The 72,089-nt window shown below is 37.9% G+C and overlaps 1 long non-coding RNA gene across 1 annotated transcript; it reads left to right on the top strand.

The window, feature by feature from the left end:
- The first annotated feature begins 12,091 nt into the window (after positions 1-12,091).
- Positions 12,092-42,218, top strand: LOC147353508 (uncharacterized). The gene is made up of 4 exons (XR_015145701.1): positions 12,092-21,444; positions 21,876-22,013; positions 23,390-23,686; positions 39,310-42,218. It is a non-coding gene; the product is annotated as an uncharacterized LOC147353508 (long non-coding RNA).
- Positions 42,219-72,089: the final 29,871 nt, after the last annotated feature.

Below are 72,089 nucleotides of genomic sequence, written 5' to 3' on the forward strand. Positions count from 1 at the left end.
CTTCTTTGTAACCGTATACTTTATTTTTGTCCGTTGGAGGATTTGCTTTCCGTGCCATGAAATGATTTTCAATTTTTAATGACTCATTTTTAAAAATCAGGTAAGTCAGACATTTATTAGGTGTTTATTGTGTGCCCTGCACAGCTGTTAACATATTTTCAAGCAAGCTCCTATTATTTTTCTATAATATTTCAATATAATTTATGAACTCTTAAAAATCAAGAACTGCCTTGGGGGTGGGCAGAGAGGATGAATTGGGGAATGCCAGAACAAATGTTTCTTCAATGCTTACCACTAATCAGGTACACAAATTATCCCATGGCACTAACTCAGTTCTACATTTCTTTAACAGACTGCCTTTCACTTAGAATACATTCTAAATTTTCAACTAGAACCCAGTATATTTGATTTGGAAAAGGCATGAGGAGTATAGGGGTAGAACATTTGTTTACAAGTTTAAAAAACTTGATTTATATGCTTCTTCCACCATGTATTAACTATTACTTCAGATTTACCATCTAGCCTTCCTTATCTATAATGAGAATAATGAAAATTATATAGGTTTTTAAACACATATAATAGACCATCAAATAATTGTTAATTCTCTCATTGTTCCACTATAAAGAAGAACATAAAGACAAAATCAAAATGGGTTAATGAAAAGATATTAATTTTATGTAAATAAATATAATTTCAATTGTTTATATAATAGTAATGGGTTACTTTAAGCAATTAACACTTTAAACTGAGGTTCCTTGTTTAACTCACAGCACACATTTGTGAAGAGACTTATATGGTCTTTTTACTCTGGAGCAGAGAGGTTTTTTAATGCAAAATTGTGTGGGTCAAGTTTTTATCCTTGTTCTTATAACACATATGATCAATCGAAGTGAGCTAATTTGCTTATACAAGTAAAATCATTCCAGCTTCCTGTTCCCTGCACCCCACCCCATTTTATATGATACTTTCCCTTATTTCATAGATATCACTTAATTAAACATTCACGTCACAAACATGCTTCCATTTTATTCCTCCTAAAACAGAATTGCTTGTGATTCCCTCCATATAACTTTCTACCCTATTTAAGCATCATAAATTTGAATCTGCATAGGTGAAATCTCAGATTCCTTAGTGAATTCCATTTCCTCTGATTGTACTGTCTAATTTGCTTCTGAAACAGACTTTAACTTTTACCTCCCTTCCTGACTTGATCTATCATATTTGACCAGTCATTGTCTATCTAATTATTTCCTTTGCATATTAAGGTTTATTGAAATGTTATGAAGTCAATAAAAAAAGAATAGATAATTTTAATAATAATACTATTATTATTCTAGAGTTCCTACTATATACTAGGTATTGCTTTAGGATATGTAAATTTTTCCCCTTCATCTTACTCTATGAGGTCAGAATTTCTAATTAACAGATGAGGAAAACTAAACATACACAGGTTAAATAGCTTACTTAAGGTTCCATAGTTAGTAAGTAAAACTAGGATTCCCACATAAATGATTCCAACATTGACTGTAAAGCCTGTGTGTTGCCATATTGCCTTTTGAGAAGCTAAGCAAATATATATATATTGTTTTCAAACTGTAAAAATGATAGGCATAGTTTCTTTTTCTGTTTTAAAAGTGCCATTATTCATAGAAAAAACAGTATCAGCTAGTGTTCTTATGATGCCTTTCTTTTAAAAGCAGCAGTGTCTGTGAAAGTGCTTTGTACATTATAAAGTCCTAGACAAACATAAGATATAATTGTAATAATAGTAATGAATTCAAAGCACTTTTATTATAACCCTGTCAACAGCTATGGCATTGTTATTCCAAATACAGGTATATCATGCTCTGTGAAATAAAAGGTTTTCTGAAAAACTGTAGGTTATTTTTTTTTAAGTACCATTTAAAATACATGAAAAAGCTTATTACTTCTGGGTAAAGCCTACAGCAAAATAAAAAATTAGCTTGTAATGTGACTAATTCCCTAATTATGTTTTGAACAGATTAAGTTTGAACTTAAACTTTTTAGCATTAAAGTTTTTAAAGCAGAGTTGTTGTTCAGTTACTAAGTTGTGTCTCACTCTTTGCAACCCCATGGACTGCAACATGCCGGGCTTCCCTGTCCTTCACCATCCCCTGGAGTTTGCTCAAATTCATGTCCACTGAGTCAGTGTTGACTGACGTCCGTAATCTCTTGAAATAATCTCCAAAAAGACACTATGGGAAGGCTGCTAACTTACTTTTGAGACCAGGAACCGTTGTAAGAGCTATACATTATGGAATCCCTCAGTTAAGTTCAGTTCAGTCGCTCAGTCGAGTCCGATTCTTTGCGACCCCATAAATCGCAGCACGCCAGACCTCCCTGTCCATCACCAACTCCCGGAGTTCACTGAGACTCATGTCCATCGAGTCAGTGATGCCATCCAGCCATCTCATCCTCTGTCGTCCCCTTCTCCTCCTGCTCCCAATCCCTCCCAGCATCAGAGTCTTTTCCAATGAGTCAACTCTTCGCATGAGGTGGCCAAAGTACTGGAGTTTCAGCTTTAGCATCATTCCTTCCAAAGAAATCCCGGGGCTGATCTCCTTCAGAATGGACTGGTTGGATCTCCTTGCAGTCCAAAGGACTCTCAAGAGTCTTCTCCAACACCACAGTTCAAAAGCATCAATTCTTCGGCACTCAGCTTTCTTCACAGTCCAACTCTCACATCCATACATGACCACTGGAAAAACCTTGACTAGCCTTGACTAGACGGACCTTTGTTGGCAAAGTGATGTCTCTGCTTTTCAATATGCTATCTAGGTTGTTCATAACTTTCCTTCCAAGGAGTAAGCGTCTTTTAATTTCATGGCCACAGGCACCATCTGCAGTGATTTTGGAGCCCCCAAAAATAAAGTCTGACACTGTTTCCATTGTTTCCCCATCTATTTCCCATGAAGTGATGGGACCGGATGCCATAATCTTCGTTTTCTGAATGTTGAGCTTTTTTTTTTTTTTTCTGTTCTACTTATTTATTTATCCTGAGATTTTCCTCCAGCCGCCAGAACAAAGTAAATGCATACAATAAAATGTCCAGTTACATTCATATTCCTCTGGTTGGCAGAGGAATATGCTCAGAGGATTTCAGAGCTGATGACATTGAAAGGGTTATTGACTCCAAACTCCTTTTTTTCCCCCACACTTGAAGAAGCAAAGCCTTAGAGAAGAAAAAAGAATTTTCATGGTCACACAAAAAGTTAGAACCAGAAATTTTCAGTGAAATATTTTTCTTATAGTCATTCAATCTACAGTATATTGTTGAGTAAATTATTCAAAACAAATTGTCAGTGGTTTATTTTTTTTTAATTAATTTTATTTTATTTTTAAACTTTACATAATTGTATTAGTTTTGCCAAATATCAAAATGAATCCACCACAGGTATACATGTTGAGCTTTAAGCCAACTTTTTCACTCTCCTCTTTCACTTTCATCAACAGGCTTTTTAGTTCCTCTTCACTTTGGGCCATAAGGGTGGTGTCATCTGCATATCTGAGGTTATTGACATTTCTTCCGGCAATCTTGATTCCAGCTTGTGCCTATTCCAGCCCAGCGTTTCTCATGACATACTCTGCATAGAAGTTAAATAAGCAGGGTGCCAGTATACAGCCTTGACTGTATCCTCCTTTTCCTATTTGCTACCAGTCTGTCGTTCTATGTCCAGTTCTAACTGTTGCTTCCTGACCTGCATATAGGTTTCTCAAGAGGCAGGTCAGGTAGTCTGGTATTCCCATCTCCTTCAGAATTTTCCACAGTTTATTGTGATCCACACAGTCAAAGGCTTTGGCATAGTTAATAAAGCAGAAATAGATGTTTTTCTGGAACTCTCTTGCTTTTTCGATGGAATCCTTAGGATTGTATTAATCCAAAGCCTGAACTCTTTATGAAAGTAAAAAAGGAGAGTGAAAAAGTTGGCTTTTGCAGTCACCACTGCAGATGGTGACTGCAGCCATGAAATTAAAAGACACTTACTCCTTGGAAGGAAAGTTATGACCAACCTAAACAGCATATTAAAAAGCAGAGACTACTTTGCCAACAAAGGTCCATCTAGTCAAGACTATGGTTTTTCCTCTAGTCATGTGTGAATGTGAGAGTTGGACTATAAAAAAAGCTGAGCACTGAAGAATTGATGGTTTTGAACTGTGGTGTTGGAGAAGATTCTTGAGAGTCCCTTGGACTGCAAGGAGATCCAACCAGTTCATCCTAAAGGAAATCAGTCCTGAATATTCATTGGAAGGACTGATGCTGAAGCTGAAACTCCAATACTTTGGCCACCTGATGCGAAGTGCTGACAAATTTGAAAAGACCCTGATGCTGGGAAAGATTGAAGGTCGGAGGAAAAGGGGACGACAGAGGATGAAATGGTTGGATGGCATCACCAACTCAATGGACCTGAGTTTGAGTAAACTCCAGGAGTTGGTGATGGACAGGGAGGCCTGGAGTGCTGCAGTCCATGGGGTCACAAAGCGTTGGACAGGACCGAGCAACTGAACTGAACTAAACTATTATCCCTTCACATTGGTGTCCACTAAAATATGGACAACTAGACATATTTCATGAGAAAAAATATTAAGTACCCACCTATAAATCAGTTCATATATTTTATGTATGCAGTGAACACATTATACAATATTCAGATTTGGAAAATATTATGAAAACTCATATAATATTTCTGTTTTACCTCTCTTCATTTTCAGAACAACATAACATCAGATTGTCTATTAAAATAGTATTTTTCTACTTTAAAAAAAATATATAAACTTAAATCTTATCTGTTAATTAATTCTTAGTATAGGACATGTTTTGCTTCATAAAGCTAAATTCCTAATGCCTCACTCATTATGTTTATTAACCTTATTACTTCTGTTTCATACAAAGTTATGGTAAGAATGTATCTGCCAACATAAAAAAGCACACATGAACATTGTAATAATGTTAAAAGTCATGTTGTTAATCACTAAGTTGGCCATTTTGTTGCAATTTCTTCTGTGATCATAACCTGCATTCCTGACTCTAGATATAGCAGCACTCATGACTGACTATTATGTCAATGGGGACAGAATTTGAGTTGAAACATGGTAGAAAGCATAAAATCAGAAATCAGAAGTAACTGCGTAAGGGGCAATATTCTATAGTTTGCTTGGCCCAATAAAGAATATATATAGCAATTCCAATTCAGATGGTAAGAAAAAATAAACTCATGACATAATGATCATATGGAGTCAACTATTCAAATGCATGTTCAAAGTCTCATGCTACTAAAAGTAAAATTTCTGGTAAATTCATGATTTACCTTGCTAGTAATTTGCATCCTAAGTAGATGGAAGAAATTATAGGAAAACTAATTATATAAGCCTAAATTTGCTCAACAAGTGAGGACTTCTCAGAGAAGTATTAATAGAAAAAAAAAAATTAGAACACTCAAAGAAAGTAGTCATTTAATATTAGAGCTTAAAATGGCCAGAAATGGTGAATATTGGACATAATCAGATATATGCCCTATAGCTACCTGTCCAATAAGTTAGCCCATTAAATTAAAATTAGTTAAAATTTAATAAAATTAAAGGTTTAGTTTCTCAATTGTACTAGCCAGTAGCTACCCTTTTGGACATAATATTTCCATTATTGCAGAAAGTTCTTTTGGACAGTGTTATCCTAGACTTCAGAAAGGCAGATTTTTAAATATTTAGATTAAGGATAAATATAACTTTATGAGCACCATCTCTAAAAAGTTAGCTCAAGAAAAATAAGGAAGCCCTCCAAAAAAATAACACTAAAATTTCACCCAATGCATAACACATTGTTTTGTAATTGGATTTCTGCTTGTATTGCAAACCAGTTTTGAAGGCGGGAATGTATCTAGCTCTTTCACTGTATCTACTACATAGTAAGTGTATTGATAGGAACTTTAATTGGTAGATAAAGAAACTGTCAGGCAAAAAGGGAGGGGTAAAAGTAAAGAGCAGAATGATTTCACAGCAATCTGTTTGATCACATTTAGATCACTGATTGTGTATAAAGGATATAAGAAAGGACATATAAAGGAGATAATTTGAGAGTTGCTTCCAGGGAAAAGTAAATGAGAGAGACTTGCTGCAGGATTTTTATCTTCTGTTAAGAAATGACTGAAAAAGAGAGTAGGAGGGATAGACAGAGAGATAGTTATTCTCTAAATTCTTTTTATCTACCTTCCCTGTCAATAAAAAAGACTTTCAGATAAGAAAGAAGATAATGGCATTTGTTATTGGGGATTATAGCCCAAGATTAGGCAAAAAGATGAAGAAAGAATGCCAATTGTTGGAATTCAAGTCTCATATCCCAGAGATACTACTTTCAGAGGTACTATGAGAATTTTCAGTCAAGCTTAAGGAACTCCAGCTGTTTTTGAGAAAATATACAGATTGGGAGAGGTGTCAAACGCCTGAATAAGAGGGGACATTTCTGTAATTTTCTAGAAATGTTGTGTTGATTTTAAAATCAATTACTTAAAAGTTATTTTTGTAAGCACTTGGAAAAGGGAATTTTGATCACTAAGAATAAATACATGTTCACAGAGAACAAATGTCTTCACTTCCTTTTAGATGGAATAATTTCAGAGAACTTCTCAGACTTTCAGTTTTCTTTGCCTAGGATAAGAGGCTAAGAAACAGAGCAGAAAACTGCTGAAAGCCAAAGGGAGCTTTCAGTATTCTTATAGTGCTGGAAAGACAAAAACTGGAGTTCAGGATCTATCAAAGAAATGGGACCTGGGAGATAAAGTGAACTAGATGTAATCAGAGCCTTACAAAGACTATAGTCTAACTGTAACTTATTCTCTTATTGCATTTGGGTGATCTGCATTTGTTCTGCCCTATTGCTTCCCAGATGATAGGGTGCATTTTCTTCAGAGGAAGGTATAATCATTCAAAACCTCTAAAATTTCCACACACAATATTTGGCATCCATTCCATACTTTCCAAGAATACCAAGAAACAGGACCAAAGGGAGAAAAAAAAAGTGTGCAGTAGAAACAGACACAGAGACAGAGTTAACCAGATATTGGAGTTATCAGAAATAACTCCTTAACTCCAAACTGATAATATTTTGAGAAACAAAAGAACAACTCACACAAAAAATTAAAGAATATTCTAAAACTGAGAATATAATAACTGAAATTGAAGCATCTATAAATACATTTAACAGCAATTTGGAAACAGATGAAGAGAGTATTATTATATGATAGATCAGTAAAAAATAGTCAAGCCACAGCATGAAGAGCTAAGTGGATGAAAAATGAAGAGCATAAAATACATATGAAACATGTTGAAAATGTCTAGCATGTAATTAGAATCCTACAAGGAAAAGAGAGATATTAATAAAAGTAGCATTCCAGCTGATAATAATTTCTAAAGGAGTGAAATGATATGAAGTCACAGATATCTCAAGTGGGATAAACATAAAGAAGAGCACAGCTCGAAACCCTAAAGACTCCACCAGAAAATTACTAGAACTAAACAATGAATATAGTAAAGTTGCAGTATATAAAATCAACACACAGAAATGCCTTGCATTCCTATACATTCATAATGAGAAAATAGAAAGAGAAATTAAGGAAACAATTCCATTCACCATTGCAACGAAAAGAATAAAATACTTAGGAATATATCTACCTAAAAAAACTAAAGACCTATCAGTTCAGTTCAGTCGCTCAGTTGTGTCCAACTCTTTGTGACCCCATGAATTGCAGCACGCCAGGCCTCCCTGTCCATCATCAACTCCCAGAGTTCACTCAAACTCACGTCCATCAAGTAAGTGATGCCATCCAGCCATCTCATCCTCTGTCATCCCCTTCTCCAGCCCCCAATCCCTCCCAGCATCAGAGTCTTTTCCAATGAGTCAGCTCTTCGCATGAGGTGGCCAAAGTACTGGAGTTTCAGCTTTAGCATCATTCCTTCCAAAGAAATCCCAGGGCTGATCTCCTTCAGAATGCAATGGTTGGATCTCCAAGGGACTCTCAAGAGTCTTCTCCAACACCACAGTTCAAAAGCATCAATTCTTCGGCACTCAGCCTTCTTCACAGTCCAACTCTCACATCCATACATGAGCACTGGAAAAACCATAGCCTTGACTAGACAGACCTTTGTTGGCAAAGTAATGTCTCTGCTTTTGAATATACTATCTAGGTTGTTCATAACTTTCCTTCCAAGGAGTAAGCATCTTTTAATTTCATGGCTGCAGTCACCATTTGCAGTGATTTTGGAGCCCAAAAAAGTAAAGTCTGATAAAGTTTCCACTGTTTCCCCATCTATTTCCCATGAAGTGATGGGACCGGATGCCATGATCTTCGTTTTCTGAATGTTGAGCTTTAAAGCCAACTTTTTCACTCTCCTCTTTCACTTTCATCAACAGGCTTTTGAGTTCCTCTTCACTTTCTGCCATAAGGGTGGTGTCATCTGCATATCTGAGGTTATTGATATTTCTTCTGGCAATCTTGATTCCAGCTTGTGTTTCTTCCAGTCCAGCGTTTCTCATGATGTACTCTGCATATAAGTTAAATAAGCAGGGTGACAATATACAGCCTTGACCTACTCCTTTTCCTATTTGGAACCAGTCTGTCGTTCCATGTCCAGTTCTAACTGTTGCTTCCTGACCTGCATATAGGTTTCTCAAGAGGCAGGTCAGGTAGTCTGGTATTCCCATCTCCTTCAGAATTTTCCACAGTTTATTGTGATCCACACAGTCAAAGGCTTTGGCATAGTCAATAAAGCAGAAATAGATATTTTTCTGGAACTCTCTTGCTTTTTCCATGATCCAGCGGATGTTGGCAATTTGATCTCTGGTTCCTCTGCCTTTTCTAAAACCAGCTTGAACATCAGGAAGTTCACGGTTCACATGTCGCTGAAGCCTGGCTTGGAGAATTTTGAGCATTACTTTACTAGCGTGTGAGATGAGTGCAATTGTGCAGTAGTTTGAGCATTCTTTGGCATTGCCTTTCTTTGGGATTGGAATGAAAACTGACCTTTTCCTGTCCTGTGGCCACTGCTGAGTTTTCCAAATTTGCTGGCATATTAAATGCAGCACTTTCACATCATCAACTTTCAGGATTTGAAATAGTTCAACTGGAATTCCATCACCTCCACCAGCTTTGTTCGTAGTGATGCTTTCTAAGGCCCACTTGACTTCACCTTCCAGGATGTCTGGCTCTAGGTCAGTGATCACAACATTGTGATTATCTGGGTTGTGAAGATCTCTTTTGACACTTCTTCTGTGTATTCTTGCCACCTCTTCTTAATATCTTCTGCTTCTGTTATGTCCATACCATTTCTGTCCTTTATCGAGCCCATCTTTGCATGAAATGTTCCCTTGGTATCTCTAATTTTCTTGAGGAGATCTCTAGTCTTTCCCATTCTGTTGTTTTCCTCTATTTCTTTGCATTGATCGCCGAAGAAGGCTGTCTTATCTCTTCTTGCTATTCTTAATAAAGCAGAAATAGATGTTTTTCTGGAACTCTCTTGCTTTTTCCATGATCCAGCGGATGTTGGCAATTTGATCTCTGGTTCCTCTGCCTTTTCTAAAACCAGCTTGAACATCTGGAAGTTCACAGTTCACGTATTGCTGAAGCCTGGCTTGGAGGATTTTGAGCATTACTTTACTAACGTGTGAGATGAGTGCAATTGTGCAGTAGTTTGAGCATTCTTTGGCATTGCCTTTCTTTGGGATTGGAATGAAAACTGACCTTTTCCAGTCCTGTTGCCACTGCTGAGTTTTCCAAATTTGCTGGCATATTGAGTGCAGCTCTTTCACAGCATTGTCTTTCAGGATTTGAAATAGTTCAACTGGAATTCCATCATCTCCACTCACTTTGTTCGTAGTGATGCTTTCTAAAGACCTATATATAGAAAACTATAAAACACTGGTGAAAGAAGTCAAAGAGGACACTAATAGATGGAGAAATATACCATGTTCATGGATCGGAAGAATCAATATAGTGAAAATGAGTATGCTACCCAAAGCAATCTATAGATTCAATGCAATCCCTATCAAGCGACCAACGGTATTTTTCACAGATAGAACAAATAATTTCACAATTCGTATGGAAATACGAAAAACCTCAAATAGCCAAAGCAATCTTGAGAAAGAAGAATGGAACTGGAGGAATCAACCTGCCTGACTTCAGGCTCTACTACAAAGCCACAGTCATCAAGACAGTATGGTACTGGCACAAAGACAGAAATATAGATCAATGGAACAAAATAGAAATCCCAGAGATAAATCCATGCACCTATGGACATCTTATCTTTAACAAAGGAGGCAAGAATATACAATGGAGAAAAGACTATCTCTTTAACAAGTGGTGCTGGGAAAACTGGTCAACCACTTGTAAAAGAATGAAACTAGAACACTTTCTAACACCATACACAAAAATAAACTCAAAATGGATTAAAGATCTAAACATAAGACCAGACACTATTAAACTCCTAGAGGAGAACATAGGCAAAACACTCTCCGACATAAATCACAGCAGGATCCTTTATGACCCACCTCCCAGAATATTGGAAATAAAAGCAAAAATAAACAAATGGGACCTAATTAAAATTAAAAGCTTCTGCACAACAAAGGAAACTATAAGCTAGGTGAAACACAGCCTTCAGAATGGGAGAAAATAATAGCAAATGAAGTAACTGACAGTTAATCTCAAAAATATACAAGCAACTCCTGCAGCTCAATTCCAGAAAAATAAACGACCCAATCAAAAAATGGGCCAAAGAACTAAACAGACATTTCTCCAAAGAAGACATACAGATGGCTAACAAACACATGAAAAGATGCTCAACATCACTCATTATCAGAGAAATGCAAATCAAAACCACAATGAGGTACCATTTCACGCCAGTCAGAATAGCTGCTATCCAAAAGTCTACAAGCAATGAATGCTGGAGAGGGTGTGGAGAAAAGGGAACCCTCTTACACTGTTGGTGGGGATGCAAACTAGTACAGCCACTATGGAGAACAGTGTGGAGATTCCTTAAAAAACTGGAAATAGAACTGCCTTATGACCCAGCAATCCCACTGCTAGGCATACACACCAAGGAAACCAGAATTGAAAGAGACACGTGTACCCCAGTGTTCATCGCAGCACTGTTTATAATAGCCAAGACATGGAAGCAACCTAGATGTCCATCAGCAGATGAATGGATAAGAAAGCTGTGGTACATATACACAATGGTGTATTACTCAGCCATTAAAAAGAATACAGTTGAATCAGTTCTAAGGAGGTGGATGAAACTGGAGCCTATTCTACAGAGTGAAGTAAGCCAGAAAGAAAAACACCAGTACAGTATACTAACACATATATATGGAATTTAGAAAGGTGGTAATGATAACCCTGTATGAGAGACAGCAAAAGAGACACAGATGTATAGAACAGTCTTCTGGACTCTGTGGGAGAGGGCAAGGGTGGGATGATTTGGGAGAATGGCATTGAAACATGTATAATATCATATATGAAACAAAAAAATAAATAAAGGCATCATTTGATCCTGTCTTATTTTGAAAAAAAAAAAAAGAAAAGCAAAGCTTGGCCTATCAGTAGAACTGCTGAAAATGAAAACTGAGGAGAAAAATCTTACATGAAGGTAAAGAAAGAAATTATTTCATAGAAGCAACAAGACTGACAGCTGACTTCTCAGCAGAAATAATGGAGGCCAAAAATCCTATGGAATGACATCTTTAATATGCTGAAAGAAAATAACTAAAAATCTGAAATTCTATACTCAGTCAAAATAGCTTTCAAAACAAGATAAAAAAAACTTTATAGACAAACAAAACCTGAACAAGAACTCAGCAAGCAGCACACCTCACCTAAAACAACAACAACAAAGGGAAAGGAAATCTATAGATAGAAACAAAGCAACCCTGGGCAGCGGGTGGAGGGGAGGAAACAATGTGGAAATGGAGGAAAGAGCAATGCACAAGGTACATATGTTAATAAGTTTGAATGAATCTTAACTGTACATTACGAAAAAGGAAGTATCTTGTTAGGTTTAAAATATATGAACAATAAAATACATGTGTTAACAGTAACATGAAGGGTGGTAAACAAAATGAGACTAACCTAAGGTTCTAGTATATCTGGGAAGTGGTAAAAGCACTAATTTGTAATACTAGATTATAGTTAAGTCAGAGATGTAAGTTATCAAATTTAGGGTAACACGCAACAGTAAAAACATGTATTATTAACAAGGTAATAGAGAAGAAGGTGGAACAACAAAAATGCTTGATTAATCTCAAGGAATTCAAAAAAAGGAGTGAAACAACATAAACCAGATAATATAGGAAATAATAAGGTAATATGTGTAAATTTTAAATGTATAATTAACTACTTTAAATATAAATTGACTCAATTCTCCAGTTAAAATTCAAAATTCTAGGAGTAGATAAAAGATAAAATCTAACTAAAAAACAGATAAAGTTAAAATAAAAAGATAAAAAATACTCCACCTATACCAGAACAATGGCCAGATCTGGACAAATATGACCAGAACAACTATATTAAGATTAGACAAAATAGATTTTAAGGCAAGAGATAAAGATGTATATGGCATGATTATTAAAGGATCAATTCAACACAATATAATTTCTTAATTTGTGTCCACTTGATAACATAGACATAAAATACATAAAGCAAAAATTTACAAAACAAAAAAAAAAAAGTACACAAATTCACATCACAGTGTAGGACTGTAACACACTTTTAACACACCTCTTGTAACCAATAAAACAATTATACAAGCAGTCCAAACAAATCAGTAAGAATATAGATTAACTAAACAATGTAATTATTCGACATGACTTAGTTATATGTCGGAGAAGGAAATGGCAACCCACTCCAGTGTTCTTGCCTGGAGAATCCCAGGGATGGCAGAGCCTGATGGGCTGCCATCTATGGGGTCGCACAGAGTTGGACACGACTAAAGCAACTTAGCAGCAGCAGTAGCAGTAGTTATATATAACACGATGCACCTCACAGTGGCACACTCTTTTCAAGTAAATATTTACCAAAGTTGACTATAATGCAACTCTCAAAAGTAAATTTAAATCATCTGGAGTTGACTATGACCACAGAGATCTGGAAAGCACTAACAAGAAGCTAAAAATCAATAAAAGTAAGAACTAAAAGTTTTGTGAATCCCTAAAGGTGTGGAACTTAAGCCATATACTTCTAAAAGGCTATGGACCAAAGAGGAATTATTTTGAATCAAATAATAATGAATATATGACAAATGAAAACCTAAGAGTTATAACTAAAGCAATGCTTAGAGGAAAATTTACAGCCTTTGAATAAATGTTTAAAAAGAAAAAAGGCTAAAAATCAGTGATATAACTATCTTATCAAGAAATTAGAAGAAGAATAGAAAAGGAAACCTGAAGAAAATAGAAGAAAAAAACAATAAGGGCAGAAATGAATTAGATGGAAATCAATTGTATAATAGAGGAAAACAAGAGCAGCAGTGCACATACCACTTCAAATAAATAATAATTTGAATTAATAAATAAATAGACTGTGTGTTGGGCCATAAAGCAAATCTTGAGCTGAAATTACATAGAATATATTCCGTGAATACAGTGGTATTTAATTAGAATTTCACAGTAGTAAGATACCTAGAAAAGTAACTGAATGTTTGGAAATTAAACAACACACTTATAAATAATACAGTCCCTGGTGACTCAGCTAGTGAAGAATCTGCCTGCAATGCAGGAGACCTGTGTTCGAACCCTAGGTTGGGAAGATCCACTGGAGAAGGGAACAGCTACCCATTCCAGTATTCTGGCCTGGAGAATTCTATGGACTATACAGTCCATGGGGTTGCAAAGAGATGGACACAACTGAGTGACTTTCACTTTCAAGAAGAAATCACAAATCACAAAATAATGATAATAAATACACATCTTATGAAAGGTTAGTTTAGTTTACAGTGTAGCTCAGATGATAAAGAATGTGCCTGCAGTGTTGAAGACCTGGGTTTGATCCCTGGGTCAGGAAGATCCCTGGAGAAGGAAATGGCAGTTCACTCCAGTATTCTTGCCTGGAGAATCCCATGGACGGAGGAGCCTGGCAGGCTACAGTCCATGGGATCGCAAAGAGTTGGACATGACTGAGTGACTAACACTTTCACTTTCACTATGAAAGTACATGGGATACAACTAAAGCAGTCCTTAGAGGGAGATTTATGGATTTACACATCTGTATTGGGGCTTCCCTGGTAGCTCAGCTGGTAAAGAATCCACCTGCAGGAGACCCTGGTTCCATTGCTGGGTCGTCAGGAAGATCCCTTGGAGAAGGGCATGGCAACCCACTCCAGTTTTGTTGCCTGGAGAATCCCATAGACAGAGGATCCTGGTGGGCTACAGTCCATGGGGTCACAAAGAGTCGGACACGACTGAGCAACTAAACACAGTTCACATCTATATTAGAAAAGAAGAAAAGTGTAAAGTGAATTTTCTAAGATTCAACCTTGTGAATCTAGAAAAAGAGAAGCAAATCAAACCCAAAATAAGTTAAAGAAAGGTCCTTGCTGGTTATCCATAAGGACCTACTGTCTAGCACATGGAACTCTGCTAAATGTTACGTGGCAGCCTGGATGGGAGGAGAGTTTGAGGGAGAATGGATACATGTATATGCATGGCTGAGTCCCTTTGCTGTTCACCTGAAACTATCACAGCACTGTTAATTGACTATACCCCAATACAAAATTCAATGTCTAGAAAACTAAAGTGAACATTGCAATTAAAAAATAAGTAAAAGAAAGGAAATTGTAAAATTTAGAGTAGAAATCAAAAGATCTAGAGATAGAAGTTGATCCATTGAAAAGATTAATAAAATTGATTTTTGAAAAAACAAGAAAAAAGAAAATACAGCTTACTAATATCACAAATGAAAGAGAGGACATTACTAAAGTTTTGACAGACAAAAAATAGATAACGAAATATTGGACAACTTTGTTCTGATCAATTTGATAACTAAGATGAAATAGACAAATTCCTTGAAAAATGCAGCTTACCAAAATTGATACAAAAAAATTGAAAATTAAATAGTCCTAGAACATTGTCTTAAATATTGAATTTATAATTGAAAAATTGTCCACAATTTTTAGGCCTATAGCGTCACTATCCAATGTTTAAGTACAAAACAATGACAAGTTTACACGAACCTTTTCAGAGTATAAAGGGAGGGCACACTCTTCAACTCATTTCATAAAGATACCAAGACCCTTATAACAATACCAAAGTCATTTCAAGAAAAGAAAATTATAGCCCAATTTCTGTCATGAACATGGGTTCAAAACCTTTAGCAAGATATTAGCAGGTAAAATATTGCAATATATTGAAAAATAAATACATCATGAGCAAGTGGGTTTTTCAAGGACTGCAAGGTTGGTTTAACATATGAAAATCATTGTGATTCATCATGACAACAACTTTGAACTGTTACCGATTTCAATAGGTGCAAAAAAGGCATTTGACAAAATTTAACAACCATTTAAAAAAAGTTCTTAGCAACTGGGAATAGAATAATACCTCTTCCACTTGATAAAGGGCATTTTTGTTAATGATAAAAGGCAGAATTATTTCTCTCCTAAATTCAGAAACAAGGCAATGATGTCTCCTAAGATTGGAAGCAAGGCAAGAATATTCACTTTCACCACTTGTACTCTGTTCAACATCGTACTACATGTTCTTACCAAGTTAAAGACAAAAATTAGTGGACGTGATTACTGGAAATGAAAACTTAAGCTATCTACTTAGAGATGAATTCATTGCATTTGCAGGAAATTATAAGGAATCCCTTTTAAAAAACCACCATTCATGTAAAAAGTGGGAAAGAAAATATGTTATTAATATCTGGGCATAATATGTTAATATCTGGAAGGATAAATGAGAAACCAGTAACTGATTACCAATTTGAGGGTGAGGTTAGAAACTCATGGCTAGAAGAGGAGCAGGGGGGAGACTTTTTGCTTTCTAAGTTATTTAAATTATTGATGCTTAAAATAGTTAATATATCATATTATGTATTCAAAACTATCTCTTTTTTAAAAGACTGGAAGTTGGAATTGCCTGTCAATGTAGTAAATAATGAGCACCTCTCAGCTCCCACAGCTCTCCTCTCAGTTCCCATAGCCCTCCACAGCAAACAGGATAGGACTCTCTTGTTAGACTTAGATACTATGTGCCATGATCATCATCTCAGAATTACACATACATTTTTAAAGGAACATTTTCATAGATATATTATTAACTGCATTAATATGAGCTGTAGTTTGACTTTTGATTATTGATAAATAACAATCTGTCTGCCATGAAAAGTAAAAAAAAGTGTTAGTTGCTCAGTCATGTCTCACTCTTTGGGACCCCATGTTCTGTCCATGGAGTTCTCCAGACAAGAATACTGGAGTGGGTTGCCATTTCCTCCTCCAGGGGATCTTCCCAACTCGGGGATCGAACCCAGGTCTCCTGCATTGCAGGCAGATTCTTTACCATCTGAGCTACCACAGAAGCCCCATTTAATGCTTTCTCACTAAATCTTTTACCTGCATTGCTATTTAGTAGTAGGAGTAAAGAGTAAATATTATTTCCTTTACCTTATTTCTCTCTAATACCAGTCAATACACTGAAATAACAATAATATAGCAAAGATAAAATTTAACATTGTTAGTGTTGTTATATGCAAATACTGTGCTAAATTCTTAACATGATTTGTTTCAATATTTAATACCCATAATACTGTCAACAGAGACAGAAAAAATAAGAAGTTTAACAGCCTGATTCAGATTAAATAGCCATTGTCCACATTAATTGTACTCTGTAGTTTGGTACACTGTAACAGTTGAGAGTGTGTGTATGTGTGTGTATGTGTGTGTGTGTTATAAAGGACACTCATAAGTGGAAGTTTGGGAAATGAGTGGGCAAAAAGCAACAGAATTTAGAACACGCTTACTTACTCACTTTCACTTTCACTTTACCTGCTCATAATGATAAATAGATGTTTCAGGTCAACATCATGCCACCAAATAGAAATCTGTGCTGATATACAAACCAAAGCAAAACTGTCTTTCTTTCGGTAATTTAAACAGAGATATAAGATTATTTTAATATGAATTATTAAAGTAATTTGAACTACATCCACCTAAGGGAAGTAATGAAATCTCCTTTTTTTTCTGAATTCTGCTTCTTGCTTAGTTTTCCTTTATGAATTCATCGAGGCCATTAGTAATATTCCAAATATTTTATCAGTTCTGAATCCACCCAATAGGTTCATTCACTATTTGCTCCTCTCTGTTCATCATAAACATGCACTAATCCACACTGATCATTTTAACATCCTGAAAATGTTAGAAAACACAGTAATCTTCACCCTGAGAATCCAGCACCAACAGTATCAGGCCTGCCCCAGATGATTCCACCTGCTCTTTAGCAACATATACTGTGATAGCACCAAGCATTCCCTCTGTCACAAATACCTGGACCAGGAGGCACTTTACTGAATCCCCAAATTGGGAGTAGCTGTGATTTTGGCTTCCGAGCCGTAGACAGCTGCGGGGGGGGCAGGCACCAAGTTGCCGCTTGTTTCCTCAGCCACAGACCTAGAAGGGCCTGTCTCGGTGCTCATCTTGATAAACCCTAACAGCTCCCTGTAACAGGAGCCCCATCTGAGACTAATGAAGAACCAAAGGCGGTTTCTGAAAACCTGTACTACAAAGTATTATGCTGTGGCTCTGAATGTACTCCTCTTCATATATTCTTTCTTCTCCCCTCCCTTCCAAATCCATGCCCTTGTTTAGTTCCAGTTTCCATTAAAATGCTATTTGGGCAGCAGATTTCACAGACTGGCTCCATCTCGATGCTGCCATGCAAAGAAAAGACATCAGTCTGACTCTTCATTTAATATAAGGGGAAAAATGGAAATAGCAAAATGTAGTCGCTCTGAGCTATTTCCTAATGAACCAGTTTGTCCCATGAGCTGCAGTGAGGAGGTTCTTCTCCACAGTGAGAACTCTTTATGCATATTAATAGTATGCATGTTTTCCATGTGACTCCTTCTGACTTGCTCTCACCCCATCCTTTGAATTCATTTAAATAAAAATAATTTATGTGGACATTCCTTCAGTCAGGATTTTTCTCTCCCCCTTTCTTAAAGACATCCATAATATTTCGTTGATGCTCTGCATCCCAACCAAGTAGTTATGCTTTTGCATATCATTAGGGCTTTATAAAGAACAACAGCGACATCTGCGTGTGCTGCAGCGCCAAGGAGACAGGAAAAATACCAAAAACAAACTCTGAATCGGCCTGGAGGTTGTCTGGCTCCCTGCCTCCCCAGCAGCCCCTGCCACCACCATGGATAGGAGTAATTGTACAGTGTAATCACATCATGCCTCATCTGAATATTCATAGCAGAGACAAAGCTTGGAAGGATAAGGGAGGAGCGGGGATAATTTAAATATAAAACAGCATCTCATTTCCAAATCAACTTGTGCCAGTTAGACTGTGTACCAGAATTCAGTATTAAGCAACACTGTTTTACAGATTGGAAATTGGAAGTGAAGAAGATAGAGAAGAGAAGACACTCAATAAAGAAGGGATGGATGACATTATATTCTCATCCTGACTGAGAAAAACAAAACAAGGCGACAATAACAACAGCGACAGAATAAAAATACTTAAAGTGATATCTGAAGAGTCACCAACAGTGGCTAACCAGCTGCTGTTTTATCAGGAATGAAATAGCCTATTGAGGGAGCTTTAAAAGCTCCCAATTAATATGTTGTGCATGTATTAGATCTACAAAGAACTCACTGTATTCCTTCTCTCCCCACAAATCCTTCCAATACACACTATTCCCTAACCACCACCTTTCTTTCCTGTCGGTTGCAGGGGAAAAAGATCAAAGCAACAGAATAATTGACTAATCGCTTCAAAAGTGACAACATCCCTCTTCAAAAAGAAAGAACAAAAACAAACACATACAAAAAGGTGACTGTTCATTAATGAAGGGATAAATTACCGATGGCTTCTTCATTCTCTTTAGTTCATTACCCCCCAAAAGAAACAAATATAATCCACACGTTAATACTGGAGAGTCTTCATTTTCTTTGTTTTAATATGATGCTCTTTATTTTTTTTTTAAGTGTTGGTATTTGTAGAAGCCTGTGCCACTGCATCCCCCAAAGAGCTACTAGTTTCAACCCACTGGAGTTTATATTCCTTTAATTGTCTAGTACAGGAACATTTCTGCTGTTTTTAAAAATATACCACTCTGCAGGAATTAGAAGAATCCAAGGTTGTATCCAACTTCAAAGGTTTCCAAGTCATAATGATTTTAGCAAAAGTAGAAGACAGATCATGGAACAAGTCCCCGTTTGAAGATAAGCATCATAGGGACCTTTTTTTCTTCCCTCTCTCCCCAACTTTGTACTTCTCCTGGCTCTGAACGCCCCTTGCTAACACGGTTTAATGATATGCAAATGAAATATGCATAAAACCATTCTACTGTATGATGATTAAACACTGGAGACATTAACAGCGGAGGCTTCACTCTTTGTAATAATCCTTCCCAGACCATCCACTTTGATTGCGGAGTTATGGAAACCCATAGCAGTTGGCAGAGAGTGAAAGAGAGAGAAGGAAGGAAAGACGCAGAGACACATCACCCATCTCGGTGCTTCTCCCTCTCCAGGAGAAGTTCCCCCCCTTTGTACTGCATTCCTATTGCTGTCTTTTGTAATCCATCCATGCAGTCGCACCAGAGCGATTAACGGAAAAGAAAAAAACCTCTTTTCTCTTAATGTTTCAAAGCTCATTAGCCAAACGATTATTCCTCATTAACAGCGAAAGCCCATTCATTAAAAGGAAGAATATGCCCAAAAGATGCCAGCGCGGTTAATCCTGAGTCCTGTACTGGGCTGTAAATCCCATACTACTTGTATATTCCATGCGAAAGGGACACGCGCCAATCCACATTTAAAAAAGAAAAAAAAAAAAAAACAGTTTGTGTGTTTTGTAAAATCCACAAGAGCAGCAATTAATATTCCCATTGAATGACTTTATTTATTTATTTTTTGTCTCTCCCTTTTGTTTCCAGTGGCTGCCCCTGGCTCAGCGCCCGGTGCCAACAGAACACCTTTCAGGATCCACAGCAACGCAGACAACGTAAGTACCAGTCGTTTCCTGAAACTCTTTTTCAGATTAAAAAAAAAAAAAAAAACAACCTAAAACATAGAAACAAGCCTCTTTCAACCCTTCTTCTCCCCTGTGTTATGCCACCAGGGTTTCCTAAGTAGCACCTTCCAAAGCACTCTGCCTTCAAGTTTGTGCATGTCTGTGTGGCATCCCTCCTCCTCCTCCACTCCCATAGTGGATCCTGTAAAAGGGCTTCAGATCGGCCCCATTCATCTCCCTGGTGATAGCAGTGAACGTAGATAAATCTCTGCCTGCTTGCTGCTGGAGTATGATTTTTATTTTGTCTCCTGTGTATACCTGGGTCAAAAAAAGTGGGATGTATGCACACACGTACATGCACATAACACACGTTTCCTTCTCTTTCTCCATCGTCCTCTCCTTTTACTCACATGCACACATCCCACATGTGTATATGCATAAACATATACACCTATCTATATACATACCCATACCTCCAACCCCAAAACAGACACATGTCTAAACATTTAAACTGCCTGAAAATAAGTGTATTTATATACACATACAACCTTACACATGTGTCTATATGCAGTCGATAAGTGCCCATCTTTTAATTTATACCCATCTATATCTCCATTTGAATATTCCCTCTCCTCCCAGCGGAAGCTGCCGTGCAATCGCAATCCAGGCTCGTAGAAGCGGTGTTCTTTCCTTATGATTTCTGCCTGTAGATCTTTCTGCTCCCTTCTCTGCCTTCTTCCGAGCTGTAGAATTGGCACCTCTCCCTGAGGTTTCCGAATGGCAAGTGGCACCGGCTGTGGCATGCATTCATGCCGCTTCCTATGGCATTTCTCTTCCGATGTCTGCTTTTTCTCTTTGTTTGTTGTTGACTAGGTTGAATGGTGTTTTTTTAAAGTTAATTATAAACGAAGTTGAATAGCAAGGCAACAGCGTGCCCCCCCCCAAAAAAGCGCCCTTCTTCTGTAATAGATGCCCAGCTCACCCCTGGCATGGGCAAATGGGCACACAAATTTTGTGGCTGTTTTTTGTTTGTTGCTGCATTTGTTGTTTGTTTTCCTTGTTTCTTTTGATTTTTCAAGGAGTCCAGGATCCCGGCCTCTGCTTGGAACGGAACAGTGTCATGGCGGAGACGACGGCCTTTGTCTTGCTGGGTGTGAAAGCATCCGCTGTGCCGACTCCAATGCGGCAGAATCAAGTTTAAAGGAAAACAAGTGATTAAAGTCAGCTTTGTGCCTCTTTGGTGTGGAAGATCCCCAAACCCCAAGTAGCCAAGTCCCTGGGTCCGAGGAAGGGCTCGTGGTTGGAGCAGCCCAGGCTGTAATCCTGGCACTTGCGCCTTCGGTTGCTGCTCGCTGTTCGCTCCTGGGGGTCTGGATAATCTCCCTTGGCTTTACCGCACTGTCTGGCCCGCATACAGGGCCCCCGTAACATATACCCGCTGCTGCTATCGCACGAAACTGTGGCGTTGCCCCTGAATGGATGGCACGGTGCCAACTCTTCTGCCATCCGCCCTTGCAGCTTTTTTTCTTTTCTCCCTCCCTCCCCTTCTTCTTCTCCTCCTCCTCCCGTCGACTTGACGTTAATTAACACACGGGTTAATTGATTTTAAAAGCCGAAGAATTACAGTTAACTTTTCCCACAGGGTACAGACGCCAGCCGCTTGGCACACTCTGCCTTTCGCACTGGTGCAGAGGGGGGGCAGGGAAAGCCCGCAGCAAAACTAGCAACTGCTGAGGAGCGTTGCCTGCTTATTGGAGTAGAGCCGATAGAAGTCGACGTGGTTGGTACTGCCTCATCCTTACAGTATATATAGCCATTCTGTATTTTGTTAAATAATCAAGGCACAACTCTATCTTCTCCATTTGTTTTTCAAAAACAGGGAAACCCTTCAGAAGTTCTTTTTAGGGGGGAAACCCTCCCCCAGACCATTTATTTCATCCATAGTATGCTTTTTTCCATTAATAAGCAAATACCTGGTCCTTTTTTTTTTTAAGTCGTAAAGAGGAAGGCTAGCCTCCCCTAAATATCACAGGCAAAGGAAAAGCTTTTTTTAAGGAGAAAGTTCCATAAACTTTCTCTCTCTGTATCAGTGTTTTGTTTTGTTACTGTTCCTCTTGACTCAAATGAGTTATTTATGGTGAAGAATTTTACTAAGAAAGTAGGTACCTTGTAATCAAAAATGAGATTCATGTGAATGCTCTTTTATTTTTTGTTTGTATGTGTAGATTTTTGTTTTCCCTTCACCCCAATCCCCTGTACAAAATAAAAGCAATTGATACTATAGTTGGGAAGGAGATAGGCAAGGCTGGGAACTTAATGCTTTCACCTTTTCATGCTTTCATTTTATTTCATTTTGTTTTTTAAAAGCATGGAGCAAGTGAAGCGACAAGAGGAATCCATTATGCAAATCATGTCACTTTGCATAATGTTTCATGACTGGAATATGCAGATGAGTTGTATAATTTATGAGTGCCAGTGTCTGTCTAAAAGTGTTTCACACAATTTACAAAGTGAGCCAAGAGACATGGGGAAGGCAGCTCTTCCAACTCCATTGCCAGGAAAGCTCTATATATTTTCCTACAAGTGTTCCCTAGTAATATTGAATGCTATTTAAAAGAAATCAAAGTTCCAAATGTTTATGAAAATGAAGATTTTTCCTTTCACTCCTTTCAACCAAATTCTTTGCCTAAAAGTTTACAAGAAATTACTGGATTCTAAATCATTAATTTTTAGACTCGATTTGGAAAAGAAAAGTTACTTAAGCCAAATTTGCCATTTGTATATGGATTTTCCTTTCCATGGCAAGCAATGTCTTAGAGAAACAGATACCTTATCTGGATCTATGAAGACAGAGAAATGAAATTTCTCATTTTGGTTGATTTTGTGTGCCCTGCTGTGAACAACATTTTATAAATTATAGCCTCTTGGACGTTTTAGATATGTAATATGGAAGACTGAGACATTCATTATTCTTCTGAAGGCATAATTCTGCTTTCAGAGAAGTCTTCAAGATAGAAATCACATTCAGTTTTAGTTAGTTCAGTTGGTCAATCCATGTCTCATTTTGGAAACTTTTCTGAGATAATTCTCTACCTTTCGAGAAGTCATAACATCTTTGATAATCTGACTAATCTGGCCTTATATCTTTCAGTTCAGTCATAACAAGGTCTGTGAAAGAGAAGTACTGGGTGCCATGAAAGTGTATACCAGGAGGACCTAAACTTTGAAGAGCATATCAGGAAAGGCTTCCTGAGGAAAGTGAATTCAAGATCAGTTCTGAAAGCTGAAGAGAAATTAGACAAAAGAGGAAGAAAGTATTCTCCATGCAGAGAATATATTCGGTAACTCCTGAGATAAGAAAAGATCATGGTTGCTTGGAAGAACTATAATAAAACCAGTGTGGCTACAGTACAGATGATGGGTCATTGGATCATACTGGGAACAGATCAGGAGGTAAGCATGTGAAGGGGTAACTTATTCATTATTTGCATCTATTTTCTGGTACTTGGTCTCTTATGTCATTATTAATTATATGTATATCATTAAGTTCATATTGAGAACTGCTTATCATTATAAAATTTTTAATAAAATAATTTTTGATTTTTCAAAATCAACTTATATGTTGAACCATCAGATTTCTGAATCCAACTTTGTGTGACATACTTCTTCTTTCTGAAGAAGAAATTTTAGTGAAGTTTTATTTTCAAAAACTTAATAGCCATTTAAGAAAATAAAAATAAGAACATTCCACCTAAGAAAAGCAAAATAAATTTTTTTCAAATATACTTGGAATGTAAACAAAGATAGACCATTTTTTGGTTCATTTTAAAAAATTAAAATTATTGAAGTCAGGCAAAATATATTTTCTGACTAAACTAAACTAAAAATCAATAACAGAAAGATATCTGGAAAAACCCAAATTTTTGCCAATTAAACACATGGATCACAGAGGCAGTCACAGGGAAATTAGGGAAATTTTCTATTGAATGACAATAAAAACACATTACAAAATTTGTAAGATGCAACTAAAGAAGTACAGAGGAATAAGCTTTAATGCTTTACTTTAGAAACCAAAAAGTTTTGAACCAATAATCTAAGTGTCTTAAGGAAATAAATTAGGCCCAAAACAAGAAGAAAGAAGGAAATAATAAAGATAAGAACATAAACTGGTGAAATTGAGAACAGTAAGGAAAAATCAGTGGCTCAGAGGGTAAAGAATCCACTTACAATGCAGGAGACTCAGGTTCAATCCCTGGATTGGGAAGATTCCCTGGAGAAGGAAATGGCAACCCACTCCAGTATTCTTGCCTGGAGAATCCCCTGAACACAGGAGCCTGCATTCAAACACATGTTCAGAGAGTCGGACACAACTGTGTGACTAAGCAGTAGCAGCAGGGAAAAATCAACATACCCAAAAGCTGGTTCTTCACGAAGAATACAAAAATTTTTTAACATCTAGCCAGACTGAATAAGAAAAAAAATGAGAAGACACAGACTATCAAGACCAAGAATAGAAGAGGTGACATCACTATAGATCTGACAGATAGTAAATGGATAATATGGGATAAGTAAATTAAAACTTTGTAAATAAATTTGATAAGCTAATTGAAATGGGAAAATTCCTTGAAAGACAAACTATTAGAATTCAAGAAGAAATAACTTGAAATAGTTTTTGGTCTATTAAAGAAATTAAATTTGTAGTTAAAAATACCTTCCTATTAAAAAAACACAGCCCAGATGGTTTCACTGGCAAGTTCTTCCAACATTTAAAGAAGAAATATCAGTCCTAAACAACCTCTTTTAGGAAATAGAAAAGGAAGGAACCTTTTCCAATTCATCTTATAAAGTCAGCATTACTCTGATGCCAAAACCAGGCAACTATAAGAGCAGAGAACTACAGACCAACACATCACATAAACATAAGCACAAAAATCTTTACCAAAATGTTAACAAGTTGAGTTGAATAATATGCAAAAACAATCCATGACCAGGTCAGGTTTATTCCATAGATGAAAGGTTGGTTCAACATTCTAAAATCAATTTGATTTACCATATCATCACTTTTTAAAATCATCAACTTAATGAATGTAGAAAAATGAGCCACAGTAATCAAAACAATGTGATGATGAGGTAGGGATACACTCAAAGATTAGTGGAGCAGGAGAGAAAGCCCAGAAATAGACACAACTTTTTGATAAAGGGTCAAAGATAACCCACTGGAGACAGAATAGTCTTTTCAATATTTGATGCTGCTGCTAAGTCACTTCAGTTGTGTCCGACTGTGTGCAACCCCATAGACGGCAGCCCACCAGGCTCCCCTGTCCCTGGAATACTCCAGGCAAGAACACTGGAATGGGTTGCCATTTCCTCCTCCAATGCATGAAAGTGAAAAGTGAAAGGGAAGTCACTCAGTTGTGTCCAACTCGTAGTGACCCCATCAACTGCAGCCTACCAGGCTCCTCCATCCATGGGATTTTCCAGGCAAGAGTACTGGAGTGGGGTGCCATTGCCTTCTCCAATATTTGATGCTAGAACCAAATAAATAAATAGATGCCTTTACCCATACTTAATGTAAATGTTAATTTTAAATGAATAGTAAAACAAAATAAAAACCTAATACTATAAAAGTTCTTAAAGTTTAAGATAATTCATTATGACCTTGGACTAGGCAAAAGATTTTATAGATAGAGGGGACAGAAACCTGGACCATAAATGAAAAAGATAAGTTGGACTTTAGAAAAATTGAAAACTTTTGATATTGTAATGACAATGTTAAATAGTGAAAAAATAAGGTATAGACTGAGAAAAAAATTTGCAACCTAATGAGATAAATTAAATCAATCAAAAAGTGACATAAAAAATAGAATTAGTAGATGAAGACATTAAAACAGCCACCACAACTGAATTCCATATATTCAAGAACTTAGAAGAAATCGGGAACATATTAGGTGTGGATATGACAGACAAAATAAAAAATACTCTAATTGAATCTGTAGAGACTAAAACTACCTTATCTGAGATGAAGAATACTATGTCAGGGACTGACAGATTAGATATTTCAGAAGAAAAGATTAGTCAACTCCAAGACATAAATAGACACTATCCAAAATGACACACAGAAAGAAAAGTAACACAAAAATAATGGACAGAGAAACAACGAGTTTTGGACAACTTCATGTGGCCTAATATATGTGCAATTGGAGCCCTTATAGGACAGATAGAAGGGGGACAAAAAATATATAAGGCAACAGCTCCAGCTATCTCAGTAAATTGCACATATTGGTATATATTTAATGTGTTCTTTTGGGAAGGTGACATTCATATCCTCTTAGTCTACCATCTTTATCCAAACACTGAGTACATCATAGTTTAAATGACCATTTCTCAGTTAACTTTGTTCACTGTAACCAATAATTAATAATTTTATCTTCAGGTTTGATTCACATCAATCATCCATCCTTTGGTGTTACTTTAAATTATTTTTTTACTTTCGATTTACTATTTCTGTTTTTAATATGCTTTCTATTGTCTCTGTTGCCTTTCAAAGCTGTTTTCAGTGTACCTTATTTCTCTTCCTATTTATTATCCTTCCCAAGTAGTTCTAGTTCTTGTTGTTACCTCCTCTTTGAAATCTTATATTAAGTTTGAAATTCATTTACAAATCTTTAGGTTCTTGAGATTAACAGAGTAGAACCCTCTTAACTAATACAATTGGGGGCCTGTAGTTGGTCAATTAAAGGGCTTCCCAGGTGGCTCACTGGTGAAAAATCCACCTGCCAAGCAGGAGATGCAGGCAAGATCCCTGAGTTGGGAAGATCCCCTGAGGAAGGAAATGGCAACCCACTCCAGTATTCTTGCCTGGGAAATCCCATGGACAGAGGAGTGTGGTGGGCTACAGTCCATGGGATTGCAAGAGTTGGACACGACTCAGTGACTAAACAACAGCAACAAATTTGTCAGTTAACCAAAAAAGTTGATTTATAGCTGGGACTAATAAAAATGTTAATACTTAAGCATTTTACTTTCTTTGAAACATAAACTGTTTTTCTTTCTTTGAAACATAAAACTGTTTTTATTCACCAGTACCCATATAGACTTCCTAGACTGCTCAGTGGTAAAGAATCTGTCTGCCAATGCAAGAGATGCTTGTTCCATCCCTGGGTCAGGAAGATCCCCTGGAGTAGGAAATGGCAACCACCTCCAGTATTCTTGCCTGGAAAATTCTGTGGACAGAGGAGCCTGGCGGGCTACAGTCCATGGGGTTACAAAGAATCAGATATGAGTGAGCACACATCCAGCACCCTCAGATATAAAGCTGGCAAGGTCTTTTTTTTGAGTGTAGGTTATTGAATGGTGTTCTCAACACATTCACCAAAATCACACACTAAATGCACAAGGCATGATTTCACATTTTGATTTCTTTGGAGATAGTAAGATATTTGAAACAATTTTAATACAGAATGCTTATAGATATTTACAAGTTTTCTTCCAGTCTTTCCCAGTGTCTCATTCACACCAAATCCAAGTTAAATTTCCTCTTTATTGAGTCCTTTTAGAGCATTCAGCTTAAATTTGTTGCTGTTCTTGTTTGTACAGTCTACAGTTTTCTTTTTGCACTCATATTGTATCAGCTTATATACAAGTGACTAGATTAAATAATAAAAGTAACAAGTGCAATGTGTATAAACAGTATTGGAGACAAACACAAGTGGTTTTAATAAGCTTCTGCTTAACTGGAGGAAGAAGTGCCTGGCCATACCAGAGGATAGTATAGTAACCATGAACTTTCAGCAAGGTAGATATCAGCCATATTTTAATAGAGAGAAAGAAGAGTGCAGGGCAATATAATGAATCAGCTAAGTGGAGGTTAGTTACTGTAATATCTACTAAATGTTGGGATTAAAGCAGATCAGCAGTTGAATTAGCACATTGGCAGATTGAGGAAGCAAATAAGGGCAAGGGAAAATTTGTGGGCTTGTGTTTGTTTGGCTGTTAACACCCAAGTTATTCTCAGGGGTATATTTCACATTCAGCTGTTTTTTAGTGTTCTTAAGATGTTAGAGTGCAAACCCATTTTAATCTACCGGTTTGTTTGTACTGTTGTAACATGGTTTGGGTTAAGACTGAACTTAGTCATTCAAAATGGCTTTTTTGTGTGCTGGGCTGTGAATACTAATGATATGTTCCTCACCTAAAAGTAAGTGATATTTTATCCTCTTTTCATAAAATAAATAGTTTACCTAAAATAGATCTTAAATTCATTTACACTTCCAAAGTATTTTGAGAATTCCGTTTGGCAGCAGAACTTAAACCAAGAAATAAGTTTAGACTACTTTTTCTTAAAATAGTACATCACTTTTAATCTCTTCCTTCAGTAATTATGGGATACTGCAGTAAAATGCTGAGATCACCTCAGTATGTTCCTCAAATACTTTATGGCTTTCTGACCATGCACACTGCCTAAGGGTTCAATAAGTAGGTTAATTCTTCCCTCAGGGTTGGCCTGAGGGTTAAAGTTCCTGATGAGCCAAGTAGAACTTGCATGTAGAAAGAAGGTGGGTTGATTAAGTGTATATGAATGCTGGGGGATATGAACTACTTATGTGCTTTGAGGTTACAATATGATCTTTATTCTGTTTCTTATATTTTATCTGTTTTCATGTTGATTTGCTTTTTTTGGCTTATCTGCCGCCCTATTATAACCAAGCTCTTTCAACATCTGACAAGCGATTGCCATGAAAGCAATCTTGTATTTTCATGCAGTTGTTTTAGTGGAAGTTTTGCATTCTATTCCTTTTTTCCTTTTCATTTATTCCAAACCTGTTTCCCATTTTACCTTTTTATAAATAAGATAAACTAAGGAAGAGAAATATATCAAAGGGTTAATTTTATTTGATTAAATCTTTCTTCCATGACATCTCTAACAGTAAAAAATAATGATGATCTCCCTATATGCTGGTATTTTATTTACTTTATATATTAGCCATTTTTAACATTTTTAAAAGACTTTACATTTTACCACAGGGTAAAAAACAGACCCCATGAATTTAAGTACTTACTCAAAGTTATGTGGCTAGTAAGTAGCAGGACAAGAGTTAATAGCTGAGAAATAGCTATAGTTGGTTCTATACTGAATTTGAAATAGCCATTGTATTGCACAGACTGTATCTTCATATGTACCACCTTTAAATAATTCTACAATGTGATCCTCTTCATGGATCATAGCCTTGCCATGGCAAAGGGGCTTGTGTAACTCAATGAAGCTATGAGCCATACCATGCAGGGCCACCCAAGACAGATAGGTCATAGTGAAGAGTTCTGACAAAACATGGTCCACTGAAGGAGGAAATGGCAAACCACTCCAGTATTCTTGCCATGAGAACCTCATGAATAGTATGAAAAGGCAAAACACATGGCACTGAAAGATGAGCCTCCCAGGTTGGAAGATGTCCAGTACGCTACTGGAGAAGAGCAGATGCCAATTACTAATAGCTCCAGAAAGAATGAAGCAGCTGGGCCAAAGTGGATGTGCCTGGTGGGGAAAGTAAAGTCCAGTGCTGTAAAGAACAATAATTCACAGGAACCTGGAATGTTAGGTCCATGAATCAAGGTAAATTGGGCATGGTCAAGCAGGAGATGGAGACTGAACATTGACATCTTAGGAATCAGTGAACTAAAATGGGCAAAGTTAATTCAGATGACCTTTATATCTACTACTACAGGCAAGAATTCCTTAGAAGAAATGGAGTAGCCCTCATAGTCAACAGGACTCTGAAATGCAGTACTGGGGTGAAACCTCAAAATGACAGAATGATCTCTATTCGTTTCCAAGTCAAACCATTCTATATCACAGTAATCCAAATCTGTGCCCCAACCACTGATGCCAAAGAAGCTGAAGTTGACTGGTTTTAAGAAGACTTACAACACCTTCTAGAATGAACACCAAAAATAGATGTCCTTTCCATCATAGGGAATTGGAATGTAAAAGTAGGAAGTCAAAAGATACCTGGAGTAACAGGCAAGTTTGGCCTTGGAGTACAAAATGAAGCAGGGCAATGGCTAACAAGAGTTTTGTCAAGAGAATACACTGGTCATGGCAAACACCCTTTTTCCAAGAACCCAAGAGTCAGCTCTACACATGAATATCACCAAAATCAGATTGATTGTATTCTTTGCAGCTGAAGATGGAGAAGCTCTATACACTTAGCAAAAACAAGACCTGGAGCTGACTGTGGCTCAAATCATGAGTGCCGCCTTATAGAAACATTTAGGCTTAAATTGAAGAAAGTAGGGAAAACCACTAGGCAATTCAGGTATAACCTAAACCAAATTCCTTATGACTATATAGAGGAAGTGACAAATAGATTCAAGGGATTAGATCTGATAGACAGAGTGCCTGAAGAAGTATGAGCAGAGGTTTGTAACATATATACAAGGCAGTGACCAAAATCATCCCGAAGAAACATTGTACAGTAGTTAGTGACCAAAGCCATCCCAAAGAAAAAGCAATGCAAGACGGTAAAGTGGTTGTCTGAGGAGGCTTTACAAATAGCTGAGAAAAGAAGAGAAACAAAAGGCAAAGGAGAAAGGGAAAGATATACCGAACTGAAAGCAGAGTTCCAGAGAACAGAAAGGGAGATAGAAAGGCCTTCTTAAATGAACAATGCAAAGACATGAAAGAAAACAATAGAATGGGAAAGACTAGAGATATCTTCAAGAAAACTGATGATAACAAGGGAGCATTTCAGGCAAGGCAAGGAAAGGACAGAAATGGTAAGGACCTAGCAGAGACTAAGAAGAGGTGGCAAGAATACACAGAAGAACTATACAAAAAAGGACTTAATGACCCAGAATACCACGATAGTGTGGTCACTCACCTAGAGTCAGACATCCTGGAGTGTAAATGGGCCTTTGGAAGCATTACTAGGAACGAGGGTAATGCAGGTGACAGAATTCCAGCTGAGCTATTTAAAATCCTAAAAGATGATGATACCATTAAAGTGCTGTACTCAATGTGTCAGTGAATTTGGAAAACTCAGGAGTTGTCCACAGGACTGGAAAAGGTCAGTTTTCATTCCAGTCTCAAAGAAGAGCACTGTCAAAAATGTTCAAACCACCATAGAATTTTGTTCATTTCTTGTGCTAGCAAGGTTATTCTCAAAACCTTTAAACTAGGCTTCAGCAGTATGTGAACAGAGAACTTCTAGATGTACATGCTGGGTTTCAAAGAGGCAGAGGAACCAGAGATCAAAGTGCCAACATTCACTGGATCATGAAGAAAGCAAGAGAGTTCCAGAAAAACATCTGCTTCATCGACCACAGTAAAGCCTTTGACTATGTGGATCACAACAAACTGTGGAAAATTTTTTAATAAATGGGAATACCAGATCACCTGACCTGTCTGCAGGTCAAGAAGCAATACTTAGAATCGGACATGGAACAACACACTGCTTCAAAATTTGGACAGGAGTATGACAAGACTGTATATTGTCACTTTGCTAATTTAACTTCTATGCAGAGTGCATCATGTGAAATGCCAGGCTGGATGAAGCTCAAGCTGGAATCAAGATTGCCAGGAGAAATATCAACAACCTTGGATATGCAGATGATACCACCCTTATGGCAGAAAGGGAAGAACTAAAGAACCTCCTGATGAAGGTGAAAGAGGAGAGTAAAAAAGCTGGCTTAAAACTCAGCATTCAGAAAACTAAGATCATGGTGTCCAGTCCCATCTTCATGGCAAATAGATGCAGAAACATCAGATTTTATTTTCTTGGGTTCTAAAATCACTGCAGACAGTGACCACAGCCATGAAATGAAAAGACACTTGCTCCTTGGAAGAAAAACTATGACAAACCTACATAGTAGAGTAAAAAGCAGAAATACCATTTTGCTGACAAGGGTTTGTATGGTCAAAGCTATGGTTTTTCTAGTAGTTGTGTATGGATGTCAGAGTTGGACCATAAAGAAGGCTGAGCACTGAAGAATTGATGCTTTCAAACTGTGGTGCTGGAGACTTGTGAGAGTCCTTTGGACAACAAGAAGATCAAATCAGTCGATCTTAAAGGAAACCAGTCCTGAATATTCATTGGAAGGACTGATGCTGAAGCTCCAGTACTTTGACCACCTCATGCAAGAAGCTGACTCACTGGAAAAGACCCTGATACTGGGCAAGATTGAAGGCAGGAGGAGAAGGGGACAACAGAGGATGAGATGGTTGTATGGCATCCCTGAATCAATGAACATGAGTTTGAGCAAGCTCCAGGAGATAGTGAAGGACAGGGAAGCCTGGGATGCTGTAGTACATGGGGTCACAAAGAGTCAAACAGGACTTAGCGACTGTACAACAACTCAGTACCAAAAATGTACCTTATGTATTATATTTTTTAACTTGAAGAATAACTACATAGAGAACATTTCTTTTTTAATAGTCTCTTGTACTTGTCTCATGAATGCAATCAAGATGTTTTCTTAATTCTTTGAGAATATTCATTACAGATCTTATGAGGTTATTTTCTCCTTCTTGATTTCTTTTTTCCTCAAATCCTCTTTTTTTCTTATTTGGCTTTTCAGTGTATCAAGAGAAGACCTTTATTCAAATATTTGGTCCTTGGCTTTCAATTTGTATCTGAGTGTGAGGTACTAAAAAGATCTTTAAAAACTCTTTCTGCATGAATGTGGATTGTTATTTATTGGTGTCAAGTTAGGCAAAATAATTGGTCATTTTATTATGGCCAATTTTATTGGTGACCATTTTATTATGAACCGCCAAATGTCAGTATTTCTAAATATTTTACCTTATGATGGATTTTTCACAGAGGATTTTTCTGAGCTCCTCTTTGGAGAGTATAGACTTGGCTTCCAGCATTCTTTGGGCCAACTTTGGGAAAGTAGCTAGTATTATCACTATTTAATACATAGAGTTTCAATAATTCACCAATTTTGAAGATGAGGATACAGTCTTTTGCCCAATCTGGTACTCCACTTCAAAGTCCCACTGGTTGTACTTCTTCAAAGAGTAAATCTCTTGTCTTCTCCAATGGACAAAAGAGAGCCAATTTGCTAAGCTATATAGTTGGCAAAGGCTACGTGTAGGTCTAAGTCTTTCTAATACAGACTTTTACCCAGTCCTCTTTGCTTCCTGTCTTAGCTATGCTACCACATTCAGAAATATCTAAGACCTATAATTTGTGTCTTTATGAGATTGTTGTATGATTTGACTTGTTTCTGAACTGTCTCTCCCTCCTGGCTTAACCTTCCATTTTCAGACATCATTTAATCTGTTTGACTTAATCCATTTCCTTTCTGGATTCTAAATTTTTAATATTTTTTTTCCTCTTCTATTCTCTTTGGCCTGTTGGTTTATCCCTTTTTGATCATTCTACTTCATTTTAGTGGAGTATTCAAAGGGAAAGTGTAAGTTTTTATGTTCAAGCCACTATTTTTAACTATAAGTCGATCTTCTTATCTATTGCTTGGCACTATTATGATAACTATCTAATCTACTTGCTATTATTCTCCTTTCTCCAATTCATTTTTGTATCTACCTTCCCCCTACTTCTAGTTCTTTTAAACTTCTAGTAGGCAAAGACCTATACTCAAAAAAATCTTAATTTTGGAAAGGGCACTGTCCTTATTAGGAATATATAGTTCTCTTGGTTTATTGTAGAATTTTTTGTCACACTAACTTTGTCATTAGTCAGCAGTATGGCAGAATAAGTATTTTATTCTGTCATCCTCTGACATGTCATCAATTTTTACAATAATTCACAGATAAGAGTATCTTTGTATAAAGTCCAGGAATCCAGTGGGGAAGTTCCAGCACTGTTCAAGAAAAAAAAACAAACAAACAGATGCACTGAAAAGAAAATGAAAGTCACTCAGTCCTGTCCAGCTCTTTACCATCGTGGACGGTAGCCCACCAGTCTCTTGCTGTCCAGAGATTTCTCCAGGCAAGAATACTAGAGTGGGTTGCCATTCCCTTCTCCAGGGGACCTTCCTGACAGAGATAGAACCCAGGTCTCCTGCATTTCAGACAGAGTCTTAACCATTTGAGCCACCAGGGAAGCTCCAAGATGCACTGAAAAGGGCAGAATAGTTTCTCTCTACCTATGACACCTCATCCCCAAGTCAGCACAGCTCAGTGCCAAGAGACACCCCCTTGGCCATCAGTTTCCTCCACAAAATAAATCTTAACAAATTTAGGGAGATTAACAGGTTACAAAACAATTCTTAATAAATTTAGAAAGATTTAAATCAAACCAAGTATCTTTTCTGCCTACAATAGTTGAAACTAGGAATGAATAACAGGAAGAAAGCTGGAAAATCTGTAAATATGTGGAAATAAACAATACTCTTCTAAACAACCGGTGAGTCAAAGAAGAAATCAAAGAGAAAATGTCTTAAAACAAATGAAAATATGGAGAAGAAAATGACAACCCACTCCATTCTTGCCTGGGAAATCCCTTGGACAGAGCATCCTGACGGGCTACATACAGTCCATGGGGTCACAAAAGAGGCAGACCTGACTTAGTGGCCAAACCACAACATGAAGGCACCCTGTGCCTGAAACATACCAAAATTTCAGACTCCTTAAAGGAAAGGAGGTATTTGTACAAACCATATTGTTTGTACAAACAGTTTAGGCACCGTGAGGCACTCTAGTCAGGGTGGTAGGAAACCTCATGAAATCCAACTTCCCAGATGTCAGCCATGGGCCAACCTTACAAGGATAGCAGCCAGGCCTGTCTTGTTCTGCACACTAAGCAAAGCTCAGTTGGTAAAGAATCTGCCTGTGATGCAGAAGACCCCGGTTTGATTCTTGGGTTGGGAAGATCTGCTGGAGAACAGATAGGCTACCCACTCCAGTATTCTTGGGCTTCCCTTGTAGCTCAGCTGGTAAAGAATCCACCTACAATGTGGGAGACCTGGGTTCAATCACAAGATTGGGAAGATCCCCTGGAGAAGGGAAAAGCTACCCATTCCAGTATTCTGGCCTAGAGAATTCCATGACTGAATAGTCCATGGGGTCACAAAGAGTCAGACATAACTGAGCAACTTTCACTCACTAAACAAAGGTAACAGATATCTGTGATATCAATAAGGTTAAAAACATGACTTGCATGTAAACAAAAAGGAAATATATCAAAGATTTATTTAAGCCATAGGCAATGGCACCCCACTCTAGTACTCTTGCCTGGAAAATCCCATGGATGGAGGAGCCTGGTGGGCTGCAGTCCATGGGGTCGCTAAGAGTCAGACACGACTGAGCGACTTCACTTTCACTTTTCACTTTCATGCATTGGAGAAGGAAATGGCAACTCACTCCAGTGTTCTTGCCTGGAGAATCCCAGGGACGGGGGAGCCTGGTGGGCTGCCGTCTATGGGGTTGCACAGAGTCGGACACGACTGAAGTGACTTAGCAGCAGACTTAGCAAAGGAACCTAAAGGTAATAAGTATGTTGAAAGACTGTCAGTTATCACCAGGAAAGACAAATGAACTCCATTTGCTGAGTGAGAGAAAAAACTGAATAAGTTTTGTACATGGGAATAAAAAAACAAAACAACGAATGAAGATAGAAATACAACATACTAAAACTAGTGGGATGCAGCAAACCACTTCTATGAAGCAGGTTTTTAGCAATAAATACCTACATTAAACAAAAAGAAGTATCTCAAAAAAAAAGAAACATCTTAATTTTATACCTTAAGAAAACCAAACTAAGCTCAAAGTTAACAAAAGGAAGGAAATAAATATCAGAGCAGAAATAAATGAAATAGAGAAGAGAAAAGCAATAGAAAAGATCAATAAAAATAAGAGCTGATATTTTGAAAAGATAAGCAAAATTGACAAATTTTTAGTTATACTAAGAAAAAAGAGAGAAGCCTCAAATAAAAGAAGTCAGAAATGAAAGTGGAAACATTAAACTGATGCCACAAAAATAAAAGCTATCGTAAGAAACTACTAAGAACAATGCTATGTCAACAAACTGGATAACCTAGAAGAAATGGATAAATTCCTAGAAACCTGCAACCTTTCAAGTCTGAAACATGAAATAGAAAATCTAAACTGGTTTAGGCAATTGAATTATTAATAGTAATAATTATTTAGTAATTAATTCTTAATATAAATAGTAATTAATTATTGATAGTAATAATTGCCATTTCCTCCTCCAGGGGATCTCCCCAACCCAGGGATTGCACCCACATCTCCTGTGTCTCCTGCATTGGCAGGTGAATTCTTTATCACTGAGCTCCCTGGGAAACCCAACACTGAGGGGGTTGTTGATAATTATGGGAAAATTTGTAAAGATAGCTCTTGGAGAGAGATGGACTTGATTTTCAAAAATCTTCCCCCAAAAGAAAAGCCCAGGACCAGATGGCTTCCCAGGTGAATTCTATCAAACATTTCAAAGAATTTATCCAGTGCTTCTCAAACTCTTTAGAAACATTGAGAAGAGGGAATATTTCCAAACTAATTTTATGAAGCCAGCATTTACTAAGCTAGGAATGGACACTACAAGAAAGAAAATTACAGACCAATATCCCTGGTAAACATAGATGCAAAAATCCTCAACAAGATACTGGCAAACTGAAATCAAGAGGACAATAAAGTAATCATATACCATGTTCAAGTGGGATTCATTTCCAGGATACAAAGATGCTTCAACATACACAAGTCAGTAAATGTGATACAGCACTCAATAGAATGAAGTATGAAAGTCATATGATCATCTCAGTAGATGCAGAATTATAATTCCAGTGATGAAGAACCTTGAGTGATATGCTTACTAATCATGATTTTACAAAATAAGAAATAGGCAACCAGCCACTATGGATACGTGGGATGAAGCATAAATAATACCATACAAATATTCTCAATGTTTGGTTGGCATGGGAAAAGTTGAATGATGAGGAGAATTCCTATTAGGCCATTATAGTAATCCACACATGAGATAGTTTAGGTCTGAGAGCTGGGAAGTAGCAAAATTGGGGAGTAGGGGTATGATGAATTTATGATGTTGATGGAAAAGTGAATCTCAAAGTTATTACAAAGGAGAAGTAGAATTTATAACTATAGGTCAAAATAGAACTAAAAATTAAAAATTAGGATGATACCAAGGTTATGGGCCTAGAAATACCAAAGGTGAAGGTGCGTCTATGCTCAGTTGCTCAGCTGCGTCTGACTTTTTGCAACCCAATGGACTGTAGCCCTCCAAGCTCCTTTTTCTTGAGATTCTCCAGGCAAGAATACTGGTATGGGTTGCCACTTGCTTCTCCAAGGGATCTCCCCAGCCCAGGGATCACACCCACATCTCCTGTGTCTGCTGCATTGGCAGGTGAATTCTTTACCACTGAGCTCCCTGGGAAGCCCAACACTGAAGAGGTTGTTGATAATTATGGGAAAATTTGTAAAGATAGCTCTTGGAGAGAGATGGACTTGATTTTCAATATGTTTCAGGAGTTGTGGCATTTAAATTAAAAGTGTTTTATGAACAATGCTGTATAGAGATTTAGAAGATAAGAAGTGTATTTGTAGATGGGTATATGATAGCCCAAACTAATAATATGTGAAGTCACAAGATTCATCTAGAACATTCAGAAAGGTAGTGTGAATGAAAAATTTAGAATTTAACTTTAGGAAATTCCCAGAATCATATAAAATGAACTAGTGATGGACATAGCAGAGAGAGTTTAAATTGTTTAATCTCTAAATTCTCATATAATCCACAATACCATAAATTCATCTCTAAAAATCTACAAAGGTAGACCTCCAGTCCACTATTAAGAACCTGAAGAGACAGTGTTTCATTTAAGCCAAAGCAAGAGAGAGACAGTGGAAAAATAATAACTTTGACAGTTTACATTTTATGACATTGCAGAGGCTTGCCCAGACTGTATCTTTACTTCTGCAACAACTCAGTGAAACGACTGTTACTGTCCCCTGTGTACTGATGATGAACCAAAAGATGGGCTAATTGTATACATTTCTTTAAAAATGAAAACAGAGTGGGGAAAAGGTAATTCGGACAAAGAAGTCATTTCAGAGAACCCTGAGTTTCTCAAATTTTACATTATGACTGGAAAAATTACTTCCACATAAGCCATTTGAAGATCGGAACTTCTGCGCTCTTAAGTCTTATTGGTGGAAAACTCCTTAGTTTGTCATGGAACAATCTCTCATAATGCAGAGCAGTAATAAACAAATCAAGATATCTACTCCACTCAAATTCTTCCAAGTTTATTGTAAAAAAATATTTATGGTTTCAGTGGTGAATAAACTGTCTTAATATTTTATTAATATTAAATGTATGTGTTTAACTAGAGATATTTCATTCTGATATGACTTTATATGTCTATGTCCGTTATTCTGGAGGAACTCCTTTTTCCACAAACTACTGACTAACTGTAGATAGGGACTGTTTATAGAACATGCCAGAGAGAATATTTATAATAGGGAAAATACAACTATCCTCATTTTGTAGATTCAAAGAAACACATGCTAACCCTTAGTGAAAGTGAAAATGTGTTTAGTCGTTCAGTCATGTCCAACTCTGTTAACCCATTGACTATAGCCAGCCAGGCTCCTCTGTCCATGGTGTTCTTCAGGTAAGAATACTGGAGTGGGTAGCCATTCCCTTTGCCAGAGGATCTTCCCGACCCAGGGACTGAACCCGGGTCTCCTGCATTGCAGACAGATTCTTTATCATCTGAGCCACCAGGGAAGCCCACTAACCCTTAACCCCTTCTCTTTCTTCTATACTCTCCTTAACATTGTTTTCCATCCATTGTACTTCTCTTTCCCAGTTCACAGTATTTTTTTTTCTCTCTCTCTCTCTCATTCATTCATTTAAACCTTTCCCAGAGTGGAAATTTTCTTACTATGGTCTACTCAGTCTACAAGGAATAGCTACTCAAATAATCCACTCAGTATGTGACCACAAGCAGCTTTCAGAGTTGGAAGATGGGATGTGAGCTGAAAGAGGCTTATTTTGTAAGTTAAATGCAGCTTTTTACAAACCTAACAATTAAAAATGTTTCCCCTGTTATATTGCGTATATCCCCTGTTATAATAGAAATAGATGCTGAAGAATTGATGCTTTTGAACTGTGGTGTTGGAGAAGACTCTTGAGAGTCCTTTGGACTGCAAGGAGATCCAACCAGTCCATTCTGAAGGAGATCAGCCCTGGGATTTCTTTGGAAGGAATGATGCTAAAGCTGAAACTCCAGTACTTTGGCCATCTCATGTGAAGAGTTGACTCATTGGAAAAGACTCTGATGCTGGGAGGGATTGGGTGCAGGAGGAGAAGGGGACAACAGAGGATGAGATGGCTGGATGGCATCACTGACTCGATGGACGTGAGACTCAGTGAACTCCGGGAGTTGGTGATGGACAGGGAAGCCTGGCGTGCTGCGATTCATGGGATCACAAAGAGTCGGACACGACTGAGCGACTGATCTGATATTCTATTTGTATATTCAGTTCAATTATTCTATTTCTATTCAGTTCAACTCAGTTCAATTCAGTTGCTCAGTCTTGTCTGACTCTTTGCAACCCCATGGACTGCAGCTTGCCAGGCTTCCCTGTCCATCACCAACTCCTGGAGCTTACTCAAACTCATGTCCATTGAGTCGATGATGCTATTTCTATTATGGTATACTTAATCTAAACTTCAAAATACATTTGTGGATGCCTATTTAATCATACCATTCACTACTAGCTTGCCCCCAAATTATTTGTAATCTTTGTGAATTCTTAAAACCAACCTTTTTCTTGGTGTCCTCTATGTTTTCCATTAGTCACTCCTAAAAGCTACTCCTAACATTGGGAATATAAAATATTCCTTTAAGCTGATTTGCCAGTCGCTTTGTTTTTTTAATGCCAAAGACTCTAGATCAATGGATGTCAAACTGTACACCGAGGCACCCCTGGCACTACAGTCAATTCACAGGTGCGCTGCAGGGTATTTCGAATTTTTGAGAGAAAAACAGCGACATCTGTTGGGCATGACCTGAATTACCACTATTAAGTTGTAGAGATCTTTCTTCTAGCCTATGCGAATAAGGAAGAAAACAACTGCAACACTAAGGGCCCTGTAAGCTGAGAAACTTTGGAAATCTCTGCTCTAGGCTAAGATTTGTTTTGTATTAAATATTTTTAGCATCACAATTATTTTTCTACACAGTTAATCAAAACAAATATATTACCCAAATTTTAATAGTTACTAAGCATATTTGGAAAACTCAGCACTGGCCACAGGACTGGAAAAGGTCAGTTTTCATTCCAATCCCAAAGAAAGGCAATGTCAAAGAATGCTCAAACTATCACACAATTGCACTCGTCTCACACGCTAATAAAGTAACGCTCAAAATTCTCCAAGCCAGACTTCAGCAATATGTGAACCATGAACTTCCAGATGTTCAAGCTGGTTTTAGAAAAGGCAGAGGAACCAGAGATCAAATTGCCAACATCCCCTGGATCATCAAAAAAGCAAGAGAGTTCCAGAAAAAGATCTATTTCTGCTTTATTGACTATACCAAAACCTTTGACTGTATGGATCACAACAAACTGTGGAAGATTCTGAAAGAGATGGGAATACCAGACCCCCTGACCTGCCTCTTGAGAAACGTATATGCAGGTCAGGAAGCAACAGTTAGAACTGGACGTGGAACAACAGACTGGTTCCAAATAGGAAAAGAAGTACGTCAGGGCTGTATATTGTCACCCTGCTTATTTAACTTCTATGCAGAGTACATCATGAGAAACGCTGGGCTGGGGGAAGCACAAGCTCGAGTCAAGATTGCCGGGAGAAATATCAATAACCTCAGATATGCAGATGACACCACCCTTATGGCAGAAAGTGAAGAGAAACTCAAAAGCCTCTTGATGAAAGTGAAAGAGGAAAAGTTGGCTTAAAGCTCAACATTCAGAAAACTAAGATCATGGCATCTGGTCCCATCACTTCATGGGAAATAGATGGGGAAACAGTGGAAACAATATCAGACTTTATTTTGGGGGGGCTCCAAAATCACTGCAATGATTATTGCAGCCATGAAATTAAAAGACGCTTACTCCTTGGAAGGAAAGTTATGACAAACCTAGATAGCATATTAAAAAGCAGAGACATTACTTTGTCAACAAAGGTCCATCTTGTAAAGGCTATGGTTTTTCCAGTGGTCATGTATGGATGTAAGAATTGGACTGTGAAGAAAGCTGAGCACCGAAGAACTGATGCTTTTGAACTGTGGTGTTGGAGAAGACTCTTGAGAGTCCCTTGGACTGCAATGAGATCCAACCAGTGCATTTTAAAGGTGATCAGTCCTGGGTGTTTATTGGAAGGAATGATGCTGAAGCTGAAACTCCAATACTTGGGCCACCTCATGCAAAGAGTTGACTCATTTGAAAAGACCCTAATGATGGAAGGGATTGGGGGCTGGAGGAGAAGGGGATGACAGAGGATGAGATGGATGGATGCCATCACCGACTCGATGGACATGAGTTTGGGTGAACTCCAGGAGTCGGTAATGGACAGGGAGGCCTGCTGTGCTGTGATACATGGGGTCGCAAAGAGTTGGACACAACTGAGCAACTGAACTAACTGACTGAAGCAAAAAGTACATTTTAATCAAAACCCATCTGTTAACGAGGTGCCTGGGACATTTTCCCCCCAATTAATTCATGTGTCTATATATGAATTTTACTGACTGACTGAATCAATGTGTATTTCTATTTGTGTTTTGCTATTGTAAGCCCTGAGAAAACTTGTTTACGAAAGTAAATAGAAATAGTAAGAGATTTATTATAGCAATGGCATTATGCTTTAAACTCCTTTTGAGTTATGTGCCAAGTATATAAGAAAGAATTGAAAAACTACAATATTTATAACAAGATGTGTTGTCTAGACCTGTATTGATGAATAGGCCTTAGACACATGTGGCTATTTAAATTTCAATTAACTAAAAGTAAATGTAACTTAAATTTCAATCCTTCAGTTGTACTGTCTTTTATTTCAGGTGCTCAAAAGCCGTATATCTAGTGGCTACTTATTAGACAGTGCAAATGTCTAGACTAGCACTCTCCTATAGAACATTTCCGTTATTGCAGAAACTTGTGTTGGACGGTGCTGGTCCAGACATTAAAGCCATCCTCTTTCTTAACATACCAGTATTTTAATTAATTTCTGTTTTTGCTACCTTAGAGGCTTTTGCACCCCAGGGTGAATGCAACATAGTTATTTAATATACATGTTTTCATGTGCTGTGCTTAGTTGCTCAGTCATGTTTGACTCTTTGCAACCCCATGGACTGTAGCCAACCAGGCTCCTTTGTGCATGGGGATTCTCCAGGCAAGAATGCTGAAGTGTTATCATACTAATCTATTTTTTTAGTAAGTTGTCTCTGTTTTAGTGCATGTTGAGTGTTTATTATGTGTCATTATCTGTGTATGCATTATGCACATCATATTTCATCTTAAATGAAATCATTTTTTTAAAAATTGAAATATAATATTACTTCAATTAACTTACAGTACTTTATTAGTTTCATATGTGCAACATAGTGATCAATATTTTTATAGATTACATACCATAAAAAGTTGTTGTAATATTATTGTGAGTGAAGTGAACTTCCCTAGCGGCTCAACTTCCCTGGTGGCTCAGATGGTAAAGCATCTGTCTACAATGCAGGAGACCCACGTTCGATCCCTGGGTCGGGAAGATCCCCTGGAGAAGGAAATGGCAGTCCACTCTAGTACTATTGCCTGGAAAATCCCATGGACAGAGGAGCCTGGTAGGCTACAGTCCATGGGGTCGCAAAGAGTCGGACACGGCTGAGCGACTTCACTTACTTACTTACTTACTTAATATTATTGACTATGTTTCCTATGCCATACATTACATCCTTGTGACTTTTTTATTTTACAACTGGTAGTTTGTAGCTCTTAATCCCTTTCACCTATTTTGCCCATCCCCCAACCCAACCCCCATTCTGGCAACTACTAGTTTGTTCTCTGTATCTGTTAGTCTGTTCTATTTGTCTGTTTGCTGTGTTTCGTTGATTCCGTATATAAATGAAAACATACAGTAGTTGTCTTTCTCTGTCTGACTTTTTTCACTTAGCATAATACCTCCGGGTCCATCCATGTTGTGTCAAATGGCCAGATTTCATTCTTTTTATGGCTGACTAATATTCCTTTGCATGTGTATACCACATTTTCTTTATCTGTCACTGGACTTTTAGGTTGTTTCCATATCTTTGCTCTTGTGAACAATGCTACAATGAACACTAGCTGCTTATATCTTTTTGAAAAAAAATACCCAGGAGGGGAATTGCTGGATCACAAAGGAGTTATATTTTTAATTTTTTAGGGAAACTCCATGCTGTTTTCCACAGTGGCTGTGCCAATTTACATTCCTACCAACATTGCACAAAGGTTCCTTTTTCTTCATATCCTCATCAACACTTGTCATTTCTGTTCTTTTTGATAATAGTTGTTCTAACAGGGGTGTGAGGTTTTGATTTACATTTCCTTGATGATTAGCTACATCGAGCATCTTCTCATATCTGTTGACCATGGACATCTCTATGTCTTCTTTAGAAAAATGTTCATTTGTTTCCTCTGCCCCTTATTTAATCGGATTTTTTCACACTGAGTCGTAGGACTACTTTATATGTTTTGGACATTAAACTCTAATCAGATATATCATTTGAAAATAAATGTCTTTTTCCATTTGATAAGCTGCCTTTTCATTTTATTGATTGTTTCCTTCACTATGCAATTTTTCTTAAGTCTGACTGGGTTTTTTTTTTTGTTTATTTTTGTTTCCTTTAACCGAGGAGACATACAAAAAATATTGCGGAGACCAGTGTCAAAGAACATACTGCCTTTGTCTTCTAGGAGTTGTATGGTTTCAGGTCTTACATGTAAGTCTTTAATCCATTTTGAGTTTATTTTTACATATAGTATTTAATGCCATATGTTAAATTCTAGTCTTCCACCTTTCTATAACTGAAACTCCCTTCTTCAACAGTGAGAAATCTAGCTTGTATCGTCCTTACTATGTTTACTCATTTTTTCTAGCCTAGAATTCACAAGAGTTCCTTTCAAATTACTAACTCGTATCATGGCAAAAAGCAAGCCTACCAACTGGAGTTTAATATTTTATAGCTCTTTTTTTAAGCTAAAATTAACATACAGTGAAATGTGCATGTCTTAAGTATACAGTTTAATGAGTTTTTCACTTGATAATGTTCACTTTTAGATTTATGTCTATAAATGAGTCTGTCTGCTATTTTCTACCTTTCTATCTGTCTTCCAGAATGTATAATTGTTTTCAGCTGAAAGATTTGCTTGGTATCATTTATTCCAGTACTGCCTGAAGTAGAAACCTAATTTTATCATTTAATAAGGCAGTGATGATTTAGACATACCCATATCTTATGTTTATCTTTTTTGATTGTTCAGTTTTTTGCTTGCTATTTCTTATTGCACCATATACTTTCTTTCTAGGGTCATTTTTTAAAAACTTCTTGAGGTATGTGTCTATGTGTGCTCACTCACTTATATCCGACTTTTTGTGACCTGGTGGACTGTAGCCTGCCAGGCTCCTCTGTCCATGGAATTTTCCAGGCATGAATACTAGAGCAGGCTGCCATTTCCTATTCCAGAGGATCTTCCTGACCCATGGATCAAAACTGCGTCTCTTATGTCTCCTGCATTGGCAGGCAGATTCTTTACTACTGTGCCACCTGGGAAGTCCCCCTTGAGAATTGAATAATTAATTCTCCAGTGAGAGTCAACTCATAAACTCTGAGTTTTTGTCTAAAATGTCTTTATTTTAGCCTCATCATTTAAAGATAATTTCCTCAGAATATAATTTTGGGTTGCAAGTTATTTTCTCTCAATAATTTAAATATATTGTGTCCTTGGTTTCTAGTTTCCATTGTTGCAATTAAGAAGTCAGATATCAGTATTGTTTCTTCCATGGTAAATTGTCATTCCCTTTGTTTGCTCCGAAGACCCTCTTTTCATATTTGGTGCTTTGTAGATTCACTCAGGTGAGGTAAAATGTATATGTAGATTTCTTTATTCTTCTCAGGATCACTATACTTTCTTATTCTAAAGATTCATGTAGTTCAACATTCCTGGAAAATTCTCAGTAATTATCTCTTTAACTTTAACTTTAAGTTAAAGAGATGTCTTTCTTACCTTATTTATTATCACACTTAAAACTGTGAATTATAGGTTATTAAACCTAATTCTCCACATATCATAATTTCTTTTTAATATTTTCCACCTCTGTGTCTTGCTATGTTTTATTCTAGCTAATTTCTTTAGTTTTATCTTCTAGTTCACTAATTCTCCTTTTATCTATGTCAAATCTGATGGTTTACTTGTTCATTGCATTTTAAATTTTAATTACTTTTTCCATAAAAAATATAGTTGTCTCTTTTAAAAAACTCTCTTTAGTCTTTGGTCGTATTTTGTATTCTCTTATATCTGGCTCATATTTCTATTCTCTCCTTTATTTCTTTACAAATATTAAATGTACTTATTTTATAATCTGAATTATACAATTCCATTATTTGAAATACAGTATTTTTTCATCAACTTTCTCTCTTTGTTATTTATGCTGCCTCTTGCTTGTAGTATCGTTTCCTCATGAGTTTTGTGATTTTTCTTTTTATTTTCCATCACAAGATCATGTAAACTGGGATTTTGAGCAAATCCTATGAGGCCAGGGTTGAGGATACATTTTCCTAGAATGGATATAGATTTCTTCCTGCTGGGTGCCTGGAAAGAATTATCAACCAAGAATTACTCAGCTTGCTTATTTTTCAACCCATATAATTAGTATGATTTCAGTCCCAATACTCATGTGACAACTAACCTGTGGTTATAATTATGATGCTCATACATTCTGGTTTGCCCCAATAATCCCAATTAAAATGTCCTTTGTCCTGATGTAATTATTAATACAGTAATACCTTCTTCCACTCCCAGAAGATTCCCTGTTTGAATTATAAATTATATGTCACTCTATTAAAAAGACTATAAGGAGAGACTTTTTATCCATTCCAACCATAGCCAAGGCAAAACAGAAGTTTTATTATTTCTCTTTTGCAGGGAAAAATTTCTGGTTCATTCTTTCACTGAAGGATTCTCCCAGAATCCTGATTTTACACTGGGGTTTCCATTCCAACTTCTCAAATCAAAAGCTCTGGGTTACTGGGGATTGGCAGATGCCCTCAGGGCAGCCGCTGGCTTTAGCATGTTTACCTCTCTGGATTCATGCTTCTGCTTAGTTCTTTGCCTCTAAGGATGTTTCTTACTTTATTGTGAGCTCGGCTATATATTTAAAAGGATGTTGTAAATCTTTTATCCAGAGTATTTAGTTGTTTGGTTGCAGGACACTTTTTCCCCCTAGGACAAAATCCCTGGACTCATCATAAATACTGACTTAACTGCATGTAGTATTGGAAGACCCAATATTTCTAGTGTTGAGGTAGCCCAGAAATTTCAAAGAGCAGTTTTCCTACTTGAGAGCTCTAACTTGTCCCACTTCATTGAAAACAGGGGGACATTTTACCTGAAGGGAAAGATGTCCAAAAAAATTTATCTCTTAATGTTTTATATGCTACAGATAGAAACTGGAAACATAAAATCACTTCTATTTTCTTTTTTTTTAATTTTATTTTTTTAACATTTATTTATTTTTATTTATTATTTTTTTTAACTTTACAATATTGTATTGGTTTTGCCATACATTGGCATGAATCCACCACGAGTGTACACGTGTTCCCCATCCTGAACCCTCCTCCACCTTCCTCCCTATACCATCCCTCTGGGTCATCCCAGCGCACCAGCCCCGAGCATCCTGTATCATGCATCGAACCTGGACTGGTGATTCGTTTCACATATGGTAATATACATGTTTCAATGCCATTCTCCCATTTCATCACACCCTGTCCCTCTCCCACAGAGTCCAAAAGACTCTTCTATACATGTGTCTCTTTTGCTGTCTCGCATACAGGGTTATCATTACCATCTTTCTAAATTCCATATATATGTGTTAGTATACTGTACTGGTGTTTTTCTTTCTATATTACTTCACTCTGTATAATAGGCTCCAGTTTCATCCACCTCATTAGAACTGATTCAAATGTATTCTTTTTAATGGCTGAGTAATACTCCATTGTATATATGTACCAAAGCTTTCTTATCCATTCATCTGCTGATGGACATCTAGGTTGCTTCCTTGTCCTGGCTATTATAAACAGGGCTGCGATGAACATTGGGGTACACGTGTCTCTTTCAATTCTGGTTTCCTCGGTGTGTATGCCCAGCAGTGGGATTGCTGGGTCATAAGTCAGTTCTACTTCCAGTTTTTTAAGGAGTCTACACTGTTCTCCATAGTGGCTGTACTAGTTTGCATCCCCACCAACAGTGTAAGAGGGTTCCCTTTTCTCCACACCCTCTCCAGCATTCATTGCTTGTAGACTTTTGGATCACAGCTATTCTGACTGGCATGAAATGGTACCTCATTGTGGTTTTGATTTGCATTTCTCTGATGAATGATGTTGAGCATCTTTTCATGTGTTTGTAAGTCATCTGTATGTCTTCTTTGGAGAAATGTCTATTTAGTTCTTTGGCCCATTTTTTGACTGGGTCATTTATTTTTCTGGAATTGAGCTGCAGAAGTTGCTTGTATATTTTTGAGATTAATTCTTTGTCAGTTACTTCATCTGCTATTATTTTCTCCCATTCTGAAGGCTGTCTTTTCACCTTGCTTGTAGTTTCCTTTGTTGTGCAGAAGCTTTTAATTTTAATTAGGTCCCATTTGTTTATTTTTGCTTTTATTTCCAATATTCTGGGAGGTGGGTCATAGAGGATCCTGCTGTGATTTATGTCAGAGAGTGTTTTGCCTATGTTCTCCTCTAGGAGTTTAATAGTTTCTGGTCTTACATTTAGATCTTTAATCCATTTTGAGTTTATTTTTGTGTATGGTGTTAGAAAGTGTTCTAGTTTCATTCTTTTACAAGTGGTTGACCAGTTTTCCCAGCACCACTTGTTAAAGAGATAGTCTTTTCTCCATTGTATATTCTTGCCTCCTTTGTCAAAGATAAGGTGTCCATAGGTGCATGGATTTATCTCTGGGCTTTCTGTTTTGTTCCATTGATCTATATGTCTGTCTTTGTGCCAGTACCATACTGTCTTGATGACTGTGGCTTTGTAGTAGAGCCTGAAGTCAGGCAGGTTGATTCCTCCATTTCCATTCTTCTTTCTCTAGATTGCTTTGGCTATTCGAAGTTTTTTGTATTTCCATACAAATTGTGAAATTATTTGTTCTAGCTCTGTGAAAATACCATTGGTAGCTTGATAAGGATTGCATTGAATCTATAGATTGCTTTGGGTAGTATACTCATTTTCACTATATTGATTCTTCTGATCCATGAACACGGTATATTTTTCCATCTATTAGTGTCCTCTTTGATTTCCTTCACCAGTGTTTTATAGTTTTCTATATATAGGTCTTTTGTTTCTTTAGGTAGATATATTTCTAAGTATTTTATTCTTTTTGTTGCAATGGTGAATGAAATTGTTTCCTTAGTTTCTCTTCCTGTTTTCTCATTGTTAGTACATAGATATGCAAGGGATTTTTGTGTGTTGATTTTATATCCTGCAACTTACTATATTCATTGATTAGCTCTAGTAATTTTCCGGTGGAGTCTTTAGGGTTTTCTATGTAGAGGATCATGCCATCTGCAAACAGTGAGAGTTTTACTTCTTCTTTTCCAATTTGGATTCCTTTTATTTCTTTTTCTGCTCTGAAAAAGAGCAGCAAAAGTGTTTTGCTGTGGCCAAAACTTCCAAAACTATGTTGAACAGTAGTGGTGAGAGTGGGCACCCTTGTCTTCTTCCTGACTTTAGGGAAAATGCTTTCAGTTTTTAACCATTGAGGATGTTTGCTGTGGGTTTGTCATATATAGCTTTTATTATGTTGAGGTAAGTTCCTTCTATCCCTGCTTTCTGGATGGTTTTGATCATAAATGGATGTTGAATTTTGTCAAAGGCTTTCTCTGCATCTATTGAGATAATCATATGGCTTTTATTTTTCAATTTGTTAATGTGGAGTATTACATTGATTGATTTCTGGATATTGAAGAATCCTTGCATCCCTGGGATAAAGCCCACTTGGTCATGGTGTATGATCTTTTTAATGTGTTGTTGGATTCTGATTGCTAGAATTTTGTTAGGGATTTTTGCATCTATGTTCATCAGTGATATTGGCCTGTAGTTTCTTTTTTTGTGGCATCTTTGTCATGTTTTAGTATTAGGGTGATGGTGGCCTAATAGAATGAGTTTGGAAGTTTACCTTCCTCTGCAATTTTCTGGAAGAGTTTGAGTAGGATAGGTGTCAGCTCTTCTCTAAATTTTTGGTAGAATTCAGCTGTGAAGCCATCTGGTCCTGGGCTTTTGTTTGCTGGAAGATTTCTGATTACAGTTTCAATTTCCATGTTTATGATGGGTCTGTTAAGATTTTCTATTTCTTCCTGGTTCAGTTTTGGAAAGTTGTACTTTTCTAAGAATTTGTCCATTTCTTCCACGTTGTCCATTTTATTGGCATATAATTGCTGATAGTAGTCTCTCATGATCCTTTGTATTTCTGTGTTGTCTGTTGTGATCTCTCCATTTTCGTTTCTAATTTTGTTGATTTGATTTTTCTCCCTTTGTTTCTTGATGAGTCTGGCTAATGGTTTGTCAATTTTATTTATCCTCTCAAAGAACCAGTTTTTGGCTTTGTTGATTTTTGCTATGGTCTCTTTTGTTTCTTTTGCATTTATTTCTGCCCTAATTTTTAAGATTTCTTTCCTTCTACTAGCCTAGGGTTCTTCATTTCTTCCTTTTCTAGTTGCTTTAGGTGTAGAGTTAGGTTATTTATTTGACTTTTTTCTTGTTTCTTGAGGTATGCCTGTATTGCTATGAACCTTCCCCTTAGCACTGCTTTTACAGTGTCCCACAGGTTTTGGGTTGTTGTGTTTTCATTTTCACTTGTTTCTATGCATATTTTGATTTCTTTTTTTATTTCTTCTGTGATTTGTTGGTTATTCAGCAGCATGTTGTTCAGCCTTCATATGTTGGAATTTTAAATAGTTTTCCTCCTGTAATTGAGATGTAATCTTACTGCATTGTGGTCAGAAAGATGCTTGGAATGATTTCAATTTTTTTGAATATACCAAGGCTAGATTTATGGCCCAGGATGTGATCTGTCCTGGAGAAGGTTCCATGTGTGCTTGAGAAAAAGGTGAAATCATTGTTTTGGGGTGAAATATCCTATAGATATCAATTATGTCTACTGGTCTATTGTATCATTTAAAGTTTGTGTTTCCTTGTTAATTTTCTATTTAGTTGATCTATCCATAGGTGTGAGTGGGGTATTAAACTCTCACACTATTATTGTGTTATTGTTAATTACCCCTTTAATTCTGTTATCATTTGTCTTACATATTGCGGTGCTACTATGTTGGGTGCATATATATTTTATTTTAATTGTTATATCTTCTTCTTGGATTGATCCTTTGATCATTATGTAGTGTCCTTCTTTGTCTCTTTTCCCAGCCTTTGTTTTAAAGTCTATTTTATCTGATATGAGGATTGCTACTCCTGCTTTCTTTTGGTCTCCATTTGCGTGGAATGTCTTTTTCCAGCCCTTCACTTTCAGTCTGTATGTGTCCCTTGTTTCGAGATGGGTCACTTGTAGACAACATATTAGGAGTCTTGTTTTTGTATCCATTCAGCCAGTCTTTGTCTTTTGGTTGAGGCATTCAACCCATTTACGTTTAAGGTAATTATTGATAAGTATGATCCTATTGCCATTTACTTTATTGTTTTGGGTTTGAGTTTATACACCCTTTTTGTGTTTCCTGTCTAGAGTAGATCCTTAGCATTTGTTGGAGAGCTGGTTTGGCAGTGCTAAATTCTCTCAGTTTTTGCTTGTCTGTAAAGCTTTTGATTTCTCCTTCATATTTGAATGAGATCCTTGGTGGGTACAGTAATCTGGGCTGTAGGTTATTTTCTTTCATCACTTTAAGTATGTCCTGCCATTCCCTCCTGGCCTGAAGAGTTTCTATTGAAAGATCAGCTGTTAGCCTTGTGGGAATCCCCTTGTGTGTTATTTGTTGTTTTTCCCTTGCTGCTTTTAATATTTGTTCTTTGTGTTTGATCTTTGTTAATTTGATTAATATGTGTCTTGGGGTGTTTTGCCTTGGGTTTATCCTGTTTGGGACTCTGTGTTTCTTGGACTTGGGTGATTATTTCCTTCCCCATTAGGGAAGTTTTCAACTATTACCTCCTCAAGTATTTTCTCATGGTCATTCTTTTTGTCTTCTTCTTCTAGGACTCCTATGATTTGAATGTTGGAGCGTTTAACATTGTCTCAAAGGTCTCTGAGATTGTCCTCATTTCTTTTAATTCGTTTTTCTTTTTTCCTCTCTGTTTCATTTATTTCTACCATTTTATCTTCTACATCACTTATCCTATGTTCTGCCTCCGTTATTCTACTATTTGTTGCCTCCAGAGTGTTTTTGATCTCATTTATTGCATTATTCATTATATATTGACTCTTTTTTATTTCTTCTAGGTCCTTGTTAAACTTTTCTTGAATCTTCTCAATCCTTGTCTCCAGGCTATTTATCTGTAACTCCATTTTGTTTTCAAGATTTTGGATCATTTTCACTATCATTATTTGGAATTCTTTATCAGGTAGATTCCCCATCTCTTCCTCTTTTGTTTGGTTTGGTGGGCATTCATCCTGTTGCTTTACCTGCTGGGTATTTCTCTGCCTCTTCATCTTGTTTATATTGCTTTGTTTGGGGTGGCCTTTCCGTATTCTGGCAGTTTGTGAAGTTCTCTTTATTGTGGAGTTTCTCGCTGTGGGTGGGGTTGGACAGGTGGCTTGTCAAGGCTTCCTGGTTAGGGAAGCTTGTGTCGGTGTTCTGGTGGGTGGAGCTGGATTTCTTCTCTCTGGAGTGCAATGAAGTCTCCAGTAATGAGTTATGTCAGTGGGTTTGAAGTGACTTTGGGCAGCCTGAATTGAAGCTCAGGGCTATGTTCCTATGTTGGTAGAGAATTTGTGTAGTATGTCTTGCTCTGGAACTTCTTGGCCCTTGGGTGGTGCTTGGTCTCAGAGTAGGTATGGAGGCGTTTGATGAGCTCCTGTCAATGTTCCCTGGAGTCAGGAGTTCTCTAGTGTTCTCAGGATTTAGACTTAAGCCTCCTGCCTCTGGTTTTCAGTCTTATTCTTACAGTAGCCTCAAGATTTCTCCATCTATATAGCACCAATGATAAAACATCTAGGTTAAAGAAGAAAAGTTTCTCCACAGTGAGGGACACCCAGAGAGGTTCACAGAGTTACATGGAGAAGAGAAGAGGGAGGAGGGTGATACAGGTGACCAGGAGGAGAAGAGGGGGAATCAAAAGAGGACATAGCAAGCTAGCCAGTAATCACTTCCCTGTGTGTTCTCCACAGTCTGGACCACTCAGAGATGTTCACAGAGTTACACAGAAGAGAAGAGGGAGGAAGGAGACAGAGGTGGCCAGGAGGATAAAGAGGGGAATCCAAAGGAGAAAGACAGATCCAGCCAGTAATCAGTTCCCTAAGTGTTCTCCACAGTCCAGACACACAAAGAGATTCACAGAGTTGGGTAGAGAAGAGAAGGGGGAGGGAGAAGATAGAGGTGATCTGGTGGAGAAAAAGGAGAGTCGAAGCAGGGGGAGAGCAGTCAAGCCAGTAATCTCACTCCCAAGTAAAAATGGGTACTGAAGATTGGATTCTTAAAGGTACAAAATTGATAACAAATGCCAAAAAGCAAAGATTAAAAATCTAGAGTAGAGGTTGGATTCTCCAAAATACAATATTAAAGGAAAAAAACAAAGTCACAAAAATTATAAAATATATATATATGAAGTTTGCTTTAAAAAACAGGGTCTTTTTTTTTTTCAAAGTAATAGTTGGTTATAAAAATGAAAATTAAAGGAGTAATAGAGGACTTAAAATAATTTTTTTTTAATTTAAAGAATGATAATAGTAAAAATATTCTAGGACTTTCTCTGGTGTTGTTGTGGACAGTGTGGGGTCAGTTCATTTTCAGGTAGTTCCTTGGTCCGGCTTATATTTCTCAAGATCTGTAGGCCCCTTCCTATGTAGTTGGTGCTAACTGCAGGGTTCTAATCTGTTGCACCTGTCACTTCCAGGGCAGTTCCCTCTGTTTTAGCTTCTTCTGTTTGCTGGTCTCTTCAGTGTCTAATTTCCACCCTGACCCAAGGGGGTGGTGATGGACACTTTTTTAGGCTCACTTGTTAAGTCGCGCTGTGGGGAGGGAGGACCACTGTGAACAAATAACACTGGCACGTGCTCACAGTGTCTCAGCCACCCTGGGTTTGCCCCCGCTCACAGCGTGTGTACTTTCGCTGTCTACCTTGCTTAGGCTCTAGGGTGCTCTGCGGGGAACTGTCTGAGGCCGGCCCTGGGCTGCATGCACCTCCCAGGTCTAAGCCGCTCGGGTTCAGGCACTCGGGTAGTCCTCAGAGGCACAGACTCAGTTGGGTCTGCATTTTGTGCCCTTCCCAGGTCTGAGTCGCTCACGTGGACCAGGTGTTTGGTGAGCATGGTCGCTGCGACTTATCGCCTCCCCCGCCCACGCCGCTCGGTTTTCTGGGTGTACAACCGGCGCACCTTCTCAGGTGGATGTCGACCGTCCAGAATCACAAGAAGTCTTGGTTAGCAATGAAGCCTGCTTGCAGTTTGGCAGATGATGCCTCTCTGGGGCCACGATTGCCCCCTTCTGGCTCTGGCTGCCCTCACCTGCCTGTCTCTGGCGGGGGATGGGCTGGTCCGCAGTTGGCTAGCTCTAGTCAGTCCTTTGTTCTGTGAGCGGGCCTGGCGGTGTCTTAGTTTAGGGCTTTTCGTGGGGTAGCTATCCCACAGTCTGGTTTGCTATCTCAAGTTAGTTCCCTCAGATTGTCCTCAGGGCGGCATTCAGGCCTGGTCCTTACTCTAAGCGATGCAGCCCGCGCCTCCGTGCCCAGCCCCAGCTTGCTAGTGGCTGATGCAGGCCTCTGGCTGCTTCTCCACTGGGAGTTACTGTTGGGCACGTAATCTGTGGGTTTTAATTAATTATTTATTTTTCCTCCCGGTTATGTTGCCCTCTGAGGTTCCAAGGCTTGCCACAGACTCACCAGTGAGAGTGTTTCCTGGTGTTTGGAAACTTCTCTCTTTTTTAAGACTCCCTACCTGGGAGCGATCTCCGTCCCTACCTTTTTTGTCTCTCTTTCTATCTTTTATCTTTTTTCCTACCTTCTTTCGAAGACAATGGGCTGCTTTTCTGGGTGCCTGATGTCCTTTGCCGGCATTCAGAAGTTGTTTTGTGGAATTTACTCAGCGTTCAAATGTTCTTTTGATGAATCTGTGGGGGAGAAAGTGGTCTCCCTGTCCTATGCCTCCGCCATCTTGGGACTGCCCCCCCCTCCCCCACCCACTTCTGTTTTCTAACAAAGGAAATAGACAAGTTCTATCATGGAAGATAGAAGATAATATTATTGTATGTATCTTACAGATGAGGGAAATGAGGCAAAGAGAGGTTAAATAACTTATCCATGGCCCACTAAGAGTAAGTAATGGAACCGGAATCCACAGCCAGGCTGTGTGTAATACTAATGACATCAACCACTACTTCTTATACTCCTTGGTACATTCATTTGCTTTCTTCTATCTTATCATCATAAAATGAATGCTCATGGGGGAAGGTCCTGCTACATTGATACCTATTATAGCCTTCCTAGTACTTGGTGATTTGAAAAAGTATCCAAAATCCACTCAAGATATAAAGGATTCAAAAGCATATGAAAAAAAAATGCCAATCTTGTTACAGATAAGCACTGTGGGAAAACACCAACTTTTTAAACCTAAGTCATAAATGCTTCACATTTCTCCATCCCTTTTCTTATTCTGTTCTATTTCCCTCATAGACGCTTTCCTTTGTTAAGTGAATATTTCTTGCTTACATTTTTAATACCACTCAAATATTATCTCAATTAAAAAAAAAATCTCCAGTGAACTCATCCTCCCCATAGGCTTGGTCACTCATGGGTGCTATCATAGCATTTTTTGCATACCTTTATAGCAACACTTAACTGTATTATGCTGAAACATATCAAGTCATCATTTTTATAGGTCAAGTTTGAATGTCAGCAAAATCGTATGGTTCAACCTAAATGTATTGTGTATATGTATACTCCACGAGATTCAGGGCTAGAAACCACGTGTACTTGTCTTTCTTTAATTTAGTGTCTAGATGTATGCTCAAAAAATGACTGCTGAGTTAAATGAATGTCAACACACCAGGGGCTATATTAAAAAATCTTAATCATTAACATCTAGTGCATGCACATCAACCAGTCAGAACAGATACTGGCCATAAACAACTGCTAACACTGCCCCCATTCTCTCATCTGCATATCTGCCAAGCCTATGCCAAGGATATACACAAGAATAAGACTTTTGGGTTGTAGTGAACCCCGAAATGGGATTCTAACCAACCGTATTCAGTGTTTAAACCTTCTCTTTAACAGTGTCTTTCTCAAGCAAGAATTCTTAATTCCTAATTCCCTCCTTTCCTATCAGATTAGCACCATGTTGACCCCACAGGTGGTCATTAGCAGGACACAACTGCTACTGAGACAACACCTCTCCCTTTCCCCTGCTACACTCACGGAATGCTCTGGATCTGTGTTTCTCATACCCTCAGATCTTACAAGCTACTTTAAAAAGTGGAAACATCAGAACTTCCCTAGTGGTCCAGTGGTTAAGAATCCACCTTCCAAAGCAGGAGATGTGGGTTTGATCCCTGGTCAGAAAACTAAGATCCCACATGCTACGGTGCAATTAAGCCTGTGCACCACCACTCCAGTACTCTTGCCTGGAAAATCCCATGGACGGAGGAGCCTGGTAGGCTGCAGTCCATGGGGTCGCTAAGAGTCGGGCATAACTGAGCGACTTCACTTTCACTTTTCACTTTCATGCACTGGAGAGGGAAATGGCAACCCACTCCAGTATTCTTGCCTGGAGAATCCCAGGGGCAGAGGAGCCTACTGGGCTGCCATCTATGGGGTCGCATAGAGTCGGACACAACTGAAGCGACTCAGCAGCAGTAGCAGCAGCAGCACCACCACAACTAGAGAGCCCAAGCACCGCCACAAAGATCCCGTGTGCCGCAAGTAAGACTCAATGCAGCCGAAATAAATAAATATTTTTAAAAAGTGGGAACATAGATTTGCCAACCTTTCACATTACTAAGTAAGAGCATTCAAAAATTAAGTCACATCTACTATCATCATGAAAAAAAAAATTGAAACACTAAAGAAGTAGGAGGTTGTACTATCAGGATAAATAATGCTACTATAATTAAGTTAAACCAATGACCTCTCTCTTTGTCTTTAACTGTAGTTTGTTTAATTGCATATTTTTGTAAGCTAAAAATGGGGAAATTTTATCATTAGTAAACATCACTTTTTTTTGCCTGAATTTTCCCCTGCAATTATAGCATATGCATAGAGAGACTTTTAAAATGGTAAATGATGCCTGAATTTTTTTAATGCTACTTTTGATTTACAGCTAAGTTTTTACATATTTATATGTCCATGACTTTTATTTACCAAGTTGGATTTGTTTTGATAGTCTATTTTAGTAGAAAATTAATGTAGCTGTAATTTTGCATGAAAAATAACATATATTTTCCTATACAGGTTTTTCTCATTTTAGCTAATGAAAATTCTGCCGATTAGGCACTGGGAAAGTATCTGTCAGTAGTTAATGCTAATAGAGACACCAGAGCATTCTCTCCACTATTAATCTGTGGATAATGGAAAGCCTATTTCTTAAGTACACACAGAAGAAAGAATAGAAAAAATACTGGCTATGACACCAAATGAATTGCCTTCCTCCCACACTACTGTGCCCTTATAACCTAGGGCATGTAGAGCAGGCTGGCAGCCATTGCATTACAGATTTAAAAGCGCTGGAATCTCTCGGTCCTGTAGTAGGTTGCCTGATGGATTGGTGAGTAATGTACTTGAAGAGTGCATTACTGGGCTCTAGACTAATGGCCACCTCTTGCCCATGGCTTTATGGTAGATCATTCATTGTGCTGCCTCATCAGCTTCCTGCCAGTCTGTATCTGGCATGAGCACTGGCTGTTCCAAAGCTGATTAATCCCCTAGGAATGAGTCCAACTGCAAATCTCACTGTGGATTACACAAAAGTGGGGATGTTCTAGTGCTATGGGGACAACACAATTGTTCTTTGAATTCAAGAATCCTCATTTTAGAAGATAAAATTAGTTCACCAATCAAGTATATGACCATCCATAGCAAATCTTATAAAAAGTAAGAAATTTCCAATAAAATGAATGCAATGAATGATGATTTCCAGGTTTTAAGTTTTACAAGGATGAAAATATCTTAAAGGGGATCTCGAGAATGTTAACTAGCAACATATAAGTCATCAGAGAAGATATCACATCACAACATAACTTTATATTGCATTTTTATTTAGCTTTTCTCTTTCTCAGATGTTTTGCTGGTTCCACAATTTTTAAAAGGTGAAAGGTCTGTAATTTCCACCTATAAAGTAATGTAGACTTTCCTCTGAAAGGCATATAATATTACCATAAATAGTAAAATTACTCTAAAGAATCACAAATGATATTTGTAGGCAGAATTTTATTCACTGGAAATGTGTGACAACATTTGCTGTTGATTTAGTACAGAAAATTATTATTTTTTAACAAAAAAGATCATTTCTGTATTGTCAAAGTAGAGGTCTACACAAATTACAGATTTCCTACATTGTTATGAATTATAATTAGCATGTGAAAAGAACAATAACTTAATAAATATCTTGGGTCATTGGTGCTTTAATAACCACAACATCATCATGTTTCTTCAAATTCAGTGTCTGGAAATTGAATGTGTAAAAAAAGACAAAAGAAACAAATAATAGAAGATCACATGTTCTGCTTTATTGACTATGCCAAAGCGTTTGACTGTGTGGATCACCTTAAACTGGAAAATTCTTCAGGAGATGGGAATACCAGACCACCTGACCTGCCTCTTGAGAAACCTATATGCAGGTCAGGAAGCAACAGTTAGAACTGGCCATGGAACAACAGACTGGTTCCAAATAGGAAAAGGAGTACGTCAAGGCTGTATATTGTCACCCTGCTTATTTAACTTATATGCAGAGTGCATCATGAGAAACGCTGGGCTGGAGGAAGCACAAGCTGGAATCAAGATTGCTGGAAGAAATATCAATAACGTCAGATATGCAGATGACACCACCCTTATGACAGAAAGTGAAGAGGAACTCAAAAGCCTCTTGATGAAAGTGAAAGAGGAGAGTGAAAAAGTTGGCTTAAAGCTCAGCATTCAGAAAACTAAGATCATGGCATCTGGTCCCATCACTTCATGGGAAATAGATGGGGAAACAGTAGAAACAGTGTCAGACTTTATTTTGGGGGGCTCCAAAATCACTGCAGATGGTGATTGCAGCCATGAAATTAGAAAACGCTTACTCCTTGGAAGGAAAGTTATGACCAACCTAAACAGCATATTAAAAAGCAGAGACATTACTTTGCCAACAAAGGTCTGTCTAGTCAAGGCTATGGTTTTTCTAGTAGTCATGTATGGATGTGAGAGTTGGACTGTGAAGAAAGCTGAGCACCGAAGAATTGATGCTTTTGAACTGTGGTGTTGGAGAAGACTCTTGAGAGTCCCTTGGACTGCAAGGAGATCCAACCAGTCCATTCTAAAGGAGACCAGTCCTGGGTGTTATTTGGAAGGAATGATGCTAAAGCTGAAACTCCAGTACTTTGGCCACCTCATGTGAAGAGTTGGAAAAGACTCATTGGAAAAGACTCTGATGCTGGGAGGGATTGGGAGCAGGAGGAGAAGGGGACGACAGAGATGGCTGGATGGCATCACCAGCTCGATGGACGTGAGTTTGGGTGAACTCCAGGAGTTGGTGATGGACAGGGAGGCCTGGCATGCTACAATTCATGGGGTCTCAAAGAGTCAGAGACGACTGAGTTACTGAACTGAACTGAACTGTGACTCAGAACTAAGAACAGCGTACAATTCTAGGAGAATTTGGAGGACAGGGAAGTCAATGATGACTGGAGAAAAAAGAAACTTCATGGAGGAGCTGACTCTAAAGTGGACTAGAATTTGGGCAAGCAATGGGGAGAGTGAGTATTCAGGTTAGTAAAATAGCAGGAGCAAAAGCACAGAAATGTTAAATTAGTATTATATAAATATTGGGCTGCCTAGTTGGCACTAGTGGTAAAGAACTTGCCAATGCAGGAGACATAAGAAATGCGGGTTTGATACCTGGGTCTTAAAGATCCCATGGAGGAGAGCGTTAACACCCACTCTAGTATTCTTGCCTGGAGAATCCCTTGGACAGAGGAACCTGGCAGGCTACAGTCCAAAGGGTTGCAAAAAGTCAGAAATGACTGAAGCGACTTAGCACACACAAATAAATATTAAGGACTAGAAAGAAGTAAAGCCTGACCAGGGCAGAGGATTTGGGTTTGGAAGTAGTAGAAAATAGAGTACACGCCGAGGGGACTTATGAATCTGGCAATGTGGTAGACTAAATTATCTAGAAATCCTCCTACAATCATCTAGTAATGCTAAACAGAATAGAATGTATTTCTTCTGGCATATATATCTTACTTTCTAGAAAAATGACAAAAATATTCAGGATTCAGAGATGAGCTAGACACTTATAACCAGAGTGATAAACATGTGAATTGAGGTTGTGGTTGCCCCAAGAAGTTGGATATGGTGGGATGTGGAAGTTGTTGGCCTTGGAAATCTAGAAGCTTGAGTTAACAGCCTTGAGTAGACTGAAGATGAGACCTTAAAGCCGAGGAGTTGGAACTAAACACTTGCTTCACACCTTATCCTTTAAAAGCTAGGACCTTTAAATCATTAAATGATATATCATTTTGAAAGGATAGATTAAGGGGAAAATACACCAACTGCACAGGGAAATGACAAGGAAGCTTGTCAGTCTTGGACTGAATTTTTTTTTAAGATTTTTTTACTTAAAATAATAACAATGATGTGCCATGTATGACTTTAGGAATACATGATAAATAGTACCTGCATGATCTGGTAATTCCCAAAGGCAGAAATTAATCAAAAAATGTGCCCTAGAACAGTAAAACACCTAGAGAAAACTAACACAAAACTCTTTGGGAGTATATTTTACAGATAAAAGCCATTAGCTCTTGATTCAATAATATATAATGCCAAAAGAAACTATCTACAACAAGTAGCAGTCATTAAACATAGTGTTGATACATAGCAGGATTAAACTCCCCATGTAGTCAATCCAACTTCTTTAGGAAAAAATTAGAGCCGACGGGGAGAGGTAATAATCAAAGAGATAATCATTCAGAATTTTCCAGTACAGATGTAAGGCATGAATCATCAGGTAGTATAATAAAACCTTAGTTTTATTTACTCCTTCCAAGATACTCTGTAGTGAAACTGCAGAATACCAAAGACTAAGAGGAAAATTTTTAAGCAATTAGAAATTTAGATCACTAATATCTACAGCAGATTTCACAATAGTAGCAGCAGAAAATAGAGGGTTTAATGCTACTGGAAAAAAAACAACAACCCTGTCAGTTTGAAATTCTATGTCCTTATAAATGTTTATTCAAGAGTGATGATTTTTTAAATGACATTTTCAGACAAATGAAAACTTGGAGTTTATCATTTACGTACCTTCACTGGAAAAAAAATTAAAGAATGTTCTTCAGAAGGAAGGGAGTTGAAGCCAGAAACAAGGTGAAGACAGGAAGAAGCAATGCTGAAAAAAGAAAATGACCAACATATAGGTAAATCTAAGTAATTTCTACTTATATAAGAAAATAATAAAAATAATATGTATTTTGGAGGGTACAAAAAAAGAGGAACTAAAAATAGTAATATAAAAAAGAAAAAAAAAAAAAAGGAACCGAGTCCTTTTATTTGTGGAGAGTGATTAGTTACAGACTCTTAATTCAAATGTATGTGTTCAAAAGATGAGAAGACAAGCAACCAAGTGAAAGGTACGGATTGGAAATAAGTAAGTAGCAAACAATATAACTGTTCATATAGAAATGCCAAACAAATCTAACAAAGTATTAAACCCAATAAAAGAGTACAATCAGATTATTTGACACATGTTTGATAAGCACAATGTCAATCATTTCCATATATCAGCAACAAACTGTCATAAAATGTAATTTTAGGAAAAAATATCAATTTACAATAACATAAATCATAGTCACCTTGGCATAAGTCTAACAAATATTAGAGGAACTTCAGGGAGATTATTGGGGTTTTCCAGGTGGCATTAGTGGTACAGAACCCACCTGCCTTTGCAGGAGACATAAGAGAAACAGGTTCCACACCTGGGTCGGGAAGATCCCCTGGAAGAGGGCATGGCAACTCTGCTCCTGTATTCTTACCTGGAGAATCCCATGGACAGAGGAGCCTGGCGGGTTACAGTCCAAAGGGTTGCACAGAGTTGGACATGACTGAAGCAACTTAGCACACACGCATGCAGGGAGACTATTGGTCTCCTAATTACTGTCTGAAGCATCTGTCAATCTATTCCTTATTGGTTTTTTTTTCCTCTTGATTGTACATCCTGTTTTCTTGCTTCTTTACATGTCTCGTAATATTTTATTATATGCCAAACATTGTGTGTAGGAAAACGTATATAGAGAGACTGAAGTATATCTTCTTCTGTCTCATTTGGGGTTTTCCCCAAGAGGGTAAACTCTATGTCTGGCATCTAAGGTGAAGAAGTGATCATTCAAACTTCAAAAGAGGTCGAAGCTTAATCTGTAACAGATACAACTTTAATAAAGATTAATCTCATTTTGTATAGCCCAATGTTCAATCCCCCTAGGCTGCCTCCACCTAGAAGCTAATCCCTTTTATCTTATCAGTATTAAGTTTAGAGGGGTTTGACCTGCAGTTGCAGCTAATTTCCATTCATCTTTGTTTTTAGCTACATCAAAGTCCTAAATTCCAGGATCTCAAGAATGTAAAAGATTATTCAAATTCTTTATTATTTTAAGCCCTGCCTTCACTGATGCTCTATCAACAAAATTTGAGGTGGAGAAAGAATTATTATGCCAAGTGAACTAATAGTGTGTATGGGGTTCCTACAGACTCCAATCTGCCCCCATTAGCCCTCATTATTCCTGATAGCTTCATTGTTTTCCTCTTGACCCTACAAAATCTCTCCATTTTTCACAGATTTTTTTTTTTTTTACTACTTACCATTGAAGGGTTCCTTCCTTCCTTCCTTCTTTTGCTGCTTATCTTCTAAACAAATTCATCATGACTACCTAGCTTATACCACAGTTTGTATGATTTTAATTTTATCTGTCTCGTTGTTGTTGTTACCATGGGACAAAGTGTAACAAGATTTGTAATTTAGGAAAATTTTCTAGCAGTTTTTTGGCCCCTACATTAAAGTGGTAAGTGAGTAGAGACAGTGTAACTTGTTAGAAGGTGATTGTTTTAGTGTGGTCTAAAGATAATAACCTTAATCAAATATTTTAATAAAGAATGTAGAAGAGTAAGCCAATCTGAGAAATCAGGACTTATACTTATGGCAATGTGTAAATGCTGTAGAATGGAAAATAAGATTATAAGATTGTCTAGGACCAGTTTATGACTCTAATTTTTTTAAAATCAGCAGACCCTGAGAAATTTCGAGGAGTGGATTTTAAAGGGCTTCCCTTGTAGCTCTGTTGGAAAAGAATCCTCCTGTAATTTGGGAGACCTGGATTCGATCCCTGGGTTGGGAAGATCTCCTGGAAAAGGGAAAAGCTACCCACTCCAGTATTCTGGCCTAGAGAATTCGATGGACTATATAGTCCATGGGGTCACAAAGAGTCGGACACGACTGAGCAACTTCACTTAAATATTAGTCTAGAAATGACAAGAACAGATTCAGTTCAGTTCAATCATTCAGTTGTGTCTGACTCTTTGCAGACCACATGGACTGCAGCACGCCAGGCTTCCTTGTCCATCTCTAACTCCCGGAGCTTGCTCAAACTCATGTCCATCAAGTCGGTGATGCCATCCAACCATCTCATCTTCTGTCATCCCCTTCTCCTCCTGTGTTCAATCTTTCCCAGCATCAGGGTCTTTTCTAATGAGTCTGCTCTTCACATCAGGTGGCGAAAGTATTGGAGCTTCAGCTTCAGCATCAGTCCTTCCAGTGAATATTCAGGGTTGATTTCCTTTAGGATTGACTGGTTTGATCTCCTTTTAGTCCAAAGAACTCTCAAGAGTCTTCTCCAACACCACAGTTCAAAGCATCAATTCTTTGGCACTCAGCTTTCTTTACGGTCCAACTCTCACATCCATATATGTCTACTGGAAAAACCATAGCTTTGACTAGATGGACCCTTGTCAGCAAAGTAATGTCTCTGCTTTTTAATATGCTGTGTAAGTTTGTCATAGCTTTTCTATGAGAACAGATTAGAGAGGGAAATAAACTTTAGAAAGGGAAAGTCAAATGGGAAGAATGTTGGCATAATGCACAGAACTTACTAAAGTTCCAAACTAGAGTGTTATAGCAGGAATGGAAATGAAAGAATAATGACGGCAAGAAATAATAATCTTAATAAATTTATTCCTTTTCGTATTATGAAGGGGTGCATCATTACTTCTCAAAGGGTTAATTTGAATCTGTATCACATTTCATCATTTTCAAAGTTTTTACTATGTACTTCCAGCACTTGGTACCATCTTACTAAGTGATTTCTCAATAGATAATAGGAGAATAAAAGGAAAATTAACCAATTTAAATGATTAAAAGCTTCATAGCATCTGGCTACATTTAGAATCCAAGCTAATAAATAAAGCCTCATAAATTCTAAAAAGCGTTTTCTATTAAAAATACTGTACATGGGAACAGAATTATTGTTTCAATAATGTAAATGAATAGTGTGGTTAAATATACAATTATAAAAGGTAAAGGATTCTAATCCTGATTTTCAGCCATCAGAGAATATTTTTCTAGATATGGTCAAACTGTAAACAAAGGCTTTCTCCAGTCTGATTATGAGTTCTAAAGTATCCTGAAATAGAAAACAGACCTTTGCATCTTCCCTCTACAGCAGGGTTTGGCAAACCTTTTTCAAAAAGAGCCAGATAATAAAATTTTAGGCTCCAGTTTCATCCACCCATGGTAACAATAACCCTGTGTACAAGACAGCAAAAGAGACACTGATGTATAGATCAGTCTTATGGACTCTGTGGGAGAGGGAGAGGGTGGGGAGATTTGGGAGAATGGCATTGAAACATGTATAATATCATGTATGAAACGAGTCGCCAGTCCAGGTTTGATGCACGATATGGAATGCTTGGGGCTGGTGCACTGGGACGACCCAGAGGGATGGTATGGGGAGGGAGGAGGGTTCAGGATGGGGAACAGAGGTATACCTCTGGCAAATTCATTTCAATATTTGGCAAAACTAATACAATATTGTAAAGTTTAAAAAATAAAATTAAATAAATAAATAAAATTTTAGGCTTTATGAGTCATACAGTCTCTGCCATAATTACTCCATTCTGTCATTGCACCATGAAAGTAGCCATAGACAATGTAAAAAGAACAAACATGACTGTGTTCCAATAAATATTTTTTTATAAAAACAGGTGGTGGGCCAGGTTTGGCTGGTGGACCATAATTTCCCAGCCCCTGCCACACAGAATGTGTCTGTATAGGAATATCCTGGAGACTTTGCTAGTATAATCTGGAGGAGCGCTCTCCAATAGAAATGTAATATGAGCCACATAAGAATACTAATTTTCTAATAATTATATTTTTAAAATTAATTTGACCATATGTTTTTAACCCAATATATCTAGCATGTTATCATTTCAGCATATTATCAACATGTTAAATTTATTAATGGTATATTTTACATTCCTTTTTTCAAAGGAAGTCTTCAAAACCTGTTGTGTATCTTATGCTTACAGTACATCTCAATTCAGAGTAGCCACAATTCAATTGCAGCTAACATATTAGACATTTCATTTCCAGAGACTTCATAGTTATCTAAGCTCTAACTGCTTTTCCATCTTGGAAAGTACCCGCTGGTAAGACTATTTCTTACCTAGCAAGGTCTTCCCAGAACCCTCTTCCTTCTCTAGCTTCAACTTCATCAGCCTCACAACTAGAAACTATCTCAAGCATTGCTTCTCAAACTTTAATATACATAAAACATACTGGGAATCTTATTAAATTGCAGATTCTGTTTCAGTAGGTATGGGACAGACTCTGAGATTTTGCATTTCTAACAAGCTCCTAGGTGGTGCCACTGCCACAGATCCAAGGACTGTACTCTAAGTAGCAAGGATAGAAAAGACCACTCCCAAAAGGATAGCTGTAACTGGAATTGATATCCTAAATTCCCCTAAAAAGCTATCAGATCTAATCCCAGCATGCCTAACATCCCTGTTCAGGTCACCACCAGAAATGGAAGGAGTCAGACACGACTGAGAAACTTCACTTTCACTTTTCACTTTCATCCATTGGAGAAGGAAATGGCAACCCACTCCAGTGTTCTTGCCTGGAGAATCCCAGGGACAGGGGAGCCTGGTGGGCCACCGTCTATGGGGTCGCACAGAGTCGGACACGACTGACGTGACTTAGCAGCAGCCGCAAAGCAGTACCACCCAGTGAGAATATAGTACATGTTATATATGTAATTTACATTATATTACATTATGAAGAGCTAACTAATTGGAAAAGACCCTGATGCTGGGAAAGACTGCAGGCAAAAAAAGAAGAGGGCAGCAGAGGATAAGATGGTTAGACAGTATTACTGACTCAATGGACATGCTGCTTCTGCTGCTGCTGCTGCTGCTGCTGCTGCTGCTGCTGCTAAGTCACTTCAGTCGTGTCTGACTCTGTGCGACCCCATAGACTGCAGCCCACCAGGCTTCCCCATCCCTGGGATTCTCCAGGCAAGAACACTGGAGTGGGTTGCCATTTCCTTCTCCAATGCATGAAAGTGAAAACTGAAAGTGAAGTCACTCAGTCATGTCTGACTCTTAGCAACCCCATGGACTGCAGTCCACCAGGCTCCTCCATCCATGGGATTTCCCAGGCAAGAGTACTGGAGTGGGTTGCCATTGCCTTCTCCACAATGGACATGACCTTAAGCAAACTCCGGGAGATAGTGAAGGACAGGGAAACCTGGTGTGCTGCAGTCCATGGGGTAGCTAAGAGTCAGACATGATTTAGCGACTGAACAGCAACAACATATATGTAATTTACAGTTTTCTAGTAGCCACATTTAAGTTTTTAAAAAGTGAAATTAAATTTTAATAATGTATTCTCTTTAACACAATATGTCCAGAATACTATTTTAACAGTTAATCAATACAAATATAATGATATATTTTAATGATACATTTTAAATTCTTTTTTTTTTTTTTTTGGTACTAAGTCTTCAAAATCCAGTGTGTGTTTTATATTTCAGCACATCTTAATTCTGACTAGGCACACATAGCTAGTGGCAACTGCACTGGACACTATAAGGTCGTCATCATGGTTATCTCCATGTGGCTCTTTACCTCCCCAAGCCTGACCCAGCTTCCCTTCCCTTTCTATTTCCATCAAACCCTCCTACTATATTTTTTGGAACGCCTGGTCTGTCATCAGGTTAGAAAAAGAAAAACCCTCTATTACCAACCTCATCTCAAAAACGTTCATTTCAGTCTCTTGCAATGACAATAACCTGGTTATTCCGTGTGTGCTCAGTTACTCAGTCATATCCAACTCATTGTGACCCTTTGGGCTATAGCTCGCCAGGCTCCTCTGTCCCTCAGATTCTCCAGGCAAGAAAACTGAAGCAGAGTTCCCATGCCCTCCTCCAGGGGATCTTGCAGATCCAGGGATTGAACCAGAGTCTTTTGAATCTCCTGGATTGGCAGGCGGATTCTTTACCACTAGTGCCACCTGGGAAGCTCTAGATACCTACTATATCACTTCTACAATTTAGATTTAATAATCACATTTAAAAAAATGTTTAATGTTTCCAGCTCACTCAAACTTCAGTACCCATATGCCAAAAATTTTACAGACCATTGTACCTGCCCATCAATTGATTCATCCTCATACTTTTCTCATACAATCAATCCTCATATCATAAATATAATATCCCATGGTCCCTCGCTGTAATCATTGTACTATATAGTGCCTTGTCCTTATTTTCCTTATTTAACTTGCTGATAAACCCAATATTGGTAAATCCATCATACCACCTATTTCAACCCTAACTCAAACAGATAAATGTGGTTAGGGGAAAACATATGATCATGCTGACATTTAAATTGTTTCACTACAAATGTCAAATCATCTTGTATATTACTGTTAGTTGACAATTTCATTCATTTCATTGAAAAATTAAAAACTATCAGAAGAGATAGTTTCCTCCTATAACCAAATCCACTACCTATAACCACTACCTTCCCCTTCTATTAATCAAACAACCAATTCTCAGTTCTTATTTCACTCAAATAACTGGTGGCATTTTCTATTATTGGTTATTCCCTCCTTGTTCAAATTTCTTTTTGTTGTTGTTTGGTGATGTTTTCTGGGTTGTTCTCCTACAGCACTGGTTACTCCTTTTCAGTCTCCTTTGATGCCTCATTCTCTTCTTTGTGACCTCTGTCTTTTGGAATGTCCCAAAGCCATCTTTGGGCCTTTTCTCTGTCCAAATTTAATCCTATAATGATCTCATCCAGTTACATGGCTTGAAATGATATTTATAAGTTTGGGGTTATAAAATGTTTCTCTCTCTTAACTCCGGATTTCTTTGTGAGTCCCACACTATCTACTCATGGATATTTAATGGTCATCTCAAATTTAACCTGGCCAGAATGAAGTTTTTATTTCATTTTCAATCTGTTCCACTTCACTCTTCTGCCACTCAGTTAAAGTCTTCATCACCCTTCTCTTCCTCATCCAATTCCTCGACAAGTTCTACCGCTCTGTCTCCAAAATAGATCCTGAATCCCACCATGTCTCATCTCCACTGCTATGGTTCAGATACCCTTCTATCTGGTTTCATTGCTTTCATTCTGCTTCTGTATCTTTACCCTCGAGTTTATTCTTTACAAAGCAGCAGGAGTCGCCTTAAAGCATAAACACATAACCTTCGATTGCTTCCATCATGTTTAGGATAAAATTCAAGCTCCTTATCATGGCCTTTAAGAGTTTACTACTGGTCACTGCTTATTTGTCCCAGTACTTTCTCCTCTGTCACTCCAGTCTAGCCACATCAGCTGTATTTAAATTTTAATATGTCAATATGTTCTGGTCTCTAGACCTTTATATTTCATCTGGAACATTCATCCCCAGAATCTTCAGAGGGCTTGCTTTTTTACGTCATTAATGCCCTAGCTTGAATGTCAACTCTGTAACAGATCACCCTGTTTCAAATAATTCCCCTGACACTCTCTAATCTTTTAAATGGCTTCATTTTTCTTCATAGCACTTATAGCTACCTGAAGTTGTGTGTATGTGTGTGTGTGTGTGTGTGTGTGTGTATGTATTTATTGTCCCTGTTGGGTCTTCCCTTATGGGCTTTTCTCTAGTTGTCGCAAGTGGGGCCTACTCTTTGTTGCAGTATGGGGGCTTCTCGTTGCAGTGGCTTCTCTTGTTGCTGAGCACAGGCTGTAAGGCACATGGGCTCAGTCGTTGCAGTTCCTGGGCTCAAGAGCACAGGCTCAATCAATAGTTGTAGCTCACGGGCTTAGTTGCTCTGTGGCATGTGGGATCTTCCTGGACCAGGGATCAAACCTGGGTCTCCTGCGTTGGCAGGCAGATTCTTTACAACTGAGCCACCAGAGAAGTCCTGAAGTTATATTTTTAATTGTCTCTTTACTTTCTGTTGTTTCACTCCCTTAGTAAAAATTAAGTTCATCCAATGAAGGGATGTCATGCTACTCACTATTGTATCTCCTGCATTTAGAATAATATCTGGCACACAGTGAGTACTGAGTAAATGAGTCTGCAAAATTTCAGGAGACAATTCAGTTGTTCTACCAAATCAGAATTAGCTACTTCACTTGTCTTCTAATGCTGACCTTGGTCATACTAAGTCAAAGAGACGTCTGAGAATGAAAGGTTCTAGTATAAATGAATCCTGTAATCTGTTCCATACCAGAGAGCTTGTTCCAATGCTTGTTAGTAGTTGGATGCAGAAATTCTCAGTGATCCCTGCTAATCAGCTAATTTGCCTGTTTCTATCAATACTTACTAGCTATTAGTTTCTGCTGGCCAGTCTCCACCTAACTTCCCTTACAAGAGCTTGCTTTTAAATCAGGAATTTTCTTTGCTGGCTTTGCCATCTCCTTGCTTGGCTTTTCTTTCTTTAACAAGCACAACAGCATGCTGCTGCATCTTCAAAGAGTAAATTAATTCCGTCCGCAAAAGGGTCAAGTGCTAGAAAGTGCATAGCCATGCAGTTTGCATGGCAGGATACAGAAGATATGATGCTAATAAGATTCTAAGATGAGAACAGCAGACTGTCTCTGGGGATTCAGATGAAGGGGTCTGTAAATTTTAAAAGAAATGGTCTCCGAAAACTAATGATGTCTGCTTTCCAATTCATTAATAATGTGGAGCAGGGAGATGGGAGTGAGATCCAGGCCATGCTTTGAAATATCAAAATGTAACGAGGAAGAAAACAGTAAGAGCGATCTCAATGGGGTCATAAAGCTGGGAGAAGGAGGCAAACTGTAAGAAGATGCGGTGGTGCTGGATGGAGGGGAGGGAATAAGTCCACCCCATGTGTGTATATTTATGTGCATATAGTACCTTTATCTATACACGAGTAGATAAAAAGTTCTTCTGCTAGAAAAAAAAAACGCTGCAACATTGATAAGGCTTTTGCAATTTTCATATTTAAGGCGACTCAGAGAGAATATTTCAAGTATTGTAAAAACGCATCTAAGCTGTCTGCCTTTCTGTATTTACAAACCCTGCCCTTCACCTCTTTGTATTGCATACAAGCAACTGAGTAACAAGAACCTCAACCTTGTTTGTAGTTAATAGTGGAAGAAAAAACCCTCAGGCAAAGCCTAATGAACCAAGAGCAATTCTGAGCTCTCCTCTGTAATATCTGCCGAGGCAGTGTCTTTCCAAGGGCTGCCTGGACATATCGTGTGACCTTGCTGCTTTACATCATTAAAATTTCCCATTACTGGAATGGTGTTTGCATGGAGGGGCCGTTGTGCAGATATTATGGCTGAGTTTCTCCCTGCTGCATTCGGAGTTTGTGCTAATAGAAAATGCTTCTCTGCTTGAACAGTTCCCTTGAGCTGGGAGGTGTGCAGCAGCAGGAGAGTTTAGCTTTAGCTTTTATTTTGACAAAGCTATTACATTTTGCAGATTGAGGTTATGGTCTTTTCTCCTATCTCTGTATTTTATCTGCATGATATTTTCTGATCTCCCTTTTAAAACCCCCATTAGTTACGATTGAGGCTCTGGGGTGGCAGCCTGCCTTGAAGCCGTAATATCATCAGCTATTCTTACAAGCCCACTAAATAGACTGACTGATTCAGTAGTGTTCAGTCATGTGTAACCTTTTCAAGGGGGGCTAGCTTCAGAAGGAGGACATATGTGCCGGACAGGCACTTGTGTGTTTGTGTGTATGTGTGTGTATGAGGACCACAACCCCAAGGTACCAACAGTCTTAAAAACAAAAGTGCAATCTCATTCTCCAGGGCCGCAGGATTTGTCTGCCATGTCTTCCTTCTGAGCTTCCTTCTCCCGCAGGTGGCCGACTGCACCATGAAACTGTGGAAGCTGACAGCATTGGTGGCATTTCCAAACTCCACAACACCCTCAGCCTGTTTTACTACCCTCTTAAGCTGCTGTTCTGGCTATTCTGTTCTACACTTTGTTTCATCCACAGTCATAGTGTTACATGTTTGTGCAACTCTAATCTTATAATTTTAGCAGAAAGTTCACAATAATGAATTATGTTTGCCTAGAGGGAGTGGAAATAGTTCACAGCACTGGTTATACAGTCATAAACTGTTTAGAACTGACTGAAAGGGTGAGATTCCTTGGTCAGCCCTCCTAAATCTCTAAGCAAACCATAGCTGATTGAGAGACTTTGAATCCGTAGTGCTCAGATTTCTAAAGTAAGAGAATGTGACCATTTCTTTCTCTATGGCTTTCCTGTTTTAAGTAAGCACAGTGAACTCTTCCCAATAAATCCTTCTGAATCTGGGAGCATAGCACAGCCACATGCCTTAAACACTTCACTTTGTCCACCTTGTGTTGACAGTGTGGGACGTGGTGGTCTAGAGTGGGGAGGGTCACGGAGAGCGGTGGTAGAGGTGAGGAATTTATTTCCCCAGGAAATCTCATTAGCAATGCAGTGCCTGTTTTTCATTGAAGTTTCTGCTCTTCGGCTTTGTTTTCGGCTGAGTAACAGAGCCTGAAAGCCGTCTGGTGACTCACAAAAGGTCACACTGAGAGTTGGGGGCACGGACCGGAGCACGCTGCCTACCTGTGATTGATGTGTATTAAAGCTGTCTTGAGCCACTCATAAACACAGCAAGAATCCTGTTCTCTTTTCATCAGTGCTCTTGACCAAGACTTGATTTACTGTTTTGAAATCAGCTGCTCCTTCAGTCCTCTACAATAGCTTCTTTAATAGCTTGTCATAACAGTTGATGACAATTTGGGAA

The sequence above is a fragment of the Bos grunniens genome, chromosome 18, assembly GCF_055505025.1.
Source record: "Bos grunniens cultivar Pamir isolate PY7600 chromosome 18, Bosgru_T2T1.0, whole genome shotgun sequence".
NCBI lineage: Eukaryota > Metazoa > Chordata > Mammalia > Artiodactyla > Bovidae > Bos > Bos grunniens.